Source organism: Cyprinus carpio, chromosome A17, assembly GCF_018340385.1.
Source record: "Cyprinus carpio isolate SPL01 chromosome A17, ASM1834038v1, whole genome shotgun sequence".
In the NCBI taxonomy this organism is placed as follows: domain Eukaryota; kingdom Metazoa; phylum Chordata; class Actinopteri; order Cypriniformes; family Cyprinidae; genus Cyprinus; species Cyprinus carpio.
The window spans coordinates 17663831-17735919 of NC_056588.1; the positions used below are offsets into that span (position 1 = coordinate 17663831).

General features: G+C 35.7%; 1 protein-coding gene and 1 long non-coding RNA gene across 3 annotated transcripts; both read left to right on the forward strand.

Annotated features, from left to right (window-relative positions):
* The first annotated feature begins 3836 nt into the window (after positions 1-3836).
* LOC109064633 (pleckstrin homology domain-containing family H member 1-like) lies at positions 3837-53530 on the forward strand. Its single transcript, XM_042773396.1, has 30 exons — positions 3837-4470; positions 17095-17264; positions 28042-28104; positions 29170-29319; positions 29427-29510; positions 29597-29678; positions 29769-29909; positions 30771-31567; positions 32814-32892; positions 34483-34574; positions 34715-34862; positions 35067-35203; positions 37275-37385; positions 37490-37576; positions 38457-38615; positions 39445-39525; positions 39699-39878; positions 40896-41007; positions 41215-41327; positions 44020-44196; positions 44309-44406; positions 46355-46532; positions 47619-47774; positions 47888-47985; positions 48093-48234; positions 48323-48462; positions 49591-49654; positions 49692-49946; positions 51895-52041; positions 52461-53530. The coding sequence occupies exons 2-30, from the start codon at positions 17121-17123 to the stop codon at positions 52641-52643; spliced, it is 4398 nt and encodes a 1465-aa protein (XP_042629330.1). The 5' UTR covers positions 3837-4470; positions 17095-17120; the 3' UTR covers positions 52644-53530.
* Positions 53531-57279: 3749 nt separating this feature from the next.
* On the forward strand, positions 57280-59012 carry LOC122148185. 2 transcript variants are annotated; one of them, XR_006162166.1, is made up of 3 exons: positions 57280-57426; positions 57558-57633; positions 58481-59012. It is a non-coding gene; the product is annotated as an uncharacterized LOC122148185 (long non-coding RNA). The 2 variants fall into 2 exon arrangements; XR_006162165.1 differs by having other exon boundaries at positions 58511-59012.
* Positions 59013-72089: the final 13077 nt, after the last annotated feature.

The window sequence follows — 72089 nt, forward strand, 5'->3', positions numbered from 1 at the left end:
AAAAATTTAATCTGAAAACTAATGTACATATCTAACTGAAAATACTAAGTAAAAAAGGAATAAGAAAATAAAATAGGAATAAAAATGAAATTAAAATTCAAAACTTTAATAAAAGCAGATCAGACTTTTAAATGTTTACCTGCATGGTGAATGATAAATCATATATGTAGGAATTAAAATATAATAGAATATGGGCTCTTTTGATCTAGACCAGTAATCAACCACCTAGCAACAATCCAGAACACCTTAGCAACTGCATGCCAACATGTTAAATATCATGGTGAGTTTGCCTGTACAAAAAAGAAAAAAGAAACTGTTCAATAATTTATAAATTGCTTTATAAAGACCTAGACAATAAAAAGTGACTATTGGAACTTAAAAACTCCCATGACATGCAAAATCCATTTTAAAAATGCACATACTCAGTGATCTGCTGAACACAAAGCTCATGTTCAGACAAAGTCAGCCAGGGCTAGTCAGAGAGAGGAAAAGATAGATAACAATATATATATATATATATATATATATATATATATTTATATATATATATATATATATAGTTATTTAGATAATTAAAAATGAATTGCATATGAATGTATCACCTTTGTTGCTAAAAGCAATCCTCAAATTCTTGCTGCTAAATTGAGTGAATTCCAAACGGCATATATTTCACATTTGGCTCCCAAACTCTGGAATAGCCTTCCTGATAATGTTCGGGGTCCAGACTTTGGGAGAAACCAGGCTCAGTCGGGAGGCCAGTTTTCCTCCGGCCAGATGAAACCAGCAGTTTGATCCATGCTGCAGCAAAGTTAGATTGTCTAAGACCATATTTTCATGGTTCTGGTCTTGGTCATCCAGACAGAGTCCAAGACCATATTTTCATGGTTTTTGTCTTGGTCCTTGAGTCTGAGTTTAAGACCATATTTTCATGGTGCTGTTCCTCGAATCCGAGTCAGTGACCATATTTTCATGATCTTGGTCTTAGTCCTTCGGTCAGAGTCCAAGACTGTGGTCTTGTCAGGGGTTACATTTTGACTCAGACTCAACCCTGTTGTTTTTTCTAATTCATTACTAAAAATAAGGTAATTTATTTGAGATATTCACTCAAGAACTCAGTGGAAGATTTTTCTTACATACAGTATTTCCATATTTCAGTATGGAAATCCCAGTATTTCATACCAAGAAAAGTACATTTCAGTTTGAGTATTAGATGAAAAAGTTTTATTTGCAACAATTTTAACAGCTATAAGCATGCATGAATGTTACTGCTGGGTGTTCAAATGGTCACATATAAAACAGTAATGCCCTGCATCACTTCAAGAGCTCTTCAGAGTAAGTAGGGCCTAGTCATGCTCACTTTCGAATGGAATTCACTCTATGTGGTTTTTAAAGTTACTGTGCTGGGTGATGACAGTGGCATGTGAGTGGAGGGTTTGTCAGTCCACTGCTGCATCAACTTGTGTTTGACTGAATCACTTTAACTCAAAATACAGAATTCATGCAGATAACCTGCACGTGAACAGACTGGCATTTATGCTCACGCATCCAGTTTCACTCCAGGCAAACTTTATTTTAATTCTTCCTCTTTTTCCTGGTAGTCCACAGTCAAATGAATCATTACATGCTGAGTTGTCATGGTTTGTTTTGACTGAGGGCAGTGAACCTCTCTCTCTCTATCTCTCTCTCTCTCTCTCTTCTTTTTTTTCTACTTTTGTCTTCCACATTTGTTTTAAGGAATGTTTCCTCTTTAAAGTATACATAAGAAAAGTCTGTAAAAATATGACCCAATGTACTGTTAACATGAAGGAATTTTTGGCATAGATTTTTTACAAGTTTTTTTCCTGTGTTTTGAATTATGCATTGCATTGTGAGGTGTTAAAACATGTAATTTATTTATTTTTTTTTATTTTTTTGCATTGAACCTTGCATTGAAAAAATGTTATTTAAATGTTTAATAAATTAAAATGTAATACATTTTAATATAATATATTTGCATATAATCCAACATTTACTTTTGCCCGTGACCCTCAATCAGATTTGATTTTTGATCCTTTATATTTAAATGTTTGGGCACCTCTGGCCTAGACAAATTAATATAATTGAGATTTCATGAATTGGTGATATTTTGTCTTATTTTATTTCTTGTTTTGTTTATCTATTCTCATTTATTGCTCTGTTTTATTGTTTGATATACACATGTTCTGCTTTGATATTGTTTTTAGTCATATGCTGTGTGATGATGTCATATCGAGTCCTTTTCTGGGTCAACAGTGCAAATTTCACTTTGAGTGTCACTTATAATTTAAGTTATAATTTATCTGCTCTTATTTTATGTATTTGTTCTTATTTATGTTTATTCATTTCTGTGCATCAGATGCATGCAGATGCAGTCACATACCTTGCTATTAATACTGCCATTAGGAAATATTACAATGAATTACAGAGACAATAAAATATTAAATGAAACAGTGTTTGTAACTGTGTAAGCATGCCTTCAGTCCTCCATCTGCTGCAGTGGTTCATGACAGAGCAGTACCATTTCTCTGCCGTACATAACAGGGTGCGGTTAACAGTTACCTCAACATTACATGCTATACACACACACTTGAGGCATGGAGAGAGAGAGAGAGAGAGAGAGAGAGAGAGAGAGAGAGAGAGAGAGAGAGAGAGAGAGAGAGGAGAGAGAGAGGGAGAAGAGAGAGAGAGAGAGAGAGAGAGAGAGAGAGAGAGAGAGAGAGAGAGAGAGAGAGAGAGAGAGAGAGAGAGAGATGGCATGCCATGTCTTCTTATTTTAGTGAAAACATCTGCAGCAGGCCCATAGTTAAATTTTGGACTTTACACGCTAGGGTGTTGCTCCATAAAGCCACAGCAAACAACCCACAGAAAATACAGCTGATAATGGTATGCAGCGGTAGAGTAGGTAACCATATTATTCTTTATGAGAAAACAAACCCAATGTTCAGAATATTAGGATACACAGTCTTCTGACTGACAAATTAAAGATGAAACCCTGAATCCAGAGTTCCTGTAGCTCAATATTAGCTACAATTTTTAATGTATAAAGGTTGTTTAATTTAGGAATGTACATTGACTACATGTTGCTCTGCTACATGAATAGATGTAATTGCTAATGTGTTTCGGGGGCTAAAGCATAGATAAATGCTCAAGAAGTCATTTTCTTTTTTTGAGGAAGCCAATTAAAGCATGCAGACTTCCCTCACAAACTTCCTAATTGCACTTCTACAAACTTTTTATTGGCCTGTAATGATTCATTGTAACTGCAAACTTTCACTCTATTCTTTAACAAAGTGAACATTTCAGCTGGCACGACATGGCAAAGATTTTCATTCATTTTAAGAAGATTATATCAGGACAAAAAACTAGATATCCTGACAAAATCTCTGCAATATCTGTTCCTTTACAATCAATTCTGGGAACTGATGTAATTTTTGGACTACAAGGAATACAAAGCATTCAAGCTTATATTTCAACTTTACATTTTTTATAGCCTATTTTGCATCAGAATGGGATGTTTTTGCATTACAGTATTGCTAGTAGTGCAACACAATTTGAATGGTACTACATGCAAAGTATAACTTCTTAATTTTTTTGTTGATTTAGGGATGACCATTTCTTCGTGACATTCTTTGAGTACAAATCTTTGAGTACCTCAGAGTGGGACAGTAGTGGTCCCTGATGCAATTTCCTGTGTGTTCAGGGCATACACACAGACACGCAGAAAGTATTGATTCGGCTGTGCGAATCGGTTCTTTTGAACAATTCGTTCCAATGAACCGGATCAAAATGAATCAGTGGTTATTCTACGTCATCACGTTGTAGACTCTAAGCACATATGTAGCACACATGGCATTTTATTACCTTTTTCCAGATTAAGTTCAATTTGTTGAGAGGCATGATTCAGTTTCACCAGTTCAAACATCAAGTAGGCCTAGATTTTGATATGTTTTTTGATAAAAGTCTCCTAAACGTGTATTCAATAGGCTACGTTTTATTTGTAGGCTATATCCAATTACATTTCTGCATTAGGTTAATATACTTTTAGCTCAAATATTAGTTTTTTTCCTTATTTTCATCTCATTGCGAATCGTTCTGGGTGCAAATGATTCATTTTAAAGATTCGACTCAATGGAAAAATTCATTCTCGAATCGGACATGGCCAGCAGACAGGGGGTTTGGCTCCCGGCGTAATCGGACCCCAGCACTCGGCTCTTTAAAGGAATAAACTAAAGGATGAATTTACTGAATGAAGAACCGCTGCAACGTCTGCTGAGCTCAGAGCAGGACTGGAAGCTCTAAAGACGGCGAGACGGATAATGAAAGGTCTGAAGGAGCGACTTTTGGAAACGTTTACGAAGTTTGGAGGCGTAGCGCAGCGATGTGATGTGATCTACCAGATTTGAAAACATTAAAGTGTAAATCTCGGGCGGTCAAGAGAAGGACAGTCACAAGGTAGGATCGACTGTGGGTACATGGGGCCAGAGAATACTATAGTTTGACTCCGGTTTATTGGCTCATATGGCATGTGTCATCATGTTTAATGTCTTCATGCTTCACATATCTCAAAATGCAGTGTTAGGTGGGATGTTCAGAGGGTCCATATATGTTAATGTTGACATTATCCAGTCTCACACACCTGTGGGTTATGCCCATTGTTGGCCAAAAGTAATGCCAGCAGTGCCTACATGTCCCATCATTGTGTTTTTAGTAGTCGGTGGTTAATGTGGGTGTATGAAAATGTTTTGTGCCGCTGTTTGTTAAATAAACAGTTAAGGAAGAGCAACGATGCAGTTTGCAATCAGCCTTTGGCCACTCGTGCTGTTACAGTTAATAAAACAGACTATAAAGTGTTTCTTGAGAGTGTTTATGTCTGTAACATTCCCTGTGCATGTGCATTTGTGCTCACGTGGAGTTTTTGATTATAATGAATGAGTTAGATCACAGTGTGACCTCACACACACCCATCCAGGACGAAAAAAAAAACAGTCATGAATAAACGCCTATAACTTTTATTCTATTCCTTCTCTCTTGACACTTCAACATTATTACAATGCTTGCAAAATAGAACTGTTGATATTATTTAAATGCACTTCTTCTACATGTTTTCAGTTTTTTATATAAAATATTTATACTTATTTTGTGTGTGTGGCATAAAGTAAAAAAAAAAATGTCTAGCTGGCATAACTGTTGATTGTAAAGAAAGCAATGTATTAAAAGGCAGTAATGCTTAATATTATTTCTTGAAAAATAAGCAGCTTTAAAATATAAAATATTGTAAAATATTGTTTAAAGTGTTCTAAATAAAATGATATATATTTTTAAACACGTTGTCTACAAAATCAATGTGGTGTAACCAAAATGTATGACGTTATAATTGTTTGTCAAGATCAATACATCTTTTAAAATATTAGATATTTTATATAAATATAAATATAATATATTTATATTAGCATTTTGTTCTAGATTTTAGGATTGTCTCAGACTTCTTTATCATTTATTGGAACTTTTATCTGTCAGCTTATAGCCTTCAGGGTCCATTCTCATTTACAGTCGTGAGCAAAGTGACGTGACACCAAATGGCATTTAATTTGTGTAAAACCAAAGTGTAAAACCTAAGCTTACCTAAAATAACTTCTTGCATGCACTGTTATTTTCTTCACCAAATAAAGTTTTCTCTTCAGCTTGCATCAGTCAATGCTTTCTAAGGGAGGCTGCGGTGTGTAGGTGATGTTTACACCTCAGCGTGGAGGAATGTCATAGCCTATATTTACAACTTCAGCTGATAATAAATGTGTGGCCAGTTTACAGAAGCATGTTATTAGACTGAATACAAAGCTTCCTGTAGACCAGAGAAGAAGAGTATTGGAGGGATGAGCTGCAGGAGATCTATAGCTGTTAGGAACTCTCTGTGATTCGTGTAATCCAATCTATTTATACCACTAAATGGGTGTTGTATTCAGCAGCAGATGTTCTCACCCCAAATATGACATATCTGACGGCTTAGGCTGTGGTGATGTGCTATATTCAGGAATGGCTTTTGCTGTCATTGATGGCTGTTGACTCACAGTCATCTTATGTAGCTGTTTTATGGTTCAGTGGCATGGTTTACTAGTATAAGCTGCTTTATCTGGTCTTCTAGACTTGCCAGATCCTATATATGGTGTAACTGGTCTTCTGGTCTGACCAGCTGATTTAATAGGGCCTAAGCCCTCTTTAAAACCAACAAAACTGGCTTGGAGATGAGACAATGTCATTTTATTTATTTATGTATTTTTATTTATTTATTTATTTTATTTTTTTACCAGAAACCTTGGGAGGAACCAGCCTTCTCAGACCTTCTCATGAGTTGTATTGTTTAAATATTTTTAAAGAGGAGTACTGTACAATAGAGTCAGAAAGCACCTGCATGGTTTAAGCTGGTTTAAATAGTCTTCCAGCCAGGCTAAGCTGGTCTTAAACTGGTTTAACTGATCTCTTTGCCTGCCCAGCTGATTTAAAAGTACCCAACCCTGTCTAAAACCATAAAAACAGGTTTGGAGAGCAGACAGCAACATTTAAATTCTGTTTTTCACCAGAAACCTTGGGAGGAACCAACCTTCTCAGACCTTCTCATGAGTTGCACTGATTAAAGCTTAACAGACAAGTACAATAAAGCCAGAAAGCATCTGCATGGTTTAAGCTGCATGGTTTAGATACTGTAGTCTCTGTGCCTGGCTAAGCTGGTCTCAAGCTGGTCTAATAGGTCTCTTTGCCTGACCAGCTGATTTAATAGTACCCAAAACCCCTTCTTAACACCAACAAAACAGGCATGGTGAACAGCTGACGACAGTTACATTTTTTTTTTCTTCTCAGACCTTCTCATTAGGTTAAAGCTCTACAATGGAGTCAGAAACCATCTGCATGGTGGAATAAATCCTATTTTGCTGTTTTCTATAGAACAGCTACATAAAGTTAGTCAAACAGACATTCAGACGTCCAAAGCTGATGTTATGGGTGGCACAGACACCAAATGGAAACTTTGTTGCAGGCTGAAACAAAAGATGTCAGGCTCGGTTAAGTTGCGTGTGGTGGCCTTTCTTTTGAGATATATAGTCTGTGCAAGAGCAAAGAGTTGGAAAGCTCACAGACTGCTCGCTCCAACCTGTAATAGCTACAGTACTTGAACTATTCATTCTGACAATCGCACACGCAGACATGAAATCATATAGCCACACACATCGGTTTTTATTTGAATATAAATGCAGCAGTAATAGGACTCAAATGTCGCTGATTGCCTTCAAATTGTGTTCATTGTAATGGCAGAAACACACTTGCACACACACACACACACACACACACACACACACACACACACACACACACACACACACACACACAACATGAACACACACACACACACATGAACACAGACACATGCTTTTTGTCACATGAGCAATTCGGATGAGATGCCAAAGTCTTGGAAAACCAGTTTGGTCTTGACAGAGACAATCCAGAAAAACAACAGAGGGGATTTCACACGACGACTGTGCGATGATATCATTTAATCACCTAATCGCTTAAATCACCGCAGCTGCACGCTCAGCAGAGACCTAGGGTGTGTGTACGCGTGTGGGTACATAAAATAGAGTTTCAAAATGATATTCATTTCATTGGAATAACAGAGGAGATTTTGTTTTATTAAATGATGCACCAGAGACTTGTCCTGGTTTCCCACTGGCCTTTTATGACCCACACACACATTGCTGTTTTTTTCATTTCACATTGCTTTTTTAACTCTTTCCACTACTACACTTAACAGAGATCATATTCTCTGATGATCAGTATATTGGGTTTTGCGAATTTCGTGGCTTCAATTTGACCATGGCCATGAATTTTTTTTTTTTTTTTTTTTGTACTTAAATTCAACCAAATTTCCATAATAAAAAAAGATACTAAAGAAGAAAATCAAATGTTAAATGTAAGAACTAAAATATTACATTTACATGAAATATTAAAAGACGATAATGAAGTTTAAAATAAATAAAAATAAAAATTACCACCCCACCCCAAAATGAAAATTTTGTCATTAATCACTTACCCCCATGTCGTTCCAAACCCGTAAAAGCTCTGTTCGTCTTCGGAACACAATTTAAGATATTTTGGATGAAAACCTGGAGGCTTGAGACTGTCCCATAGACTGCCAAGTAAATAAAAAGGGGTCAAGGTCCATAAAAGGTATGAAAGTCGTAATTAGTACAATCAGTATGCTCCATCATGCGTTCAATACTTGGTTTTTGTGAAGTTTATGTGGAAGTGAAGTTGGACAGTTGAATTATTGATTATTGTTTTTTTTTTTATTTTTTTGTTCGATTTTTTTTCTTTTTTTTTCTTTTACAAAAAGTGTTCCCGTCACTTCATATAACCCAGATTGCACGTCTGATGGCAGATGGAGTATTCTGATGACTTTCATACCTTTTATGGACCTTGACACTGTTATTTACTTGGCAGTCTATGGGACAGTCTCAAGCCTCCCGGTTTTCATCCAAAATATCTTAAATTGTGTTCTGAAGATGAACAGAGCTTTTACGGGTTTGGAATGACATGGGGGTAAGTGATTAATGAAAAAATTTTCATTTTGGGGTGGAGTATCCCTTTAATGCATTTTTCATATTACATTTTTTTCACTAAATTAACACACGGATTAAGAGTGATATTTAGTATTGGTAGTCTGCATAAAATTTATAATAAAAAAAATATATACTGTTTATCATTACAGTAATAATCCCTTCCCTCCTGTCAAACAAGCCACGGGTGCAAAATGCCTTGTACCTCACAACATTAACACAGAGGCTTCAGGGGCAAATGGATTATTTGCATGTTGCTGTCAAATTTGGCAGTACAAGTCGACGTGGGATGAGCTTGCAGAAACATTGGCTCAATTTGACCTCTCTTTCTGATGGCCGTCCCGGCCTCTTCCAGGCTCTGTTTCCCAAACCTCAGGTTTTAACTTCAGTCAAGTCCATACATAACTATACAGAGAGTTATGGCGTTTTGGTCAGCTTGTGGAATCTCTCTGTGTGCCGCTTCTGTAATTTGTCAGTAGGGCTGTAGTTAAGACCATGCTAATTGCAGAGTGCGACATGGTGCAGTTGCTCTGCAGTTTGAATGTCTGCCGTGCCGGAGACTTCTGGTGTTAGACTGTCTCATTTACCATTTCACTTCCAATGCCACAGCCATGGCCATAACCAGGGTTTGAAAATGTGTGAGGTCTGGGGTGGAATTGTGGTATAATAACTCCTACAAATACAACTCATTATAAATGCTAAACACTTCAAAAGAGACAGTTATGTATGTTTGTGAAAGAAGTTCTCTCTGTTTTGGAGGGATGAACATTGTTAAATTATACCATATTTATAGCATCAAAATGTAATACATTACTATGGCTAGTGATAGTGCATAAGTACTATGTTTTTGATAGCATTGATAATAATATAACATACGATAATGTCATGATGTTTTTTTGCGTTTGCCTTACCAATTGTGGTCTGGTTTGAGCAATAATCTGTCCGTGGGCTTTTTTGATTACTGTCAGAGTTGAAGTGCTGATGATGCAGTGTTGCCAGATATTGCTATGAAAACAAATAAATCCGAAAAACAAATAAAAAATTAGCCAAGATTATTTAAAATCTTTTGCAAATAAGATAAAGATACTGCTAACCCTAAACCACAACTTCTCACTTTATTAATTTTCTGAAATTGCAAATTAAGTGGAGAAGACAAGTCCAGAGATGCTTGTAATAGCTGGATCTGGCACTGCACCCATGCCATCACTCACAACTCTCTCAAGCCTTGTTTACTCTGCCACTGTTTCGCAGTGATCATTTTCATACCATGGACGCTAAACATTCTTGCAAACTGTCTAAATTCAAATATACATGCAGACACTCGTATGAGGAGTTTTAAACTGCAAATTAGTCATTCAGAGAACAAATTTTATTTTTGAACTTGAAAAATTGACAGAGGTCAGGACTTCTGTGACCTCATAGCTGGCTACAGCATAGCTTTCCTTTATTGTCTGTTACAAGGGCCGTTATATTGTCCAGAAGTTAAATGTTATGGTTCTGTAGTCTGTCAAAATCATCTATTGTTGGGACATGAATATTTGAAATGTTCTCTTTTCTTTTGTTGTCCCACATTCTGCATTGTTGCTTGTAGTTTTATTTTTCCCACTGTCTGAATAGAGATGTTATCTTTAGCCATTTTCAGAGTTCGAGGTTAGTGCGCTTTTATGGCAGGGTACATTTAAACTCCAGTAACAAGATGATTTACAGCTCATACACCCCGACGCTTTGATTAGATACATCACAGGATTCTGAGAGCCTTTCTCATAGCAGTTGTGCAAATCTTACTAAGGTCAGTGACATAAGCGAGTCTATGATAAATAAAAGGGAAAACAAGTAATAAAAACTTTGTTTAAAGCATACATGGCAAGTTCTCAGAAATGTACACTTTATATTCATGGTTTATATACAAAACTTCAAGTTTGTCATGTGGTGAAACCAAACCATCAAATAAAAAGTAGTAACAAATTTCATACTTATTCATTTTCTTATATTAAAAATATATATATATTTAAAAAAAATCTATTTCAAGATAAGATACATTAATTAATTAATTATATATATATATATATATATATATATATATATATATATATATATATATATATATATATATATATATTATTTATATTATATTATATATATTATTTTTTTATTTTATTTTTTTATTTTTTTTACAAGCAATGAATTTATTTATTTATCCATAAATATCACTACCTTTTTTAGGAGTTAAACCGCATGACTTTTTAAAACCTGAATTAATCTTGCCTTGTCATATAAAGATCAGATTATCGGACATATTGATGCACTGTCATCAGCCTCTCTATCATATAATTTTCAATATTAGTTTTATTCTGCATGTTTCTGCATTTTAGGTGCACTTCATGACAATGATTTGGCACACATTAATGAGCATCGATGGGGTTTTGTTAAAATATGTTTTCCACCAAGAAATACAAGATTATACAAAACAGGGTTTCTTTTGAAGAATTTAATTATTTAAATAATGCCAATTATAAAATCAGGGCTGTTGTAGCACCAGGCAGTTGTACAATCAACATTTCTGACTTAATTGTATTTATAAATTGCATTTCCAATGTATTTTTTAATAAATTAATAGATAGCACGAAATAACTGACCCGCTGTAGCTTCACAGAAGTTACAAACTTTTAAAATGTGAGCTACAAATGATCGCATGTCGGCTTTGTACAGGTGAAAATGATCAGTGCTTTTCACTATTCAAGAGCTTGTCTCCTTTGAGCCTCCACATTCTTTATCCCTTTTTCAGGAAAAGAGAGAGAGACCCCCCCACACACTTCATATTGGTAATGGGACTGTCATGCAGAAAGACTCCATTGTGTGGGCCAGGATCTTGTTTTTCCATGGGCCTGTAATTAAGAAGGGATTGCTTGAGCAGGGATATTTAGGTGGCTGAATATAGGGTAGAGATTGCTTAGGCCACTGGATAACTGTCTACACATGCATAGCTGGGCTTACCCCATTCCTACAGCCTTCATACGATATATGCATGTGCATATTAGTGTCTACTGTGTGTATGTAGAGAGCGAGAAGGTAGCCTTTGTTAAACTGTGTCATCTCTATGAGCTCACAGCTCAAGGTTGCTTTTAAGTGGTTACCTAGGTGATGACTAAAAAGTGAGCTCTTTTGAAGGTAGGGAAACAATAAAAGAGAGGTGAAAAGAAAGCCCTGGCCCAGAGCGTTTACCACTAGACCTGTGATGTCAACAGTATGTTCTTATCTTATGTTAAATGTCAGTCTTAGATCATCAAGATATTGGCCTCTTTTTCATTAGACTGTCTAATTGAATTAAACTCCAGTCCCTGAAACATACAAAAAATAAAAAATAAAATAAATCAAAGTTCCTGTCAGTTATAATATTAAGTAATGGTCCACCAATATGGAGTTTTTAATGGCTAATACCCATTCCAATTTTTAGAGAGCAGGGTGGCTTATTGCTGGTAATGCAGGCATAATACAACTAAATGGTGATGAATGGAAGCCTCTTTCTGCCTTGGAATTAAAAAATAACAAGTTAATTGAGACTTTATCTTTCTTTTCAAAATTTCCCCTTATTTCTGTAATTTAGGATGTAACGATTAACCGCGAGCCGGGTCGAAAATTGATTCAAATATTTGATGATTCAAATCGGTTGAGATGCCAAACAAATCGTGATACAATTGGAGTTTATATGAATGTATCTCTGAGGAGAACTGACTGTCTTTAGAAAAGTTTATGTGGTATTTTCTTTTCATCTCGCCTCTCTATAATGCATATTAAAGCAGCGTTTATAAGCGCAGCGCTGCTTTGTTTACAGCGGTAACCCAGGAAACACTCATTGCTCATTGCTGTTCATAAGTGCCACCTGCTGTCAGAGAGTGAATCTGCATCTCATTAAGCTCGTCTGCTGTTTAGTTCAGATGTGTTTTATGTAGTATAGTTTCACAAAACTAAAGTTAGACCATTCTGTTTTTGCTTCAGATTTCGAGATTATACAGTCTAATTTAGATTAAAAACTACTCATGATGTATGTTGCATCTTTTTTTAGATCATGATTAAAATCCAGTGGTTCCCTCTAATTTTAAATGGAAAGATCACAGACAAAACTTTAGTTTGTTCAAATTAAGAGATTTATTTTATTTGTGTAACTTACATGTTTGATCTGGGTTTGTTTTAAAATTTCAAATTAGCTTTGTTATATTTCAATTTCACAAAGAAATGTGAAACAATAGCCTAATAAAACGACACCTTTTCATTTACTGTACAATGTCTTCAATCTCATTTTGTTAAATGAATCGTGAATCGAATCAAATTGTGAGTTGAGTGAATCGTCACATTCCTACTGTAATTGCAACTTTATTTCTCATAATTGTGACTTTGGTATCGTAATATTTATTTGGTGTTATTGTGAAAGTATGTCTTGTAATTGCAACTTAATTTTTAGTAAATACAACTTTTTATCTCACAATATGACATCATATGCAACTTTACAGCTAACTAGGGGTGTATTGACAAAAAAAAATCTTGATATTTTCCGGAATATTATCGATAACAATAATTAGACAGTATTTTGCTGTGTGTATTATTGTCCTGACATCTTAAGGACTAACGTGGACAGCTGACTCCTAATGTTTTTGATATTCTTCATATTCTGTGTGGTGGTCAGTTCACAGCAGTGATAGAAAGTAGCAAATCTTTTTCAATGAGTTTAAATAAAGTTTTACCTTTTACAGGCATTTTTACCTTTATTTAGATGTTTTTTGTTGAATTTTTTTTTTTTATGGTTATTTTTTTTTTTATTTAGGTTAAAATATTTTTTTTTGGATTTTGATAGGCAATTTTAGTCAGTATCAACAAAATGTATTTTTGCAATGCAGAGGAAACACAGAAGCTGCATCTGAAGTTGCATTTAGATGTATTTGCACACTGTTTAATGCAGCTCAGAGGGACATGGAATGATTTAACTTGCAGTTACAAATGCATTAAAATGATTTAAAAACAAAAAATGCATGAAAAATGTTTTATAAACAAAAAATGAAAAGATACTTTAAATGTGAAATTAAGACCGCAATTAGGTGGCAGCAAGTCACTAGGTACATCCCAAATTGCGTATTTAAGGCTGATTTATACTTCTGCGTCAGACCTATGTTATAGCCTTTATGCAGTAGAATATGTGTCAGTTTTCATTTATACTTCTGCGTCTTTCTACACGTCCGTACATGTCTGTACATGTACCGCTAGTCTGCAGTGTCCACGGGCATGTTGCTGGTGTAACCCGCAGTACAACAGCAAAAGCCGAAGAAGAAGCGGCTCGTCAGGGAAGCATTATAGCCGTGACGGTTGCAAATAAATATCAAATCATTAAATCATTATTTAAAACTACAAAAAGGAGACAACAATGGAACAGGAGAAGATATGACATTCTTTCAGTCTCCACAAGGACTTGTACCACAGCAGATCAACATTGTTTGTCGCAGAGAACTACTGATGTATAATGCTATGTAGTATAATAAATAAGACACTTGTTCTTTGCTTTGTTTTTTTTTATATAAGAAGGTGTAACATTAAAATATATTAAAGTACACATTATAAACACACACCAAACTGTTTGATTTTTGGAGAGGTGCACATCAGGCTACAGCGTAGGCTGTGCATCTATGCGTAGGCTACGGCGTAGGTCCGACGCAGAAGTATAAATCAGCCTTTATGCACTATTCTATGACATTTTGTCATATGAATAGTGCGAGTAGTGCATTCACACTGAAAATTCCAAAAAAAAGTGCACTTTAAATCCCAGGATAATGCACTTAAATAACTGAAAAAACGAAGTGTGGAATGTTGGACACTTCACGCACTGAACTGTTGCAGCTTTAATTAAACTACGAAGAGGGAGGGGCTATCAGACTCCGATTATGAATGACAAAATAACCTTATGTAATTCATACACTACATGGTTGAGTACATAGTGCATAAGTAGCTACATAGTATATGAGTACATAGCAGGGCTATTCATTTGGCGGCCCGCCAATCATCTTCATCCGGCCTCGGAGAAGAGTCGCACATGAGCCTCAAATTGTTTTTGTTCTAATTAGTTTGTCCACATGGTGGCAACTGACAACACTATTTTAAACGAGTATAATGACCGTGCTATCAGTCATATCTTCTAGCGAGAAATAGCACAGAGGCTGGACAAAGTTGATTGTCAAATGGAGTTTGAAAGGCTGCGTGTTCGACTTTCCACATACGCTGCTGATTTCGTCAAAAATATCTTAATTTGTGTTTTGAAGATGAAAAAAGGTCTTACGGGTTTGAAACGACATGAGGGTGAGTAATTAATGACAGAATTTTCATTTTTGGGTGAACTACCCCTTTAAGTTGTAAAAATAATGGCTTTCAATTATACTGTAATGTTGAAAGGCTATAATTATTGGCTAAAATTGAGGGAAAATGAATTTAATAGAGATATCAGTAATATTATTGGTAACAATGATACATCATAAAAGATGCCATTAAACTGAATTTAAAATATACCATCTTTATGTTGTTTCTTCATTAATTTGGAGGTTCAATGTTAAATTATGATAACATAAATATATTAATATGCAATTCATCGCAATTAATTACATAAATGTGTTTTTGATTAGTTATTTTTTAATCGATTGATAGCACTAATGTAAACCTTTCAAAGATGTTATCGTTGGTATAATATTTGTTTATTTTACAGCTGAATGTGCATTTCAATTTAATTTCTTGTTTTTTAGCCCCCCCCCACAAAAAAAAAAGATATTGGGATGACCGCCCCCACCCGGCCCCCTTCAAATTTTCAATTCGATAATCTGGCCCTCAAATTAAACTAATTGAATAGCCCTGGTGCATAGTGTGTAGTGCATAATTTCGGACGCAACTACTGTTAATAAGTAAGTCATAGCGATTGAACCGAATAATTTAAATGGTTGATTCATTCAGGAACGAAACATGTTATGTTGTTTAGTGATGCAAAACAGTGCTGTAGTTCTGTTTGGAATTATTTTTGTTGGCGAAATAGAGCAAAAACAGGTAATATGGTGTCTAAAACATAAGGCTCTTAATATTCACTTGTTTATTGTACTGTTGTATAAAATCAATATCACATTTGTAATGCTGACTCTTAACGTGATATTAACTATATATGAAATTATATATATATATATATTCTGCCCCTATATCTTGAATCTTGTGTTCATTCAAAATGTATTTTAATAGACTGAATCACGCAGTGAAAGAACACACTCTAAATGGGCACACGCTCTAGTCTAACATACTGGACTTCATCATGTCACATATGCATCACTCTGTAGGTGTGTTTTGTTTTGTTTTGTTTTGTTTTTGTAATATACTCAATAATGTCAAATCGCACATTGTTAAAACAACAATTACGATAACAATATATTTTGCACACCTCTACAGCTAACAGTATAAAAATATGTCTTGTAATGACTTAATTTCTCCTAAATATGACTTTGTATCACAATGTGACTTTATCTCAAAATATCTGTGTATTTATTTATCATAATTGTAACTTTGTAACTCACAATATGACATATATCAATTGTGACTGTTTCTAATAATTCCAACCGTATATCTAATAATTAACAATATCTAACAATTATTTAATTCTAATTGTGACTTAATTTCTCGTAAATATGAATTATATATCTTATAATTGATCTTATTATTATCTTAAAAATGATTTTAAACGTTATCATGCAATCCCTCTTTTTAGTTTTTACTCTGAGGCAGAAACATGCTTCCATGCAGATAATATCTACACAGCTGTGCTAAAATCCAAATCATGGAAAAGAAGAATATCAGGTAATTTAAAAAATTGGGATGTCAGTCCTGGAAAGGACTGGAAATTATGCCAGTTATGCTCAATTCTTATGTTTCTTATGCTAGAAATGGCCCTCCTTTATTGCAATCTCTATAAAATGTATTTTCAAATACTTATTCAATAATCAGGAATGACATTACAAGGTGACTTTTAATCTTTATTGAAAAGGTCTTGGCAGTTCTTTGGTCAAAAGGCGTGGGAACCCTGGAAATGAAGCATTGGAAACAGAAAATATTAATTTTCTGTGTACAAGGCTATTGGTAGATTTTGGAATTGATACAAGGACAATTATAAGCCAGTCAACTGTCAGATTAATTGGTCCGACCTGTCAGTAGGTCACTACTGTTAAGGTCTGGCTTTGGTTTTGATGGGCTTTCAGTCTTTTTCTAGATGCACTGTCTTAAGGACAATCTAATTTCAGTAGACAGTTCATTCATTTTTTCCCCTCTAAGCCCGGGTCCAAGGTCCCATCCATCCATTGCAGGCTTTAAGGCAAACCTGTTAACCCAGTCTATTTGCCTTGCATGCATGTAAAAGTTCATTGTGTTATCACTCCACCTGACAAATTTCCATCACTGTTACCTGCAGGTTGGCAGCCTGGCACACAGGCACAGATGGCAGAGGTGATGGAGGGTGTATCCACGGCAGCAGTGCACAACAGCAGTGTGGACTGGCAAAAGAGATGCATCGCCCTCGAGAAGCAGCTCATGAGGTTTCGTCTGCAAGCTGGAAATATCCGCCACCTACTTGCTGAGAGGGTAAATGAGGGGTATTATGGGTAACACAGGGTCTACAATTCTCGCACTGTATTTTAGTTAGGCATATTGGTTTATTTTATGTACATTTTGCACTGCTTATGTATGCACAAGTTCATCTAGCCAAAACAAATATCAATCCCCTTGAATTAAACCGCAACAAAGCCATTTTATTTGACAGTGAACATCACATACTGTTTAAAGTCAGATAATGTAGTAAACATGGTTTGCTGCAGGGCTGCATCTCATGACTTGCACAAGAGCTACTAACTAACAAGAAACCAAAACATAATACTACCTTTCTATTTTTTGACATTTACCATGGTATTTTGAAGTACCTAGGTTGCACCATGTAAATACCATGTTTCTTGAACACTATAATCATTCAGTACCATGATATATTAAAGCACCGTGGTATTACCACTTGATACATCACTGTACTATGGTACCACCAAAGTACTGTACTTTGTTTTTTTTGTTTTTTACTGGTGGTACTGCTGATTCTTTTTCTTGTTAACTTTAAAAAAAAAGTATTTTTCTTCAATCACAGTGGAACAAGTTACTTAGTTTCTCCTCCGTTCTCTCTCTCCTTCCTTCTTTATGGTTTGGTCATGCTGCATTGACCACAGCATTTCGTCTCGCAAGAAAAGGTTAACTGTCAAACTTGGCAGACAGCCCTGCAGGGAAAGTCGGGGGGAAACCACTGACTTGTGTGAATGCTTGAGTGGATATACAGGTGTGTGTGTCGTTGTGTGCGTTTGATAGACGAGGGATGGATTCCTTTATTAATTACCAGATGAGCAAAAGTAACTGTATTTTTATATTATATAAGAAAATGGTGTTGCTTGTTTGTGGCTGCTTTGGTAGGATGTTGTGAGTGGTTGCAGAGTTGGAATGCACCGATACTGATATCATATCGGGTATTCACTATAAACAACATTTATTTTAAATGTCAAGCATACACAACTTTATGTAAAGCTAAAGTAAACTAGCAACCTGTACATCTCTCTCTTGCTCGGCACCAATACAAATGTGTGCATATTTTGTTTTCTTTACGTTAATGGCATTATATGAGTGGCTTTGGAATATAAATCGCAACATGTTTCAGATTATAAAAAAAAAAACATGACTATTATATTTGTTATACTATTATATTTATTATACAAAATTTATGTATAACGTTCCCTGCATTGTTACAAGAAAATATCTTGTGATTATAGTACTGAGGCGCTGCAATGGAGCAGCTGTAATGTGCTATTAAACTAAAGATGAAATACGGTAGAGCAATAAAATTAATAGTGACAGTAACAAAAGCTTTTACAAATGGGCATAATTAAGTGTGAAAATAACTGAAGGAATATCTTAGGGATGCAACGGTACCATTTTTTCAGAACCGATCCGATCTGATACCGAAAATTCTGAGTATCTGCCGATACCGATCCAATCCGATACAGGTGCAGTTTTTTTGTAGAATTTCAATGTAGAATTTCTATACTTCTCTGTGTGGACCTGATCATTACTCTTTTGTGTGTTAAAGGCAATCTACTACATATAGACAATTTCATTTTAATGAAAAATAACAAATGAAAAAATATGTAATCATAATCTATGTCAAAAATACTGTTATGAACTATGTTAGTGAATAATTCAGTAGCAAAAGATACTCTAAAAAAATCATGGGTGCACAATAATTTGATAAAATCTAGTGAAATATTTTATTTACAAATAAAAGTCTAAAATCTGGTAAAATGTTACACATTGCTCTTTGTATTGTTGTAAAATGCATTCATGAAAAAACAAGAATATACATTTATATAGAAAACTAAAATATGTTTCTTTTAAATGGAATAAAGGCTGCAGCATATGATAGATAGGACAGAATAAGAAGGGCTGTTAATAATCTTTGATTGCACAAATAAATATTATAATACTAAAGGTGCCAATATAGAGCGGCACAGTGCGCTTATGCGCATCCCGTGCCCAGAATGATGAGCTTGAAACAACACAGAGTCACAGTGCGCAGACTGCGCAGCCCTCCGAGTCCGCATAGAAAAGTTAGAACAACACACATGCTACTCTGCTCGTGTTCATCTTTAGTTCTCTCTTCACAGCAGTTCAGTCAGTGTACTATTTGAGTAAATGAATTACTCTGGGATATTGGTTTATTTAGACTCAGAGGGAGTGTCAGCCACGTTAAAAAAGTTAATAACTTAAGTAATTTGTGGATTAATGCTCACTGGAGACGCAAACCGTTTCAAACAATTCAGTCCGATTTGGTAAACTGGTTCAACTGGTTCACTAAGAAGAACTGGTTAAATCGAAAGATTAGTTCGCGAACCGGACATCACTAGTGCAAAGGGAAGAGATATTGATACATAGTGTATTAAATCTATGCTTTAGTTTATTGAGCCTTTTCTTTGAACAGTTTTAAAACTCAGTTACTGTGCACTCTTGAAGAGAGTTTCATCACTTTGACTGTAGTAACGGAACGCTACACGCAGTTTGATTGCTGAATGGATGATGACAGACAGCCGCAGCGGAGAGAAGAGTTTATATGAACTTGAATTTAATGACTTCAATATTAATCTGTACCTCACATTGAACTATGGAACAGCTTCAGAACACTTGAAATATAGTGCACAAGCTTTGGTGCTTTATAATGTTTTTCTGCCTTTCGTGGGGCTCAACAATAACACAGAATAGTATACACACAATATGGGATTTGGATCGGTCTTGTATGACTGATACCCGATCCGCAGAAAATGCCAGTATCGGAGCAGATACTGATCCTGAGTATTGGATCGATGCATCCCTAAAATATCTATTTGCTAAATGAACTAAGCCAACTAACAATCTTCATATTCTTTTGGTTTCTGTACCCAGAAAAAAATACAAATGGCATGAAAATACAGGTATCTGTACTCTGTATTGGCAAGTACCAAAAATAAAAGTATCTGTATCGGCCTTCTTCTGAAAAAAAAAAAAAAAAAGTTATCGGTGCATCCCTATTGCAGAGTATTACTATGCGGCTGCTAAGATGTTCTAAGTGGTTGTTAGCATGTTGCTATGCATAAAGTTGGTTTAACATACTTTGTCTGGAGGTAACAAACCTTTCTACTCCAGGGGCAAAATATTTACTTTCAAACATAATGTATTATTATTCAGGTCGCTATAAACTTTTTGACTTTAACTTGCTTAGCAAGATTCTTCTTAAACATTTGATCTGCCATGATAGCAGTTGACCTGAAAGAGAAAATTGACTGTAAAAGACATTTAGGCTAATACATGCTGTAGCGCCCCTTGTGGTAATACTGAGAATGCAAAGCGTCTTTGTGTGAATTGTAGTCAGACATATTTCGTATCTCTCCCTCTCTCTCCCTCTCTCATTCAGATCGTCAGATCAGCTCCAACAAACTGTTCCATTTATACTTATTTTCACATAGCAATGAGAAGCGTTATACATGGAAGCACGTACGGTTGCTGTGATTTATTAAAGCATTAATCAGAATAAAACCGTATATTAAAAGTTAACAGAAGCCATAGCATTTACAAACAACAGCGTATCTAAAAGTATGAGACAACAACAAACAAACAAACATACCATTAAGAGCTGTGCTTGCACAGGTTCTGTACAATCCTCTTCATTAATATTCTCTGTGTCTTAATCGGGCTCAAATTGTTTACAATACATCCGGAGCACATTCTTGAGCTTGAGGGGCAGGATGTTCAGACGCGCTTTAAGGGATGGTTTAGCGAATCTTAACACACTGAGCCAGCTGACCAATCTCAGCCCATCGCATATTTCTGAGCGAGGAGCTTCATAATAATAGGAAATAATCAAGCCGTTTGTCAGAGAAAGGACAGATCAGTGTGGAATAAAGGTAAATTATGTGAAAAATAATGTGTTTTTAAATTAAACGGAGCGTGAACACATGTTAGACTGCACCCCATAAACACAATCAAGCCTAGAAACAAAAACAGTCAACCACCCCTTTAAAGATTGCTTCATCTGGAAAGCATCTGCTGTGTACAGACATCTTTCAAAACATCAGTTTTACATACATTTCACATTCTAAATTATAAACATCTTAAAGACATCTAAATGTCTAATTGACATCTGATAGGAAACATCCTATATGTATTGCAGATGAGCAAACACTTTAAAAAATATATCTTGCAGATGTAAATGCAGACGTCAAATAGACATCTCTTTGATGTATTTGTGCTATCAGGGTTGTTTCATTAAACACACTGTAGAATAAACATCTCCTCACATATAAACATTATCAGATCGGTCTGTAAACCGTGTGTGTATATGCTCTTCTTGATGTTAATAAGTACGTCCAAAAGCAACAACATCAGTTTTGTTTTTCTTTTCGGTCCAAGAGGTAGGTCTGTTGTGTTTTTATATCTGTGGTGTTGCCATTAGGGTATTTACTGTCCAAACACGCAGACCGCAGGGACATTAAGTCTTGAACGGCTCCCAAGAGTCCTTCATCAGGTTTCTTCCCACTCTGGTCATCGCTCTAACAGCCTTTCGCTCACCCTGACCTCCACACTCTCCTGCTCTCCCATTCTTTCCAGCCTATCTCTCATGCTGGATATCGGGGCTCAGTGTCTCATGGGTTTCTGCTTGTTTTGTTGAGGAGGACAAAAGAAAGTGTTGAGAGTTTGCTGCTGGTGCCTGTTTAGGAAGATTCATACGCTTCTCATCTGCTTCTCTGGGCGACGTTCGGAGTGTTTTACACATTGACCCATTTTCCAGAGGAAAAGCTTGACACAGAATAGTGTGAGGGGTGTCTCATTCTGGCGTGAGGGAATACTTTTTCCATTCTGTTCACGTACACATGCCCTTTAGTTGAAAAGTGTGTCCCATTGTAGAATGAGATGAAAAAAAGTAGGCTATGTTCAAAGAGCACACTACCATACTACACATACTGTTTCTGCACAATATAATGTGTACTGTGCAAAGTATATAATAGAATACCAATGTGATGTAATTTTTTTTTTTTTTGCCAAACCTTACAGTATACATCAGAGCACACTACAGTTAAAACTGTAACCCATAATGCAGTGTGTTTGAATGAGGGTGACTTAAGTAATATCCACCAATATTACAAAATATTGCACCACTGTGTTTGAGACACGGACAAATAAAAGTGCTAAAACACAATATGTTACTTCCGTTTCACTTATGTTGATGCGCTGAGCCGCCATATTGGATTCTAAAGTCTTGGTTGTTGCGGTTTCTCTGAGTTTCCAGATTGGAACTCTGACTTGAGAGGGCATTGCAGTTAAAATTTTCATGCTGGAGCTCATGGCAACACTAATTGGCTGATGGAACCACAAGATGAAGAATCTCAAACCTTAAATTAGCAATTAACCTCATGCAACAAAGCATACAAATTTGAAATGCATTGTTGCATTATACATACTGTTGCACATACTGATTTTAATTGGCAATATTTAATGTAAAACATGCAGTAAGCAGTAGGCTATGCATGTTTTCCGTTCTGAAAATTGTTACTAATGTCTTTTTGTTTACTTAAGTTGAAAGTGTCAGATGTAGTTGTATTTCAGTTCTGATCATGTTGATGTGACTTCACACAGAAATGATCTCGTCTTTATGTGAGATGTGAGTACCACATGTGTTTGTATTTATATTGGAAAGTAGATGTAAAAGATTCAGTAAGTTGGTCCTCATGTTGGATTTGGCCTAGTTATTCATGCTCTCTATAGAACAGTCTCGTTCCTAATGAGCTCCCAGACAGGAGGATTAGGCTGCAATAGCAACAATACTTTCTTGCTATCGCTCGCTTTCTGAAACCCACCCAATCTCCATTCTGTCATCTTGCTCTATTTTTAAATACGCCATCCCTTCTTCATTAGTCTTTACTTTCTTCCATATTTCACTCATTAATTATTGAGCCATTGGTTGTTTCAGACTTTTAGTGTCTATGCCTAATATGGTTAATCATTACATTTTCAGGCAGTAGTTTGATGTTTCTTCAACAGTGGGAACTGCACATTTTTCACACTCTCATTAGTTTATAAAAAGGTTGAAGAAGCTCAGCTTTATTGTAAAAAAGGTAATGTTTTAATAAGAGACCGATAGCAGATGGATGCTATGCTGGTGATTTCCACAGTCATTAATGCATAGTTTACATTCTCTGCTTCCATCTGAAGCAGTGAAGTCAGCTCGTCAAGGACGTTTTGGAGTTCAACCAAGTAGGAAACCTTCTTTGCATTTTCCAATAGCAACTGCAAGAGAACAGTTGTTAACTGTTTCACATACCTGGTTGTCCGATGCCTGAGCAGCTGCCCTGCCCCCATCTGTTTAACCTGTGGCCTGTCATCCCAGTCAGCCGTCAGTCCATCCTCAGCATTCTTCTGAATCAGGATGATACATTGTGTCTTGGCATTGGTCTTAATCTTAAGCTCAATGTTAAGCCATTTATTTGAGCTGTTTGAGTAATGTTTTTAAACTAGTGCTGCAAAATTCACGCTAATGCAGTGTTTAAATCTATAAACCTGAGTCAAAATGATTCCATGTTTAATTTGACATGAACAAAAACAAGCTGTGAGGAACAGAAGTGTTGTCCATTCCAGTTGTGAAGTTACCATTTATTTATTGATCATTCAGGCCAAGAAACATAAAAAAACCTAGTTATCTTGCTAATGATCATTCTAACTCAGTAGTTTGAAAGACTTTTGTTGATGTGATATTTAATTCTGACATGACAACAAAGTTACAGTGGGGTGGAGCCCAATAAATATTGAGAACTGTTGTTTTGCTAGTGCTGTGATCATGTTAAAGATCATGCTAGTTCATTTTCATTTATTTACTTATAAAGCACAAATAAACACAACAATAGTTGACCACTGTGATGTACAAAAGAGGAAAGGTAAAATAAAAAAAATAATAAAAATAATACACTAAATCTGTTAAAATGTGACCAAGTATTATAATGAATTAAATGCAAGAGAAAAAAGATGAGACTGTAATTTAGATTTAAAATCATATACAGAAGATGAAGATCTCACAGATAAGGGAAGACTGTTCCATAGCCTAGGAACGGCCACTGCAAATGCACGGGCACCTTTCAACTTCAGTCTTGATCTTGGATATGACAGAGTAATACTGTCTGAGGATCGCAAACATCTGGCAGACCTATTCACATTTGCAAAATCTGACAAATAAGGTGCCAGACCATTTAAGGACTTAGCAAAATTTTTAATTCAACTCTATAGCGCACTGGTAACCAATTAAGTGACATTAAAATCTGAGTAATGTGTTCTCGTTTACGAACCCCTGTTAAAAATCTGGCTGCGGCATTTTGAACCATTTGAAACCGTAACATGGAGGATTGGGGTAGTCCAGTATACAAGGAGTCACAATAGTCCAAACATGATAAAACAAAAGAATGTACAGTATGACTCTTTCAAGATCTTTAAAAGATAGAAAATATCTAAATTTTGACAGAAGTTTAAGACGTAAAAAAACATGACTTAACTACTGAGTTAATATGCTGGTCAAACTTAAGGGAGGAATCAAAGATAACTCCCAAATTTGTCACCATTGCTTTGATATGAGTTTAAATGACCACAGTTAAAATTTGGTTTTCGTTTACCCACAGAGGGCCCAAAGACAATTGCTTCTGTCTTTCCCTCATTTAAATGCAAAAAAAAAAAAAAAAAATTACATCAGCTAAGCATGCAAGCAATGTTTCTAAACCATTCTTGTCATTGTGTTTTTAAAGGTAAATAGATTTGGGTGTCATCAGCATAAAAATGAAAGGACACTTCATGCTTCCTAAAAATTTAACCTAATGGAAGCATGTACAGTAAAAACAAGATTGGAGCCAAAATAGAGCCTTGAGGAACACCAGAGGTAAGAGGAGCTACAGATGAAACAGTGTGACCAATACCTACTGAAAAAGTTCTGTTACTAAGATAAGATCTGAACCAGCTCAGGGCACTTCCTTGGATGCCCACACTCTTTTCAAGGGGTGATAAAGGGATGCCACGATCAACTGTATCGAATGCTACACTCAAATCTAAAAGCACTAAAATTACTGCGTTCCCAGAGTCAACAAGTAGCAAAAGTTCACACTTTAAATCTGTGTATATACTCAATATGTCCTCGAGTGCTTTGGCATTGACTGTTTACCCAAAGAAACACTGAAAACAAATCTTTCTACTAGCGATCCATCAAAATTTTGGCCAAACTAGTTCGGGGCTGCAACCATTGACCTAAACATTGACATTTTTTAGTGCTTCTCCAATAATGCATTTTACTTTGTGTGCACAATGTGGATAATCTACAATTGGTAAACATGTTATCAGTATGTACGCATTTCACCGTGACCAAAAATCATTACAGCATAGCAATATGTAAAATTTGTTCTGATGAAATGTTGAGAGGCGACACATTGCTAAAGAAAAGAAAAGTTTTTGGCTAAATGAAAACTTTAATTTCAGTTTTGATAAATTGGCTATTACACTAATTCCCGGTAGACGATATTGTATGAAAACTGGGGACGCAAAAATTAGATGCGACATTATAAACTAATTCAATCTACACGACTCTAAAAACTCTATCCACACACAGTTAATGAATGGAATAGAATCAACACTGAACTGACCTCATCTGAGCAATGACACTACTGTCTTTTTTTAGAGTTGCTTTACAGCAGAACTGATCTCTGTATGTGTCATTGAATCATTAGTTTCCTGTTTATCCTTGTAAAGCTACTTTGAAACTATCTGTATTGTATAAAGCGCTATATAAAGGCGACGACAGATTTCTGTATACAAATAATTTTTTTTTTTTTTCCAAAAACTGATTTTTTACACCATAATTTTCAGTTGTGTGAAATTAAATTTGAAATCTAATCTGACTAAAGGCTATACTACTGTATCTATGAATTTTACTTCATCCGTTTGTGTCATTGAAGTGTTACTCTATTGAGGCCAGAAGCTCAACACTCTCCACCAGTAAACTTTACGACATAGTTGTTGAATAGCTCTTAATGCTGAGTGGGTAAGGCTAACCTGAGGTCAGTGCTGAGCTTGGGTGAGTGGACACTATTCCCATAGTAATGAAGACTAAAGAAAGTGTCAGCGAAGGCATGTCCTTGTTCATATTTGTCACTGTGTCATCTATTCATTTCTGTACATTTGGTGACCCTTAGGTGAAAAGTCACACCTCCACACAATGACCCCACAGGCTGCTCTTCTGGCCCCGACACTCAGGGAATGCTCACATGGATTGGGTGCCTCCTGGGAATCCTTGTACTTTTGGCTTGAGGAATGAGAAAGGGTGGAAAGAAAAAGGGAAAGAACAAAGAATTTTAAACAAAAGAAGTGCTCTGTCATACAGTGGGAATCCGTTAGAATGCTTTACCTCCTTTTTACTGGGTCACTGAGCTCATGAAACATTGAGCAAAAGGCATGTAATGGCTGGCATCTCTGTTTGTGTGAGTTCTAACAAGCTTTTGTTAATCGATATATTTGCAAAAGTGATTCTGCATGAGGAGATCCAGTCCATGCACAGATAAGAATTCTTTCGAAATGCATTTGTCCCCCTTCAGCTTTTCTATTCCTTTCATTGAGTTTCATTCACTAGCAGTTAAATATGAGAAGATTCTTTTACCAAATGATCATCTTCAAAACAGGAGCATATGCACATAAATTTGTTTCTTGTTCTCATTTTAATATTGATGAATCCAAGTTATTCTAAATGAATAAGTGTGCAACTGCAGTCATTTTCATAATGCACGCCCAAATCATCTACATATAAGAGATTTGCACACAGCCACTTCTGTAATCCATTCATCACATTTCTGCAAACGTATCACTATGAGCTGTAGCACATCATTTTTGAAACTCTGAAATAAGTAAGACTCATTCATTTATTTATTCAGTTACTTTAATAACTTGTATGAAAACATTTAGACTCATTTTAGTTTCTAAGGCCATTGGGAGTATGTGATTGTTGCATACGTGGTTTCAGTTAGTTCTGAATAGTTAGTTCTGTTAATCTTATTCTAAATTAAAAATAAAGAAAAATGCAAACTTATTGAAGAATCATGATTTCTGAATCACTTTAAGTCTCATTGAGATTGTCCTGGCCGAGCTTAAAATACTCGCATGTTTTCAAATCAATTAGTGTACAAATAAAATTGAATACAAAGCAACAAAACAGGAAAATTTCTAAACAAAATGAGAAATGATATGAAACATGAAACGAAAAAAAGAAAGAAGGAAAAATATAACAAATATGTTTATATATATGTGTGTGTGTGTGTGTGTGTGTGTGTGTGTGTGTGTGTGTGTGTGTGTGTGTATGTGTGTGTGTGTTTTCTTTTTTTCTTCTTTTTTTTTTTTTTTGACACAACAAGCAATGAGACATTTCGCTTTCAGTATGTGCAGGCACATTACTTGATGCAACTTGTCCCAACTTCCCAACTTGGGGGTGGGATTGCTTGTTTATGTATATGCCATAACCTTTTCCCTGTGCTGTGAGGCCAGTATGGTGGTCTTGTGGATAACCGCAGTGGGTTGTGGAATAAGCGTGCACAAACCCGCACCAGTACAACATGCCCCCAGTATTTAGTGTCAGATTATGAGAATGATAGATAATGTTACTCGAAGTCAGATATACAGTAGATTATTTTCATAGTTTATCAGCTTTCTTAGTTTATATATCCAACAGACACACACACTCATCCTAGTGTCAAAAGAGCAATCCATGAATCTCTGGTTTTATTTTCAATAGATGCAGGAGTTGGAACAGAGAGTGATAGAGGCTGACCAGCGGGCAGAGAATGCTGAAAAACAGGTATAGCTATTGTACCACTTTCCCTCCCTTTATTTATTTCACATTATAGATTTTAATGTCTTTATTTAACACTCAGTTGTGGTGTGCCTCGTAATAAATCACACATTGACTTGTTTTTATCCATTACAATGTAATTTTTCTAACACTGGTACTTTCATAATGTTTTGCTGTTGAAAGTTACAGGGTTGAAGGTATAATAACAGCCTTCGCTAGCAAATATTATTATGCCAAACCACCTTAGGTCAATTTATTTTTTAAAAGTCAAAAGTCAATATTTTAGTATTTTTCTCTCAAAATTTACAATGCATTTTAGAAAAATAAAAACTACATCTTTTTTTAAGTTAAATTTGAGTGTTTTTGATTAAATTTAGTTAATATTCAGGTGCAAGAAAAACAAACATTAAATGAATATAAAAATGTTTAAGTGAATCCATTTAAGTATCTTTTTACTAAGTATGTTCAGTTTCGATCAAAATCTGCAAAATGTTAGTTATTTTACCAAAATAAGAGGGATCATACAAAGTGCATGTTATTTTTTATTTAGTACTTACCTGAATAAGATATTTTGCATAAAATATTTTTACATGTAGTCTACAAGAGAAAATAGTTGAATTTATGAAGATGACCCCATTCAAAAGTTTACATACGCTTGATTTTTTTGTGATTGTTGTTCAAGAGTCCCTTGTTTGTCCTGAACAGTTAAACTGCCTGCTGTTCTTCAGAAAATTCCTTCTGGTCCCACAAAATTCTTTGGTTTTCCAGCATCTTTTGCGTATTTGAACCCTTTCCAACAATGACTGTATGACTTTGAGATCCATCTTTTTACACTGATGACAACTGAAGGACTCAAACACAACTATTACAAAAAGTTCCAATATTCACTGATGCTCCAGAAGGAAAACTATATACATACATATATATATATATATATATATATATATATATATATATATATATATATATAATATATATATATATATATATATATATATATATATATATATATATATATATACAGTATAGACCACATTTATCTTGAGGACTTAATCAAGATTACCATTGTAGGTCCACATTATGGAGGAGAAGCTGAAGTCTGCAAACATGCAGCCCAGTGAATCGGAAAACTCATTGTACAGGCGTTATCAAGAGTTGAACAGTCAAATTCAGGAGAAAGACATGATCATAAAGAGACTTGAAGGACAACTGGAGAATCAGGTAAAGAAAAGTCCTCACAGTGAGAAAGAAATGTCCATTTGTGTCCATTAAGCTCTCACTTAAGGACTCATAGAAATGTTGTTCAAAACCGCCCTCTTTATCTGCAGAACTTGGTTCGAGCCCAAGAGGCAAAGATAATTGAAGAAAAAGCTGCCAAAATCAAAGACTGGGTCACGTTTAAGTTACGAGAGGTGAGTTGAAACATGGAAGTGCTGTGGATCAAAAAAACATTAGAGCGTGTCATCTACATTTCTCACTTCTTTTTTGTGTCTTGTAGATGGAAACAGAGAACCAGCAGTTGAATAAGGCAAACCTGAAGCAGGCCGAGCAGATCCTCATACTCCAAGACAAGCTTCAGAGTAAACCTACTGTAGTTTCTTTCCTGTATTCTTTACGTTTACCATTTGTTTTTGCTTATGTTTGTATATATCTCACTGTCATTCTGTCAGTTCTTCTCGAGAGGCCCATGTCTCCAGCGGTGGATGCACATCTGGTCCCCTCCAGTCCACTCCACCCTCCCAGCTGTCCCGGGACACCGCCTGCCCAGGAGGAGGGCTGGAGAACGACAGGGTCCATAGCCAACTGTACAGGTACATCATCATCATCTGCCTCAGCATGGTTTGAAGTTTTGTTAGAGCTCTGCAGATTCCACTTGTATTTTTATTTATTTCAGGTTTATTTATGGAACAGTCTTAAAATGTTGCTTTATTGTGTAAAACAGTTGATTTATTTAAAGTGACTTAATTTTACACTTTGTATTATTTTAAAGTCCACTTATTAGATATGGTATATTGTAGCGACCATTTCCTGCCCTCAGCTTTAACCAGGCTGTTTTTGATACTGTACATTTAAGATTTCTCTTCTTTCTTCTCCTCTTTTATGATTTTTATTGCTATTTTGATATTGTACTCAGTTTTAGCGTCAGTGCTATGCCAATATTTTTAACAATTTTTGCAATTTCCATAAATGGTCTAGGTCAACTGTGTTGAGTATTCACATTGTACATCAAGATTTTGATAAAAATAATTTTTTAATATAATTAGAATGAACAAAACATGTTACTGATTAACCAAAATTATTATTGAAAACCGCCTCTTGATATTTTAGCTGCACAAATTTGACACAATGCTACTGTAGCATCATTTTTGGTCATTGTGAAGTGCATCTACACTACTGACATGTTTACCTGTTGTAGTTTATTGTGCATTATTATTAAACATCACTGTTTCCATCAATGATTTTTGTTTTTGTCTGAATTTACTTTTTTGTCTGCACCCCCCAGCCCAGTCTTTTTTGTTTCAGCCCAATATTTTCAATTGCCTAAATTATGGGGCATCACTAAAGCATATAATAATAAAATACAAAATAAAAAAAAGTTTCATATTTTTTCAGCTTTTAAGTACACTTTTTGGATGTTTCACATATGTGCTTATATCGGTTGCAAATTGCAGATAGCAAAAGGAAAATCATGGAGGATTGTGATTCCGCTTTTCATAGTGCAACATTACTTCCCACATTACAAGACAAAGGAGACTCTCATAAGTCTAGTCAAGATGGCGTTGACACCACAACCTCGGTAAAGGAGAGCACAGAGGGGGCGGAGCCTTCATTTGGAATGACATGTGAGAGAGCAGTAGGAGGAGCCTCAGACAGAGATCACTCTTCTGATGAACTCAACAGCAGATTTCGTTCCCAGCGCCTTCGCTCTTCTTCATCATCCTCTTCGTCATCCTCCTCAGCATATGAGACACCTGGTCTGGGTGGCTTCGACACACCTACCCCTACTCCTAAGAGCCCTCCTCCTGTGTCCCTCTCACCCCCATCAGTATGCCTCCCTCTGTCATGCCACTTCCCTCTGGCTGTACCCTTGGGCACCAGCATGACCCTGCCCAAAGTTCGCACCCCTCTAACCCCCCGTGACAGCATCCAGCTTGTGAAGAAACACCACAGTCAGCCGCAGCCTGGCATAGAGCGCCTCCATCAGGTCAACGTCACTATTGATATCGGAAACTGCACCCCTCCATCCTGCCACAGTCTGGTCCCCAGTACAGTTTCCACACATGGGCTAGAGGAGACAGACATTGATGAAGGGCCTCCAGAAAGCATGGAGGACATGGTGGAGGCATCAGAGATGGAAACCCAGCCCACTGATGGAGGCTTATTTGAAGGGTTGGCCAATGAGTTTGAGTTGATGGACCCAGAAGCTCTTAAACCACCTACACCACCTCTGCACCGATTTCCCTCTTGGGTAAGACAGGAAAGAATACTATGGCTTGTACCTCAAATTGTGTGGCTTGTTGAGGACAGATATGCTTTTAGTAGTTGGCAAGTTGTTACAGGCACTGATTGTAATGTAAATGAGCAGCTGGTGCATTTCTACATTTTTTAGCATTATTAAACTTAGTTTGAATGTACATATATATATAAAAAATTCACCACAACAATAGATCTTAAAGTGAAAATATACTGTATATTTTCCAGTTTGTTGTATTAGTATTTATTTATTACTCATGACTGTTTTAAGTAAAATATTTAATAAAATATTTATTATTACATATTTAAGTATGCTGTTTGGACTATACACTATCATTTAAAAGTTGGTGGTTAGTAAAATAATTAAGTAAAATTAATACTTTTATTTACCAAGATAATACTTTTATTTACCATGATTGAATACATTTAGAATGTTACTAAAGATTTCTATTTCAAATAAATGTTGTTCTTCTAAACCTTCTGTTTAACAAAGAATCCTGAAAAAAAATCATCATGGTTTTCGCAAAAAGATTAAGCAGCAACTGTTTTCAACATTGAGGGTCATAAGAAATGTTTCTCAAACTCCAAATCAATTCAATTCAGTTCAATTCAATTTATTTGTATAGTGCTTTTTACGATACAAATCGTTGCAAAGCAACTTTACAAAATATTAAGTTTCTACAATATATTTAAAATCAGCATATTAGAATAATTGTGACACTGGAGTAATGGCTGCTGAAAAAAAGCTTTGCCATCACAGGAATAAATTAAATAAATTATATTAAATGGAAAATAGTCATTTAAAATTATTAATTTAATAATATTTCACAGAATTACTGTACTTGTAACTCAATGTTACTTGTAACTTGATTAAATAAATGTCAACTTGGTTTCTACAGTATTTCTTTATAAATGATGAACTAATGGTGCAATTAAATCAAGTACCATTAAGTAAGTGTTAGTTCCAAACAAATAAGTAGTCACTCAGCAGGTAGTGCAGTAGTGCAGCCCTTCCCAGAATGTTTGGGGTGAGCTTATGAGGCTCTTTTGATTTGGACCAGCAAGCAACCACCTAGCAACCACCTGATTGCATAGCAACACATAAAAGAACACTCAGAAAACCATTCGAAATATTTAGCAACCACAATGCAACACCCTGGCATTCACCCTAGTTCTGAATTGCCAAATTTTGTATGATAAATCAACATCACTGTTTTCATGTTTCTGTGTGTGTTTTTCAGGAGAGCCGGATTTATGCAGTAGCTAAGTCAGGAATGAGAGTCTCAGAGGCCTGTCTTGGAGCTAAGACTATTGGGAGAGGTCAGTCAACCAATCAGTAAAAATCACGGATCACTCAGTATATGTCCTTCACCAGCAACTTGCTGGCAGTTCTCGCAACTTACTTTTATAATGCCATATGAACAGATGCTCTTGGATCTGTCAATTAGAAGTCAAGACTTTTTGGTTTGATGTCACTTCCTCTTACCTAAGGGGAACACACCTGTGCAGGTGTAATCTCCATTCATTCAAGCTTCTAAGAGGCTTTTATAGGACAACTGGGTCTGTGAGTAGAGGGTGAGAATGGAATCCTTGCTTTTCTATCAGCTGTGATGAAAGGATAAAACGGCGAGCATTTCACCTCTCTCTTATACTCACTGCAGAGGTTTGGAAGTGGCAACGGCATTTAACCCTTTCATGCTGTTACCATTGAAAATCAAGTGGTTGGACAGGCTGAAAAGTTGGTTTAGGTTGCAGATCCTGTGTAAAAGTGTAAACCGGGTCACTTTGAACACAGATGCTGTTTTTGAGCGAAATAATATTAGAGACCAGAAAGTTTTACCTAACCACCATTGACAGGCATTGTGTTTTGTTTAACTGCTGCTTTTAAAACCGCATGTCCTCTCTAGTCCATAATGCATGGGTTGTGCCTAAACAAAAGGGCTGATGGGAGCAACTATGGTGGACAGAGACTGACTGCTGTCACAATTTGCCAGTATATGAATAAAAAACTTGATTTAGTGCTCTGAATAAAAGTGACACATTTAGCAACAGTGTGTACATATTGCCATATCAAATTCTGCTCTGGGATATTTAAATGTCCACATTTTTTGGTTCTTAACTTACTAGAATTATAAGGGTTCTTATAGTCATGGAAATGTCAGGGAATTTTAAAATGGCTATTTTCAGGCCTGGAAAAAAATCTTTAAATTTTTCTAGTTATGCTCAGCTCTAAAAATTGCTTTAGTGAGTGCAGTTTTTATTTAGTGATCCTAAAGTAATTATAATCAACAGGAAAATTACTGGAAATTCATTGGATAGCAAGTCATTAAGGGTCCATAAGATTTTTTTTCAATTAATAAAATTAATACTTTTATTCAGCAAGGATGCATTAAATTAATTAAAATTAACAGTAAAGACTTTTTGCAATTTAGCAAGAAATCAGCATATTAGGACTAAGGTAACCAGCATATTAGAATGATTTTTCAGGGATCATGTGACACTGAAGACTGGAGTAATGGCTGCTGAAAATTCAACTTTGTTATCACAGGAATAATTGCATTTTGAAATATTATATAATAGAAAACAGTTATTTTAAATTGTAATGATATTTCAAAATAATCGTATTTTTGATCAAGTAAATGCAGACTAATTTCAAAAACATTTACATTTTACAGACCCCAAATTTTTGAATGGTGGAGTTTGCCTGCTATAAAAAAGAAATGAAAACTTAATTGAATTACAAATAAGCCAATTAAATGTACAAATGCCATATTTGGCCATATTTCACTGGCGTCTGTAAATGAAATGGGCTTATGAAATTATATTGAACTGCCCACGCAGGCCCTATGAATTTTTACCACTTTGCAGAGTTTATGTAAGAGCCCATGTGTTGTTCCTTTGTTTCTCCAGTATCCACACAACCTCAGCACTCAACAACTGGCCCCTTCACTCACCTCATTTATAAGAACATCAGTGTTCCTGTATACTCCACACTTAAAGGGGTAAGATTACATTATCAATATGAGACTGAACTAATTCTTAGCTTACAAGTGTCAAGCTAAATTGTTATTTTACATATCAAGGACTAAGAGAATGTACTTGTATTTCTCATCCTTACAACACTGTACTTCTGCCCTTTCAGAAAGCAACTCAGATCAGCAGCGTCCCTCTGCCAGATGATGACTCTGGTTCAGAAGACGACAGTAGCTCATTGGCCAGCCTGCACACATCCACATTGGTGCCAGATAAGAAGGGCAGTACCCCAGGCAGCCCACGTGCTGTCAAAAGAGGTGAGGAAATCTGTAAAATAACCCACTCTAGGGCTTTCAATGTCTTTTATATTTCAATTTTTAACCATTTTATGTAATTTACTAGTTTATTTAACTGTATTATAATAATAAAAGTGCGTAAATTTTATTTTTAAAAAGAAAAAAAAACTGTTGTAATTCTCAAAGACCCAGGTTCATCTCTTGGACATGTCTTTTGTCCTGCAGGTGTGTCTATGTCCTCCATCAGTTCAGAGAGTGACTATGCCATTCCTCCGGATGCGTACTCACTGGACAGTGACTGCTCAGAGCCTGAGCACAAGGTGCAACGCACCTCGTCCTACTCATGCGAGAGTTACGGACCGGTACGTCTCTGGGCTCCTCATTTGAGCTGCGTCTATATTTGTCTTCTCTTCTACATTACCATTCAAAAATGTAGGGTCTGTAAGATGTTTTTTTAAGTTAAATATTATGATAATAGAGTTTGAATTTTTTTGATTAAAAATGTGTTGAAAAACAGCAACATTGTTAATACTATTGCAATTTAAAAAAAAAAATTTTTTATTTTAATAAATTTTAAAATTTAATTTATTCCTTTGATGACAAAGCTAAATCAAAAGCTGAAAACCTTCTAACATGCTTGGTGCACAATTTGTGTTTTTTTGTCATCACAGTTGGAAACTTAATATTTTTGTGGAAACCATAATACGTTTTTTTTTACGACGACATTTAGTGCTGTCATATATATATATTTTTTTTGATAAATAGAAAGTTCAAAAAACAGCAATTATTTGAAATAGAAATATTTATACTAGAAAGAAATTTAGATTTTTATTTTTACTGACTTTACTGTCAATTTTGATGTCATAATTTAATGCATTCTTGCTGAAAAAAATTATTGCTTTATTTATTAATTTCTTATTAATCTTACTGACCTTAGACTTTTGAATGGTAGTATATGCATATTTTTAGTACAGAGGTTCTTCAGATGACATTTGTAACCATTATACCAGGGGTGTCAAACTCAGTTCCTGGAGGGCCTGGAGTTCCAACCCTGCCCCAACACTTATACCATGTAGTTTTCAAATAAGCCTGAAGGACTTGATTAGTTTTATCAGGTGTGTTTAAAGGGGTCATATGATGCGATTTCAAATTTTCCTTTCTCTTTGGAGCGTTACAAGCTCTTGGTGAATTAAGAAGATCTGCAAAGTTGCAAAGACTAAAGTCTCAAATCCAAAGAGATATTCTTTTTAAAAGTTAAGACTCGTCCAAAACCCCTGAAACGGCTCGTTCTAACACGCCCCCGCATCTCTATGTCACTATGTGGGAAGATTTGCATAACGCCACCTAGATGTTCGCACAAATTAAGAAGGCGTAGCTTTTATTCTCGTTGTAGTATTGTTGTTGTTGCTGCCGCCATGTCGTATAGACGCTGTGTGTTTCACTGTGAAAGCAAAACTACTTTGTTTGGCCTTCCAAAAGAGGACGATATACGTTTCGTCATGCCTGGGGCTGATCCGTGCTGGTCGCTGAGGAAGTACATCAACTTTGCACTGTGGATCACCGAATCGGCTTTCACCGTGGACGAAGTGGAGTCCAGCCCAGGATCGTCACATGTGCTTGTCGCGAGCACAAGGTACGCTCCTTTGTAGAATCCGCCTCAAGCCGCCCGCCTCTGCTCACTCAAGCCGGCTGCAGCTTACTCTAGGCCTACGCTCCTTTGTCACTCAAGCCGGCTGCAGCTTACTCTAGGCCTCTGGCCTCTGCTCATTCAAGGCCGCGGTGTGTGATGCTGTTTCATTGAGAAAGCGAAACTACTTTGTTTTTGCCTTCCAAAAGAAGACACGACTAGAAATCATGTTTATATCACGTTTATAATGGGTTTTATGTTTATCGTCGCTCCGGCCGGACAAGGCATCACATTATGTTAAGAGGCGTAACATTTCCGTCACACGCTTGAGGTATTCGGCCAATCACAACGCGCTGGATAGCTGGCCAATCACAGCACACCTCGCTTTTCAGAGCTATGAGCCTTGTAAAAATCAACGTGTTTCAGAAGGCGGGGCATAGAGAAGAAACAATAATGTACAGTATGTGGAAAATAATGTGTTTATTTTTTACCTTAAACCGCATAAACACATTTCATTAACACCAAATACACAAGATAATGTTATTTTTAGCAGCATCATATAACCCCTTTAATTAGAGTTGAATCTAAACTCTGCAGGGCTCCGGCTCTCCAGGAATTGAGTTTGACACCCCTGCATTATTCAGTCTTTTCTTACATTTTAGTATTAGTCCAAGGAGCTCTGTAATACTGTGTAGACAGCTATCAGTTAGCATTCCCATTCACCTCAATCCAATTCATGTAAGAAGGATAGAGTTAGAAGACAGATTGTCCATGTTTAAAAGCTTTGTATGTGTTTTTCGATATAGGAGAGTCTAGAAAAGACGGGTTACTTGCTGAAAATGGGCAGTCAGGTGAAAGCTTGGAAGAGGCGCTGGTTTATTCTGAGGAACGGGGAGATCTTGTACTATAAGTCCCCGGTGAGTAGACTTTTCCACAACTCTGGTGGTATTTGAGAGACGGTGTGAGGGAAGGAAGTTTAGAGTTACAGCACTGATGATATCTGCCTTTGTTCTGTTGTCAGAGTGACGTGATCCGGAAACCTCAGGGCCAAATGGAGCTGAGCTCTTCGTGTCATATAGCCCGCGGAGAGGGAGCTCAGACATTCCAGGTGAGAGACACACACTGATACACCTAAACAGCTTTTAACAAATCTGTCAGCCTGAGGCTTTCAGAAACAGCCTGGTATGAGTATCACATGAGTTTCGCTTGCGTTTTGAGGGGATGTTCGGCTCTTAAGTGCTGTCATTATTGGGTTTTCAAAGGCGTAATAATAATAATAATAGGAAATTATGTATAATTTCATCCATCTTGAATCAGTTTAATCACAGTTCGGGAGGAATTGAATATCATAATCATAAAATGTCTTGCAGAATTTATTGTAGGTCACCTGGATGTGTTTTACTGTTACCACATGACTTGGAAGAAATTTTGCAATACATTCAATCATAGCCGAATTAATTTATAATCTTAATACATAATGTGAACTTTTCTGTTCACTTAATAGTCAAATATTTAGATTGCATAGTTATGGACAGGGAGACAGACAGACCTATTCGTTTTTAGTATTTTATTTAATATCATAATCATAAAAAGTGTTGTTGAATTTATTATAGGCCATCTTTTTTACTGTTGTTAATTGACTTGGAATATATTCTACTGGGCAGTCCATTATGGTAGAAATTATTTAGTTTTTTGGTCTATTAAGATTTAAGAGCATATCAGTTATGAGCCTCTTTATTCATTTGTGTATGTGTGTACATATTTGTTTGTTTGTTTGTTTTGTGTTTTTATTTATTTAGACAAAAAATCTCAATATTTAAATGTTAATATCTGCAATTTATTGGTTATCATCAGCCATATCATGAAAATATTTATCTGCTTATCGGAATCAGAATTTTAATATCACTGCCATCCTAGTCATAATATGATTAACCAGTATTGTTGGATAATCTCTGTCCATGTTTTTCTCATTTGTGTGTTGTTTCTAGTTAATAACAGAGAAGAAGACCTTTTACTTGGCTGCAGATTCCCCAAATATCCTGGAGGACTGGATCAAAGTTCTCCAGAATGTTCTCAAGGTCCAGGCCAGTGGACCAATTTCCATGAATAAAGAAGCTAAGGCCACGGTGCGAGGCTGGCTAACTAAAGTAAGAGCTCACAACTTCACCACATCAGACAGGTTGTGATTGAGAGGTCAGGATATAATGAATGTTTTTTTTCTGTATGTGGCTGTGCTTGTGTATTTTTTTTTTAGGATGTCTAGTCAAATCTGTGTGTTCATACTGGCATGATTTTCCTATTTGAATTAATTTGATTTGACTATCCATTTCCAGTTTGACGAATAAACTGGAATCAATATCAACCACATATTTAATTTAATGATTACACCTTTTGAACTTTAGCTAGTGTATAATGTTGCTGTTAGAGCATAAACAATGTCTGCAAAGTTACGACGCTCAGAGTTCAATGCAAAGGGAGATATTTTCTTTTAACGAAATTGCTGTTTAAGGAATACAAAAAGCGGCTGGTAGGGACTACAAGCTTCTTCCTGGGTTTGTGACATCCCTAACCCCGATGTTTACATAAACCTCACCCCCGGTAACACACAACTACCCATAATGGTAAGGGGGTGTGACGTTTCCGGACAATGTGCACTAGGCGGTTAACAAATCACAAACACACTGAGCCCGCTAACCAATCAGAGCCCATTGCATATTTCTGAGGGAGGGGCTTCATAGAACCAGGAACTCAGCAGACCGTTTTGATGGGAATGGAAACAGCAGTGTAGAATAAAGCTTAAATATGTGATTTGGGGCTTAACAAAGCATGAACACGTTACACTCCACCCCATAAACACAATCAAGCTTTGGAAAAAAACTGATCAGCCACCCCTTTAATATATTGAGTCTGTTTACACCTGTTTTGCTTTTTCTTTCTCTCTCCATATTTCTGATGATGTCTTTAATTTTACTACAGGTGAAACATGGTCATTCAAAGCTTTTGTGGTGTGCTTTGATTGGGAAAGTCTTCTACTACTACCGGAACCAGGATGACAAGGTGGATATCTTCAGCTTCCTTCAATTCAGAGTGATTTTAGTAGCTCTGCAAAATTTCCATTAAAGTTCACGTGTATTTTAAATGTTAAAATAAAAATATATATTCAGGTAATTTGTAAATTAATTTATGCATATGATGCTATTGTGCTAATAGCAAATATGTGTTTGTGGCAGTTCCCACTGGGTCAGCTACGCATTCGGGAAGCACGGGTGGAAGAAGTGGACAGGTCATGTGACTCTGATGAGGATTATGAAGCAGGTGGGTGGGGCTTCCTCTCCTCTCACTTCACGTTAGTGGTCCATCCCAAAGAGCAAAGCCCCACCTACCTGCTTGTCGGGACTAAACAAGAAAAGGTACAACTTACTGTATACCACAAACACAATCTGAATTTTGCATAACATTTACCTAAGTGCTGTTTTTATATATATATATATATATATATATATATATACTGCATTCACATGCAAATCAGTTCTCTATGAAGGTATGTGATTACCATTGTTACCTTTGTTATGATGGCAACATGAACATTTAAACAGATCAATTTGTCAAGAACAATATACCATCAATAAAACCAGAAAATATACATAAATTCAAAAGTTTGAGATTGGTAAGATTTTTTTATGTTTTTGAAAAGCCTCTTATGCTCACCAGGGCTACATTTATGTGATCAATGTAAAAACAATAATATTGTGAAATATTAGTACAATTTGAATTAACTGTTTTCTATTTTATTATATTTTAAAATGTAATATATTCCTGTGATGGCAAAGCTGAATTTTCATGTTTCAGTGCCACATGATCTTTCAGAAATCATTCTAATATGCTGATTTGGTGCTCAAGAAATATCTTATTATTATCACAGTTGAAAACAGCTTTGCTGCTTAATATTTTTTGTGAAAACATGCTACATTTTTTCAAGATTATTTGTTGAACAGAAACTTCAAAAGAACAGCATTTAGCCTAGTCTGCACAGAAGTCTGTGAATCAGAGGAAACATCTAAATGAACTCAAATTCAAAATTGTCATACTACACTGCTACTTTATAGCATGTTAGTGAAAAAGCTACATCAGTTCTTTTAGCATTTTAGCATTTCTATACTAATATTGTATTTTTTATAGTATTTTTATATAGTTGCCAAAGCAGCATTTCTCATAAAACATCTAATATATTATTTCATATTTCAATATTTCAAACAAAAACAATTTTTAATAGTTTGTTAACAACAACAACAACACTGAGCTACATTACTAAGTAAATTTTTTCAGTAACAGTTCAGCTGTTCATAGTGTCATTACTTTTGGTAAATGAAATTCAGTTCAGTTAAACATCTGCATTCAAACTCAGTTTCTTGCTGTCTTTCTCATAGGACACCTGGCTGTACCACCTGACCGTCGCAGCGGGCAGTTGTACCAGTTTGAGAGTAGGTACAGATTACGAGCAGCTGATTGGAAAGCTGTTGGATGTGGATGGAGACCCAGGTCAGAGGTTACTTTGAAATATCTACCTTCTATGACATGTGCAACTGCTTCTCAAGTAACTCGATGGATGGTTTTAAACTGAGACAGACAGATTGAATGACTCTATCTAGACCCCAGACAGTGTTTATGACCAGTTCTTATGGGCTGATGGCAGCTGTTGTGCCATTTTAATTTGTTTTTCAATCTGTTGTGTGTTTATGTGTGCAGACTCCGCTCTGTGGAGATGTGAAGTGTTGTGTTTCAGTAAAGAGGGTCTGCGGTACCCTCTCACCACACTGCCCTCCGAGGCGCTTCAAACAGAGGCTCTCAAGCTCTTTAAGGTGAATGCTCTCGTCTGTCTTATTTTACTCTGTCACATGCACAAACGCTCTAGTCTTTATGTCCTCTTGTTGTCTTTATCTTCCTTCCTCCTCTCCTGAGGGTTGATGGTGCCGTCCTGTCCCTGTGTGTGAGAGAGCTACTGTGTCTCCCACAGCAGGATCAAAGGCTGTGATGGGAGGCCTTGTGCTCATTATAGCGCAGGAGATAATGAGCTGGATTTGGCTCTGATTGATGAAAAAAAAAAACTCTCTGCAGTGTAATCATATTGGGGAAACTGCATTGAAACTGTAGCTTGCCAAGATACATGCTGCTCATAATTTAAAGTAGTTCAGCTACAGTCAGACTACACTTTTGAAACAGTAGTACTTAGATACACTGTGTAATAAAGACTGTGATTTATTTATTTATATATTTTTTTTTTCAGTGCACACCATGCTGATATCAAAATAGCAGGCTGATGACCGATATAATTTGAATACACAAATTGCTAAAATTAAATGAGCACGACATACACTAGTGTTCAAAAGTTTGGGGTCAATAGTCAATGGGGTCAGTATATATTAGTAGAAATATTAAGCTGCACAACTGTTTTAAACATGGATAACAATAAGAAATGTTTCCTGAAATACCAAATCATCATATTAGAATGGTTTATGAAGAATCATTTGACACTGAAGACTGAAGTAATGGCTGCTGACAATAACAGAAAATAGAAATGAAGAAGTTATTTTAAATTATAAAAATGTTTTACAATATTTCTTTTTGTACTGTATTTTTGATCAAATAAATGCAGCCTTGCTTACCAACCTCAAACTATTGAATGGTAGTGTAAAAACAACAAATAATTTGTTGTTCAGACCTAAAACCAGTCTCATTTTGAGCCAGAACAAGAGTCGGAATTAACTGAAGTTTTTTATTTGATTTTAAGTTTTAAATATTTTATTATGTGCTTATGTAATTTTTATTTGTTTTAGTTAATATTTCTGGTTAACTTTTTTTCAGTGTAAGTAATTTTAATACTAAAACTTACTTTATCTCAGTTAGTTGCCAACATTTCTTGAATTTTTAAGTTTTACATTTAATATTTATTTTTAATTTAATTTCAACTTTCAGTTACCAAAAACAATATAAATAGGTTTAGTTTTATTTAACAATAACAACACTGCTCATAATGTATTTAGATGAATATCTAAATATCATAAGTCATGCTCAGCAGTTCAGAAAACAGAGGAAAAAAATAGACCTGCTTTGTTTGTCATTAGTGGGTGGAACCTTGATGCGAATTATGTGAATCTTAGGAAATAATTATTTTTCTTTTTTGTGAATGACTAGGCTGTTTTGTGATTTGAATGAATGAACTGAAACACACACACACACACACACACACACACACACACACACACACACACACACACACACACACACACACACACACACACACACACACACACAACAGTTAAGTAGGGTTTGCTACAGTTATCCATTATGCTACAAATGTAGTTAGTAGGATCACTACTTCTAGTTAATGTCTCCTCAACAAGTGGCTCTCAGCACTTTGTGTGGGAAACGTTACTAGCCCTGTAACGTCTCATTTTGAGGACAGGCCTAAACATTTCATTCTGAGTTCAAAGAGGATCGCTGACAGTGTTTGGAGAGAGAGTCTCATTCCAGTTGCTCGTAGTTTCTCCTCAGGCTTCTGTTTTTAACTGAGAAACCTGTTCTCCAAATGTTTACAGATATTATGGCCTATCGACTGTTCAATGGTGTGTCCATGAGAGCTAGCATCATGCACAGCCCTCGGTGCTCTTTGAAGATCAGAGGGTCTTTTTAGGTAGTCATTTGATACTGAATGAAAAGGCCTCCCACTCTGAAGTAATGAATGGGGGGTTGACAGCTACATCCTGTACTTGATTTAATTTGCATTATAATTTCTGTAAGAACAGAAACGGAATGTTAATAAGACAGTAAAGCATGTTGTTGCATGCGCTGTCTGTACGGCCACAGAACCAGCTGTGTGCGGTAACGTGTGAGGAGTTCGCCATCTGCTGGTGGTTCGGTTCTCATCACAGACAGTAGTGCCAATCTCATTTGGTCTCTCTCTCCCAACACTTTTCTGTCTGCTAATATGGTATAAAGAAACTTTTATACCCATTTCAAAGAAAAAGATATTAGTGAGTGACATGACATACAGCCAAGTATGGTGACCCATACTCAGAATTTGTGCTCTGCATTTAATACACACACAGCAGTGAACACACGCACACCGGGAACACACACCCGGAGCAGTGGGCAGCCATTTATGCTGCGGCGCCCGGGGAGCAGTTAGGGGTTCAGTGCCCTGCTCAAGGGCACCTCAGTCGTGGTATTGCCGGCCGAGACTCGAACCCACAACCTTAGGATTAGGAGTCAAACTCTCTAACCACTAGGCCACGAATAAAATGTCATGTGGTGTAACTACCAAGTAAAAAGTATCATATTTTTCTTACATTTTGGATACATGTGAGAGAACACATCTAAATTGAAATAAAGTAAAATACAATAATATAAATATTAAAATAAATGTTATGGACTATTTTTATGAATTGCATGTTTTATGTATTTATGTATAAATTAATAAATGGGGAAAAAAGAGTGTTGTGTCATTGAACCACACACATACAGATAAGATTTTTTTTTTTGTCCCCCTGGTAGTCATGCCAGCTGTTCATCAATGTGCTGGTGGAGTCTCCCTCCATCGACTACCACACGTCGCTGGCCCAGAATGCACTACAGGTGTGCCTAACACATCCAGAGCTGCAGAATGAGATGTATTGTCAGCTGATCAAACAAACCAACTGCCGCACTCCTCACAACTATGCCCTCACGCAGGTCAGTGTCATATTTGTTCATACACACACACACACACACCCAGACTACACCATATCATCATATGAAGTGTGTTATATGTCTATATCTCTCTGCGCTTCTCTTTCTTTCTTAGTGCTGGCAGCTGTTGTCATTGTGTGTAGCTCTCTTCCTGCCTCAGCACCATTTCCTGTGGTACCTGAGACAGTACCTGCAGCGGAACGCAGATCCCAGGTCACTGGCCACACGCTAACTCCATGAAGTACAATGTGTTGTACATGTTAAAGGGATAGTTCACCCAAAAATGAAAATGCTGTCATCATTTACTCACCCTCATTTTGTTCCAAACCTGTATGAGTTGCTTTCTTATGTTGAACATAAAAGAAGATATTTTGAAGATTGCTGGTAATCAAACAGTTGGTGGTTCCCATTGACTTCCATAGTATTTATTTTCCTACTATACATCCTTCTTCAGAATCATTCTAATAAACATCAGATCATTCTAATTTGAAAACCATTTATTAAATAGCATGATTTATTGAATGAATAGCATTTACTATACATGTAAATATATATATATATATATATATATATATATATATACATAATATATATATATATCATACAGGTCCTTCTCAAAAATTAGCATATTTGCTGAAAAATCTTATTTTTCGCAAATGTAATGATTATAAAAATAAAACTTCATATATTTAGATTCATGCACACCAACCGAATATTTCAGGTCTTTTAGAATACTGATGATGGCAAACATCATGAAAACCCAAAATTCCTATCAAAAATTAGCATATTTCATCCAAACCAATAAAAGCAAAATATACAAAAAAAGTCAACCTTCAAAAATTATGTTGAGGTATGCACTCAATACTTGGTCGGGAATCCTTTGCAGAAATCTTATGCGGCTCGTGGCATGGAGGCCAATCAGCCTGTGGCACTGCTAGGTGTGGTATATGCTTCGATAGCTTCCTTAAGCTCATCCAGAGTGTTGGGTCTTGCGTCTCTTAACTTTCTTTCACAATATCCCACAGAAGACAGTCAGGAGAGTTTGCAGGCCAATTGAGCACGCAGTAATACCATGGTCAGTTGGCCATTTACCGCTACTGTGGAGCAGGTGTGCTTCAATCTGGTTGTACACACGCCTGTACGGTGGGATGTTTCTACCTCCACGGACTCAACTGCTTGGATCCCCCAAGGTCTGGAATCGGCCTTTCTCCACAATCTCTCCGCAGGGCCTGTCACCTCTTCTCGTTGTAAGTCGTTTTTGAGTTTGCTTTTTTTTTCCTTCCCACAGACTTCCCGCAGGAGTGCCTTTATACGCACTTGGGAACAGCCTATTCGTTGCAGAAGATCTTTCTGTGTCTTAACCCTCGTCGCTTGAGGGTCCCATTGATGGCCTTCTGGACAGCGTCATGTATTGCCCATGATTGTGGTTTTTGAATGTTGAACCAGGCTGGGAGTTTTTAAAAGCCCTCAGGAATCGTTTTGCAGGTGTCTAATAAGTTAATCAGTTGATTCAGATGATTGTTAATAGCGCATTTAGAGAACTCTAGTTTCATTCCTATGCTATCCTTTTTGAGATATGAATTTGGGGTTTTCATGAGCTTACATGCCAAAATCATCAGTATTTAAAAACAATAAAAGACCTGAATATTTCATGGCATGAATCTATATATGAAAATAATTTTTATATTAGCATATATATATAATGAACTTTTTCACAATATGCTAATTTTTTGAGAAGGACCTGTATATATATATATATATATATATATACACACACAGATGTATGTTTGTGTATTTATATATAAATAATAAATTTAAACTGTACACACACATATTATGTAAGCAAACACTTTTATTTTGGATACATTTAATCATTTGACAGCACTAAATACATTTGGATTTACAAATATACATTCAGATTTTACATAAATATTTCATGTTTGGCCTTCCATAATTCAAGTATATCATATACAGTCTTATTTAATGAATTACATTTAAAAAGGCTCAAAAAATGCTTCTACAAAACTAAGAAAAAAACAGTTAAGAGTTTTGATATGTTTACTGCATTTAGACTTGGATACGGATGTGAATAAGGGTTTTATGCCTTGATGCCTCATGTAATTGAATTTGAAAGCCTGTGTTTCTGTGTGTACGCCCACAGGACTGAAGTGGGGAAGTATGCTGTGTACTGCCAGCGCTCAGTAGAGAGAACCTCACAGAATGGAGAGAGGGAGGCAAAGCCTTCACGAATGGAAATTCTTTCTATTCTGCTGAGAAACCCCTACCATCACTCGCTACCCTTCAGCATACCTGTTCACTTCATGAACAACACTTATGAGGTACACACAAACACTTTCTGTTCCCTTTGATCTGGCCCTTACATTCAATACATCAACCAAAAAAGCTGTTGTATGCAATCTACTGCATGCCTTCTGCCTCTGATTAATAGTTAAACTTTTTAGCAAGTAAATGTTCTGTTAATGTAATTGTAAAAACGTCCTCCTTCAGGTCGTAGTACACATCTTTTTATGTAAAATCTTTACTGTTTGTTATAAAATAAACAACTTTATTGTTAGTAATGAAGCATCTTAGGTTTACTTGATTATCCATACATCTTTTTTTTTTTTTTTTAGAAAAACAATGTTATAAAGCATGAATATTAAATATGATCAGGCTTTTGTTTATTTGTACATTTCTTAATCATCATTGTATTGCATTGCATTGTATGTTTTGCCCCCCACAATTAAAACTACTGATCTTTGATCATAAATTTAAGCATTTAAAATCATCTTGCTAAGACATTATTAGGAGATATAGAGTGACATTTAAATGCATTTTATTGAAGCTGTTTGCTGTATTGTTATAAAAACCACATTGATTCCCATTACAAGCTACCAGGATTTAATCTAACTGTTTGACCATATTAATAAAAACAACTCCACCAAATTGCATATTTTTTTATTAATTTGGCCCTCTGAATAATACCAACGTGTTTTCTTCCTCCTTGAGAATAAGCTTCATATTTTTATATATATTAGACTACATGAACCATAAAAGCCTGATCTATCAAATATGATACTCAACAAGAACGCAATAGCATTTTCAATAACATTTCATTAAAAAAAATACCCTGTTTATACTCGGTATTAAGATGCATGCAGGATGGGTGAGTGTTAACACTACACATACAGTGTTGTCACATGCATTTTTCAATACGTCCATATGTGGTTTCACTGATTTTATCACTTGTTTTAGACCCCATTTACACATGCATTCAGCACTGACCACTCATGATCCAGTCTCAAAAAATGGATGCTAGGTGCAAACAGGGTCTTTGATGTATGACATGGAATGCGTGAGTGTCAACAGATAGCAGGACAGGCTTTCAGAATGCTGCTGCCTCTTATCTTTGTTCATCTCTATAGGTCGTAGGTTTTGATGGTTCCACCACAGTGGAGGAGTTCCTGAACACAGTAAACCAGAGGGCAGGCATGAGGAAACCACAGATTTCAGGCTTCGCGCTCTTCACTGATGACCCCTCTGGAAAAGATCTGGAGCACTGCCTGCAGCCCAGCAATAAAGTATAACATGAACATTAAATATAAGAGCTTTTACCAAGTACATAAAACAGTTAAGTCTTTATATTTTGTGATGCAAGAAAATTAAAAGAATGTTTTTTAATCTTCTGATGCAGATTTGTGATGTGATCTCAAAGTGGGAACAGGCACTGAAAGAACTTCATCCTGGAAAATATGAAGGAACACGAATTGTCCGTCTCACTTATAAAAGCAGGTACGTTTGAAAAACTGTGGTCTCATACACACAGTATCTATCAAAATCAAGTATTAAGAATGTTTTTCATGAGTCAGATTTTTAATAGCAGACAATCTTCCTTGTAGGCTGTGTTTCAGAGCTCAGGCTAAGGGGGAGGCTGAGAGAGAGCGCCTCCTGCTGGCATATCAAGTAAATGAAGAGGTACAACAAGGGCACTTCCCTGTCAGTAAGGAACTGGCCCTGGAGGTGGCTGCGCTGATGGCACAGGTGTGTGTTAATGTGCATCAAGTGTTTGAGAGTAAGTGTATTTGAAGTGGTGGATCACAAATACACCTCAATCACATTTATCTTTTAGGTTGAGCATGGTGACCTCGACCGCCCAGCGATCTCTTCCATTGGTTCTTCTCAGCTGAAGACCCAACAGGTCCTTCTGCAGGTACTGGAGCGTTTTTATCCTAAACGCTACAAGCAGGAATGCAGCATGGAGCAGCTCAGGTAAATTCATATTTATTTGATTGATTACATCAAATGAATTCATGTATAAAATGGATATATTATATTATTATTTATGTTTAGCATTTTATTACATACTATTTAATTTAGTATATTTCAACTGGCCATGTGTGTCAGTACGTTCATTCACATTTATTACCACATTATCAGTATACAAAAAAAAAAAAAAAAAAAAACTGTTTGTGGAATTTAGATTTTTTTTTGTGTGTGTGTGTGTGTGTGCCTTAAGCAATTCTAGGGCAATTAATTATTATTATGCATTATTATGTATTATATTGTTATTAATAATAATTATTATAATGCAGTTATATAATTATTATTTTAATATAACAATGTCTTTTAATATAATTACAATTATATAATCAATTAAAATTAAATAGTAAATAGAATACTTTATGGTAACACTTAAAGCCTTCATGTATTATGCTTTATAAACACATTCTTAATGTATGTTATAATGCTTTATATCATTTCTAAAGTAATTATTACCATCATAAGTTCATAAGTTAAAATGCATCATAATATTTGAAGGTTTGTTTGTAATCTGTTTTAATGCATTATACTTTCTAAATGTGTAACAGTAAATAGAAAAGTATTATAATGTATTAAAACTGTGATTACAATTATTAATGAGATCACACAATGCATTTTAAGGCATATTAGTGCATTAACTAAAACTATTTTTATAATGCATTATATATAAAGGCCTTAAGTAAAGTGTTACCGGTACTTAATTTATCTATACACACACATACAGCTTTTTAGGATAATTTATTTTGATGTTTGACCACAGAATGCCCCATTTATCAAACAAAATATAAAAATAATGTAAATTATTTATTTTACATTTGAAATTCACTTTTATCAATTAATTTTATTTATTTTTTTTACATTTTTATTATTTATTTATTATTTAATTTATTATTAGTATATTTGTATTTGTGTAGTTGAATATCTTACAATCTTCCTTGTTCCATGGTTTATGATACTTTTCTTTATTAAGTGTAATTGAACTTTACACAAAGGACACTTTACTTTTCACCATGTTAATACACACTTTTCTTTACACAAACACTTTACTTTTCATTTAATCACAACTTTGTCCCACAGGGAACTCTCTGAGCGTTTGGCCACTAATTTGTATGTATTTAATTGGTGGTGGGCCTCAGGTTGTGTATGTTTGGGGCCAAGCTGTTCAGTGCCAAGGTAAGTTCAGATGTACAGTAGATAAGGCATCAGTATTCTTAGCCACTGGTGAAATTGAATTCTATTTTCTACACAACCTTGACCACTTAAAAAGATTTCCAGATGTACCTTTTCACAAGAGGGCTGTTAAAACATGGCAGAATATCTCCTTTTACTCCCACTCTGTTGGTGCACAGCCATTGCCTCCCTCTTCACTGGAGCAAACTCGACTATGGCTGGCTGTTAATGAGGATGGGCTGAGTTTTCTGGACTATACAATGGTGAGTGAATGTGGATGCTTTCTCTAGTTATAGCTTCAGAAAGTAAGACTGCATTAAAGGAATATTACGAGTCATTTATAACTTAAGCTCTTAAGTGTGCTGTTGATTGCCACAGAAAAGAATTTAGACTCCCTGAGGTTGTAAAAACAAATGAAAAACATGCTTACACTAAAGCCTTTTAATGAAAGCCTACAAGTCAAGTGTGCAGCACCACAAATATAAAACTATAATGCAGTTTTGAGAATGTAACAGTAACAAGGGATGTGATGTAACTGTAAAGTACATACAGTAGCTGATTCCAAGGAAATGTAGAGTTAAATCATTTTTGGAAATACTGTTTTGACAGTAGAAATGAGAAAATACTCAACCACTGATCACAACTAATGCATCATATAGACTATAACAGCATTTTAAGTTATTTTATCACAATCTAATTAATAAAGCCTTCACAGTTCCATGACATCCCTGCCATTTTTTAAAACATTAGTTGTACACAACCAGATGTTTATCCACTTAGTGAAGTAGTTTCACCTCAAAATAACAATTTAGCCATTTAAGGAAAAAATTAGCTTCATATCTCTGCTTTAAAACCTCTGGTCCACAAGCCTGCTGGCCTTCCAATGTCATTCTCTATGTTTCAAGAACTATATAATATCAAAAATATCAATTCTGCTTATAGGGCCATATTGGCAGGTGTGCTTGTTAGAAAAACTGTAGTCTTGATGTCTAGCCCATTTGGCTGTATTCTCACTTTGAGAGGTCTGGCTGTTTTGAGAAAGAATAAACAGGGTCGGGCAGACTGTAATTTTCTGTTTTCTATTTTTATGTCTTTTTTGGGAAAAGAACCAGGGGAACAGAAAACCTCACATTCTGCAGAAAAGATACATTAAAATAGTAATATTGTTATAGATTATTACAATTATTATTATCATTATTACATCTGTTTTGCATTTTAATATATTTTAAAATGTAATTATTGTGTAATGAATGTGATTGTCACACAATCATTCAGAAATAATTCTGATATGCTGATTTGCATGCTCAATAAACATTTATTTTTATCAATGTTGAAAACAGTTGAGGTGCTTAATATTTTTTTGTGGAAACCATGATACGTTTTTTTTTTCCTCCAGAATAGAAAGTTCAAAAGTACAGCATTTATTTGAAATATTTTTTTTAACAATATAAAAGTATTTACTGTCACTTTTACTTCAATTCAAGCTAAATAAATCAAGGATGCATTATATAAAAATAATCTGACTAATCACAAACTTTTAAACAGTAGTGTTTATATTTGTTTTTGTAGAGTTGTAAGAGACTGAAAATGTATGTGCCCTAAAACTAAAACTAAGTAGATGGATATTGATTTTAGAGAGAAAGAGAAAAATGTTACCCGTCCTGCATTAATTAATGGGGAGCAAATACAATTAGTAACAAATACAATTAGTATATACCTCGGTATAATGCTGTTCAATAAACTTGGGATGCATGGACTGATTTTGTAAATGCAAGAAGCTTCAACAGAGAATGTATTTCTTAAAGATATTACTTTCTTTTAATGTCCATAGCAGACTGCTTTTGATGTTTTATGGGGCTTCTATTGAAAGCATTATGAAATGTTGTGTGATTTATGGGTATGGTAATGCTTCCGAGGCTCAGAGGAGGTCACTGGGGAAGGTGGTAACAACAGCAAGTAGATTTTTAGGGATAAAGTTACAGAGAAGTATATATAAAGAAGCCAACGATATCCGAGGCTCAGAGGAGGTCACTGGGGAAGGTGGTAACAACAGCAAGTAGATTTTTATGGATTCTTATTCCTCTCGTGCTAACTGATGGTCAGCTAGGTCAGCAGTTATTTTAAATTACATTTATTAGGATTAAATTTTTTACATTTATATATGCCAAATGTGAATTCATAAATGACTGAAACTGCTCTGCTTTTCTTTAGCACCCATTCGTCACATATCCATACCAGTCAGTGATCACCTTCGGAGGTTGCAAGGAAGATTTCATGCTAGTGGTCAGCCAGATTAAAGACCAAGCTTTGGGCAAGAAGACTGTGGATAAACTTTTATTTGCAATGGCTAAACCAAAGGTAAGACATGCTAATTCACAAAAGGTACAGTACAGTAAAACACAGTTTAACTGCATTTCCAAATGCGGTCAGTAAAGACAGAATTCTGATATATGTTGTGCTTCTAACATTCAATTTTATTACCTGTCTTAAACTTCTACAACCCCCTCTGAAACCACTATCTGAAAGATGATAAAAACAGGTTTTTCAATGAGAGTTTCACTCATAAAGTATTGCATGATATAGGAAGTGCTAATGAGCTCTACAGTGTTTGTCTGAGTGTGAGATTTACTCCTATATCTGTGGTTTGTTGTGTCTTTTTTGGCCTGAGACAGTAAGATCAAGTTAAATGTAGAAATATTTGTCTACTAAAGACTCCCTGGTTCATTGTGCCTCTCTCTCTCTTGCTCTCGCTCTCTCTCTCTCTCTCACTGCTGTAGATCCTGGAACTGACGCTCCTCATGGCTAGTTATATTAACTACTGGACCTCTAGCTTACCAGGGGCTGGAAACCAGACTCAGTGCTCAGGAGTGGGGCCTCATGGAGACAGGAAGCTCTGGGACATCGACAGCCGACACTTCCCCTCAATGACATATACTACCAAAGGCCCCACTCTCCTTTAAAACCTCAGTCTCCAGGTGTCTGGGTTGGCAACCTATCACATGGTCTGCAAACAAATAAAAACACATTTTGGGAAATATTTAGATCATTCATTCAATTCAACGATTTTGTGTTTGAAGTTTCGAACCATAAACTGCAAAAGTTATTTGTGTGAAACGGTCACTATTTGCACACTGTTCGTAGTCCAAATACAAGAAATAAACAGATCACAAAGTGTTTTTTTTAAATGGCGACTCATAGAAACCCACCCTGAGAAGATCACCCACAAAGACAGAGCAGATCCAAGAGTATTTTATTCTTGAATGCAAAAAGTTTGGCGCTCATTTTTAAGGAATTAGAGCTTTTAAACTGGAAGTCCAGTTAAAGGCACGGTTTGACTTTTTCATCTGTGCATAACATGATTTTATTTTTATTTCTGTCTTTGTTTGAGTTTTTTGTTTATACTGGTTCAGGACATTTCCACTGTTTAACGGTACATTAATTAATGGTACCATCAGTCATTTGAAGTTTACGGTGAATATTAGGATGTGTAGAAACATTACACAGATCATCTCGAATACATCGGCACATTCAGCGGAAACTAGCTAACCAGCATATAAAGGACAGTCTTATGTGTCTAGTGGTAGTGTAACGGATGATGAATTCTTCTCATCTATCCAAGCAGGAAATGACATGAAAATGTCATCAGCACTATGTGAAGTTACAGAGTTTGGGCTAAAAGTTAGTTTTCTCATTTGTTTTGTGCCATTTTCAGTAGTACTACCAAACATTATAATTAATCTGAGCCAAACTGTTCATTTTAGCAAATGTAGTGACAAGTTTTAGGTTACACAGTAGTTGCAGAAAGGCACACATTTACTTCATATTTGCTCGCTAGCCATAGCCTTGCCTCTTGTATAATAAAAAAGAACACACCTATACATTTCTCAACATTACGTAAATATGTGCAGGATCATATATTTTCGTGAAGTTTGTAACTTGAGAATGGTCATAGTTATATTGATATTATTATGAAGTCATATTTTTAATTAGATTTTACATTAGCATATTTACCATAAACTGCATGTTTTCAACCACAGATTTTTTTTTCCCATAATTCATAAAACTTAATAAATACAAGTGTTAACTACTTTGTACAATATAAACTGTAATAATTATCATGAGTAAGTCAGAAAATTTATAATTGACAAAGTAGGTAAAGAAACACTGTACCCTTAATATGGCAGATTTTGAAAATTAATGAGTTTTGAAAAAGAGCTGTAATAATGACTTGAATTATTCTATGAATCAAATCACTCTCTCTGTATTTTGAATATTTATTTTGTCATTTTTTAAAAAAAACATTGCTGTTTTTAGTCTAACCAACTTGTTTTCTTTAGTCAGATTTAATTTGGTCCTAGAAATTTAGAAATAATGTCACTTTTGTTATTGTTAAGATCCAAGCCCAAAAATGTGGTACAGACATTCAGAGGTGATGCTGTGAGAGCTTGACATTTGATGTGCATAGAGAGGTTGTTGCAAATAAAAGATGAATTGTTCTGGTGTTTCCTTTTTGATTTTTAATTCTTGCATTTCATTTCAAGGATAAGCTCAATTTGTTGACAACGTTATATTACTTTTATGCACAGTATGACTATTGTTAAATCCTTCATGTCCATTTGTGTGTAGAATACTTCTCTTTTCAATTATATTATCAAGAAATACTTTTCATTTAGGCTTTCTGTGTGCCCATAGCAAGCATAGTAAAGTCTCAGACAAATTTACAGAACAGTTTGTTTAGATTTGTTTATTTAGATATGTTCTTATATTGCAGAAAAAAAGATTAATAACTGAAACTGTTCCCAGATTTGCTGGTGTAGGTTTATAGACGGGGTGGGGTTTTGTCTGCTCTCTCACTCCAGGCAGGTCAAAGTGCTAATGGCATTTCCCTGCCAATAGCTTGCTATAAATTCATAATTCGAAAATTAAACGGGGAAAAAATGTGTATGTTCTAAGCTATATGGTAATATGCTCATTACTCGGCTAAGACTCTAAGCAAGTTGTACCATTGAATTAGGGCAAACCTTGCTTTTCATTGTTGCCTTCTGCACAGAAAAAAAGAAGAAAAGAAAGAAAAAAGAAATCCCAGACGCATTTAATAACAGCTTTTAGTTTGAGACATTAGGTAAATTATTTTAACCTCCAGGTTCTGTTTTAAAACTCTTTAAGAATTTTAGTATAAGAAACGAAATAAAAAAAATAAAAAATTACATATATGAATGTCATTGTAGATTTTTCATTCATTTGATTTTCTTTACTTCTTAGAACTAACAATCAATGCTTGAAAATTTCAGATATGTTTTAGATATAGATTTATATATTTAAAAAAAAAAATCTATAAGTTAGCTATATCTATCTATATAGATTATTTCAGGTCTTTTCATGCTGAGCTAATCAAAATAATCAGTTGAAAGTCAGTTGGCTTTGTGTGCCATTGAGAAGGTGATTCGCTACACCTGATTGAGTTTACAAGTCCTTTTAAGAGGGGGCTGATCCTTTTTCCCAACTTGGTGATTCTTTTTTTTTTATTATTATTATTATTTTTTTTTTTTTTTTTTCTGAAACGTTGGTGTTATATCTTTCACTTGGATGTTATTAGTTGCACTGAGTAAATACAGCTGTATAAAATAAAAACTGTTCGTTTTCATTTCAGGCTGCAAAGCAACAAAATATTATTTGAAAGGGGGGTGATTCTTTTCTATACCCACTGTATGTATTTACAGTATGTGTGTGTGTGTGTCTGTGTGTGAGAGATATAATATATATATATATATATATATATATATATATATATATATATATATATATATATATATATATATATATATATATATATATATATATATATATATCCTACTGAGAACCAAAGGGCGAAAAAAAAAAAACTTTTTTTTTGAATTTAGTATTTTTTCACGCACATTGTTTAGAGCATAAGTGAAAAATGGAAAAATAACATTTTTGAAAACTTATATTATATTCATATGTTATGCTATGCCCTCTGTAGAGGACACCAGGACTCAGTTTTTCTCAAAAATAAAATGACATAAATAGACATGAAAAGGCAAAAACAATGGGATTTTAAAAAATAAATAAATCACCAATTAATTTTTAGGTTTCAGGATTTTTTTTTACACCAAACTTTGTATAAGGATGACTCTCAGCTGAGTTATAAAAGATATATGGTTTTCCCATTAAACACAATGTTATCTGTACACTGCACCTCATTTGCATATTATTGTGTTGTTGGGACAGCATGGTGAATAAAAAGAAGTGTAATAATGGGAGTAAAAATTGACCAGATTTTCATAATAATATCTAATATTTCACAAAAATATGGATATATAATTTATTTTCCTATTCATTTGTTGTATCTCCCAACATGCATAAACATGTTTTTAGTCATGGTGTCCTCTACAGTGGACATGTAATGTCAGTATCCTGTTTCATAACAGGAAGGCATATTTTGGTTTGAAACCCATATAACATTTTCCTGAGATGTTTTTAGTCATGGTTTCCTCTATGATTTAGTTGTTAATTTATGAATATTTTATTTTTAATTAAGGATTTTTATTTTTTTAACTAAATTAATGTCAGCCATTTTTAAAGACCAACTAGAGGGAGAGGTCATGGAGAAACTTCCAAATATTTGGTATCTCTGAAAAGCTCTGAATGTGCTCTGTACAGGACATCTGGACTTAAAACTGAGACATGTGGGGTCTCAGAGAAATTCACTAAAATATAATGTCCACTACAGAGACAAAATCTCCATAGCTGGGTCTCAGGATATATATGTGTGTGTGTGTGTGTGTGTGTGTGTGTGTGTGTGTGTGTGTGTGTGTGTGTGTGTGTGTGTGTGTGTGTGTGTGTGTGTAAATATTTTTAATGTTGGATCAAAACATTAAACATTGTAGAGAAAGCCAATCTCGTTACTTGGACATCAACAAGTCATTGTAGCTACATTATAATTATTTTTATTACTTTAATTTGCAAAATGATGACAGATTTAGCTTGAAGATTAAGATCAGCGTAAAACTATGTATAATGACTTAAGTGTTTTCAAAGTATTTTAAATAAGTATTTAATTAAAAGACACTTAAGTCACAGTTAAAGAATTAAAATGCATGAATATCATTAAATAAAATATCCAACAAGTTAACATTTATAATAAAATAAATAAATAAAGTTAACGGCAAGGGTACATCACAAGCCACAGGTTTATTAGCCTTAAATTTAAATGATAAAACATTAAATAAACTGTTAAAAATGAAGAGTATTTTGGTTATCTGCTACCACTGTGAACTTGAAGGGAGCTGATTTTAAGACAAGTAGGCTACTCTCAAGGAAATATTTTGTGAGTTATTAAAATAACTGAAAACTGGCTGAGGGGAAAAAACAGTTATTTTGACAAAAGCATGTGTTTTTGCAGATTAAACTTGTTTTGATATTTTGTTATCCAATACGATGACATTCACAGGTGTTTCACTGGGGCTACTGTAAATAAGCAACATCGTATTAGTAACTTATTATTTCTACAACACATAATTCGTTCGCATTCGACCTTTTACAGAGGCCTCACTGAACTCTGACTCAACCAGACGTTACAATTAAACCGCACTGCGTGAATGAGCGCGCGCACGCACTGAAGACGCCGCGTGCTCAAGGAGCCACAATAAACAATCTTTGCGGAAATCCTAAACACACCTGTAGTCCTCAGCACTATATGATGCGGCTTATAACCATCTTAACGTAATAACAGACTCCTCAAGGCCTATACGTTTTATTTCCTCTAGACTGTAATACACTAAAATACATTTGAAATAACAAATAGGTTTAAAACATGGCAACGCTGCTATAACAGTTTGTCTTTCTCAACACAGGGCCAGAATCAGAAAATGACATCTAAAAAAGCAGAGTTTACTGAGAGAAGCGTCTCATCAGATCATTGATCAGCAGGTAAGACGCGCTTCAAGTTTCACACTTTGTTTACCAACTCGTGCACATTCAACACCAGTTAGCAGACACCAAAAACCGCATTGAAGTGAATAAAATCCGTTAAGTACTTCGAGTAAAGTACTATTAAGTAACGTTAAGTCGATCGATCAACCGGATGTTTATTTTGAGAGGCGCGCGGGATACACGCGCACTTCAGTAACGTAGTTAGTTCCGTTTACAAATCGATCACTTATATTTCAGGACTCTCTCTCTTTGGGGATATTTATCATATTTGTGCGATATAACCTTGACAAAATGAAAATATTTATTTAGCTAATCCGTGTTATGTTTACTTAGGTTTATGTTAAAATACCATTAACCTGTCTATAAGAATGATAAGAGTAACATGATATCTTATATTAATTCGTCATTAAATGTGAGCCTTGAACACAAAACCAGTGATAAGGGTCAGCTTTTTGATTTATACATCATCTGAAAGCTGAATAAATAAGCTTTCCATTGATGTAGGCTATGGTTTGTTAGGATAGGACAAAATGTGACCAAGATACAACTATTTAAAAAAAAAATCTGGAATCTGAGGGTGCAAAAAATAAATCTAAATATTGAGAAAATCGCCTTTAAAGTTGTCCAAATGAAGTCCTTCTCATTGCATATTACGAATGATAATACATTTTTGATATATTTACGGCAGGAAATTTACAAAATATCTTCATGGAACATGATCTATACTTAATACACTAATGATTTTTGGCATAAAAGAAAAATAGATCATTATGACCCATACAATGTATGTTTGGCTATTGCTATAAATATACCTGTGCTACTTATGACTGGTTTTGTGGTCCAGGGTCACATGTGTTTGTCTGCGTTCGCCCAGGATGCACCGAAGAGACGCGAAGCAACAGCCCAGACGCCCATGTGATGCATCATACATACCCAACAATTGTTTTATTAAGCATTTCAAGTAATATATACAGCAGACGGAGCAGATGCCTGCACATTTGTAATAAGCAATGACGCCAGCTGCTTTGCAAAAGGTTTCATTATGCATTTTGAGCTCGTCAAAATGTATTGGCGGAGAAATAGGAAAATCATGAAGAGTTCTTTAACGAGAAGGGACCAGTGCAGTGGCGCTTTACTTTATTTTCTGTGCCATTACAGACAGTCTGTGTTGATCATAATCATTTTTGTTTTTGAGTTTCTAATGCTTAGGCTGTCTACCTTTCATACAACTCTATTTTAAGAGTGACAATGAAAGATTCTGGAATTTAGGTACCAGGTTTTACATTAAGAAAAAAATTAAAGCATCCTTTTCATATGGTTTTAAATTTTAACATCCCACTTTTGACCCTTGCATCATATTTAGCAATAATTTAGAATTATGTTCTTTCTCTTTCTTTCTTTCTTTCTTTCTTTCTTTCTTTCTTTTCTTTCTTTCTTTCTTTCTTTCTTTCTTTCTTTCTTTCTTTCTATAACCCAGTGCTATTAGCTTGCACCCCCTGCTTTTGTAGTTTTGTTAGTGTGAAAAGGTAATTTATGTGTGACCTGGTCACAGGGATTGGATTAGGTCTGTGCTTGGCTTCTCTCAGGTTTGGACTGTCTCTCCAAAACCTTTTTTTTTCTCCGAAGGACACAAGAGTTAATGTCACTGCAGTGCATTTTATATATCCTACCAGGACTCATTTCACAGCCTTTCCATTTAGGGATATACAAAGAAAATGGGGCATGTGTTAAAGCCTGAAACTGGGGAAAGTTTAAGCTGTACCCAATAATAACGGAGTAAATCATATGAGGTTGAGTTTTTGAATCTGCCACAAGGGGGAAGCACGTACTTGGCAGTGGTGGTAGTCACAGAGCATTTTTACCCACTTTTGAGCATCATTGTTTGTCTTTTTCATGGCCTATGGAAATTTAGCAGATTTGACTATCATCCTGTGACAGTCCATCTGTTGTAAAACGTATAACTTTTTCTTTTGCAAGAAAATCTTAATGCACCAGAATCGATTAAATAATATGATTTCATCAATTTGACTCCAAACCTTTTTTTTTTTTTTCAATCTATCCTTCAAGCATGGCCTCTTTCAGGAGTAAATTAAGTAATTATTTAATCAAATCTGTATTGTACTAAATCAGGCCTAGTTTCTTGGAGTATATGACTGCTTTATAAGCTCACTAATATTTACTGACATACTTTTTAATTAGGAAATATTCCATCTATATAGAACTTGTAGGCGATTCATAAGATTATATACAGTGCACAGTGCAATCCAGCATTAATTGTGAAAAATATGCCTGTGTTAGTTCAGCCGGATATTGCAAACTTCACATTTGCCCAATTATGTAAAAAATTCTCTTTCATAAGTGTTCTTAATGGGAACTTATTTTCTTTTCATCATTTATCTTAGTTTTATCCAGAAGGTCCGGAAGAACGGTCAGATGTTACCTTAAGTGTTTTTGGTATTGATTTCCTCTCCCTGCCCCTGTTATCCAGAGTAATTCGGTAAGATTTACACAGAAATGTTTTAGTTATGATTAGTTTCTGTGTAAATGTATCCGCTGACCGCAAATGGAGTGTGACGGGAAAAGACAGACAGACTAAGTATAATTGAACTCAGTCCACCCCTCCACAGCAGACCCTCACTTAAAACACACTCAGACCTCTCCTGTTTTAACTGGTGCATAAGTGTGAAATGAAGTTTAGGAGCATCAGACAAATAAATTCAGAAAACCTCAACTGAGAAGAAATAAAAAGAGTTAAATGAGATCAAATAAATAAAGGCGATTAAAGAGGGACCCTGGGAGAAATATGTACATTAGACTTCTGCCTCAAAGACCGTTTCCTCTCCGGGCCATGACTGGCTGCTACAATCAGACCTGAATTAGGCCTAATATTTATTTCCAGAAACAATTGTACATGCCTCAGCAGAGCAATGATTGGACATGTTGTGGACAGATGTTTAGATGAGCTCATGTTTGAAGTAATGTTGATTTTGGAGAGTTCTTCTCCAAGCCTCCAAATCGCCTTCTTATACACCCACTTCTGTGTCGTTTTCAGACTTTTGTCTTTTTGTCTCTGGACGCATTGAGTGATTCTATGAACAAATTATATAATCAGAGTTCTAATGATATTTATGTAATTAATCATTCAGAATCAGATGAGAAAACCGAGTGTGTTTGTCATGCCCTCCTCGATGTGTAGAAAACCGTTCTTAAAATGGGACAAAAACTAAATTTAAGCGTAATAAACTTTACAAAAACAAACAGAGGAGATTTATTGACTGCTACGACTAATTACCGCTGGAGGAAATGTGCAGGATCATAATGTCACAAGAAATCAGTTGACTGCAACCAGGCATGAAGTATAATGGTAACATATGCAGCAAGGAGCTTAGACTCTCCAAACAGATCTTATACCTCCCACAGGTACCTGCAGTAGATGGGAGCAACTCCTAAAAGAGCAAACACCTCTCAAATGGGCGCAATATGCATTCGTTTACACCACGAATGGAATATTTTCTTCTGGTGATAAAACATCACTCCTTCTGAGTCCCATACGGCTACAGGAACTACTGTTGAACTACTGTTTGAATGAGCCGGATGTGGAGTGTCGCCCTTGTGTCAGCTGTTTGTCAGAGAGCAGGGCTTTGAACGGATGGAGTTTAGTCTGCCTGGGTAATGTACGAGCCAGCCAGGGGCCGCTGACGTTATCTTAATGATATGATTTATGTAGGTCGCACGCTGAACTGATCAGAGGAGCTGCGACAGATGGGCACGCAAACACACATAAGCACGCACACGCTCATCCATCACGCATGCTGTTTTGCTGTAAGCAATGAGGATAATTGCGGTGTTATGGTAAGAGTAGCGTGATTATGATCGTTCAACATGGGAGGCTGTGTCTGGGCTAGTGCTCGCGCTTATTTTCCGGGGGAAATTATTAAAATGAGGGCCTTTGGAGTGGACTGAAAGGAACTGGCAACAATAAAAACAATATGCTCTATCGCCTGATCATGATGGTGATCTGATCAACGATCCTAATGTTAACCACATTCATTTTTGATAAAACATATTCTCAGTGTTTGAATGACGTTTATTTCATTAGCTTAGCAATAAGTTCATTTTGGAATGCATTTAAAAAGTGAATCTCTGAAGAAATCTTGGCGTATCTAACATGAGGTTAAACTTTGGCTTAAAAGTCGTCATGAAATGAAAATTGACCCTGTTTACTTGTTTTGTGAAGAAAAAGGTTTTGCTCATTGTTTTTCATTAAATAGGCTAGCAACTTGACTGAAATGACTTTTCTTTACGATGATGTCACGTAGGAACTATTATTAATCAGTAATAAATAAAGCTATTCAGACATCATTTAAGATTAATGTTGTAAATAATGCGGCCTTTCTAAAATCTTGCCATTAGTCAATTAAGTAACTGAATGCCTGTACGTATTAGAAAGTTTACAGCAATAATTGATAAGAAAATAAGTGTTTCCATTGGGACACATCTAGATGGTATCAAGTGTGAACTTGACCTTCAGCCTTCATGTCTGTGGTCAAATAAATTCCTGTGTTTGAGGAGGGGAATGGTTCTCTACAATCCAATGCAAATGTGTGTCCAGGTCTGTTTTGGTACGTAATGCCCACTTTTTATTGAATTTGCTGTGTCAATTGGATATTTGTCAAATTTTCATTTTTTTTCTTTGCTAAATTCTTCAGACCTTTTACACAGTCCCTCATATAAAGAAAAAATCAAGTGGTCTGACATAGCATGAAAGCACAAAATTTGATTGAAGGAAAAAAAAAGAGAGTCACTAAAGATTCCAAAGGACTGGGGTCTGCAGTCATACTGGCCGAACACGCTGTATTACATAAAGTACTGTAATACAGCACATGGCAGCAATAATGTATCTGGAAAGGAAACCAGCTAACAAGCTATGCTTAATTGAGCACTTAGTCTAAGTAGTCAAGGGCCATAGTTTGAATGACCCTGTAGGAAAAATGAAACTGCACGGTAGATGATACACTGTGTGTGCATGTATTCGCTTTTTCTTGGACTGCTGTCCAGTTGGCTGTTGTCTGACCTTGTAATTAGCACAAAATGCTAATATGTCTTTTGGCTGGAGAAGAGCTATTAATGGCATGATCACAACATTGCATTGATCATAAAGACTTTTATGAACGTATTCCCATAAAGCTCTGACTAAAAATAACCTTCTAAGGAGCTCTCTTTTAGCTCTTTAAATTCAATTTAAATTTGTAACTGTTACTCAGTCCACTATGCTGTAATTTGCAATGACTTAACTGTGGTGGAAGACTTGTGTTTTGCTCTGTTTGAGAGACAAATCATTGTCCCGGTTTTGCTTTATATTGTTATTGTCTGGAAACTTTGGGTGAATCTCTGGCCAGAGTTATAGTTTACTGTCGGCCTGGTTTCTCATGTGAAGAAGAAGCAAACATCTCAGAGGACTTTTGGTCAAATACTAACGTCACAGATGAATCGAAGTCAAAAAGTAATGTACACATCTTTTAACTGAATCTAATTTGAGATGCTAAATTGTAGAGAATTACAAACCTAGTTTTTTTTTTCAGTAGAAATGCTTGAATTACAAATAAACACAATTAAGTTAAATAAGTAGGCCTGCTGTCAAAACAACAACAGCCAAAAATGCTGTAAGGAGAGATTTCTTGATTGAGCCTGTCGAAGTGTGTCATTTTTATCTATCTATCTATCTATCTATCTATCTATCTATCTATCTATCTATCTATCTATCTATCTATCTATCTATCTATCTATCTATCTATCTATCTATCTGTCTGTCTGTCTGTCTGTCTGTGTCTATCTGTCTGTCTGTCTGTCTGTCTGTCTGTATCTATCTATCTATCTGTGTGTGTGTATGTGTAGATACAGTGGCTAAATATATTGTCAATACATTATTTAAAGACTTTTTTCAACAGGTATGTATTAAACTGATCAAAAGTGACAGTAAAGAAATTTATAAATGATGTTCTATTTAACAATTCTATTCATTAAAAAAAAAATACTGGTTTGAGCAGCAAACCAGCATGTTGGAATGATTTCTTAAGGATCATGTGACACAGAATACTGAATAAATGGCTGCTGAAAATTCAGCTTTGTATGAATTATTGTAGTTATTATAAATTATTAAAATTGTTATTTTAAATTGTACATATAGTTCACAGTATAACTATGTTTATTGTATATTTGATCAAATAAATGCAGCCTTGCTGAGCTCAAATCACTTCTTTCAAAAACATTTAAAAAATTCAGAAATTACTAAGCAAAGTGAAGCTAATTCTGACTAAATGTCTGACGGTTTGTTTGCAGATGCCATTTAGGTTAATATTTTTAATGTAATGCAGCAATATTACATTTGTACATAAGTGTGGTGTAAGTGTCCAAAAATGTCTAAATATTTTATGAGGACCCGCTTATAAACATGAAAGCTTGTGGACAACATTGACTTTCCATATATGTGTTTCTACCTCAGCATGTTTAGAGATCTCAGCAACTGCAGACTTTTCTGGAGAGACTGAGCGCAGGTCTGCCGCACCGAGACGGCCTCTTCTCTTCGTGCGTGGGCAAGAGCTGAAATCATAATGTGATTTGTTGTGCTTGGGAGCCAATTTGAGTCTTTTTGGGAGAGATCCCTGCCCGGTCGCCCACTTGTGCGCTTTGTGAGGAGACCTTAATTAGAGAAGCTCAAATATATAGACACTTTTGATTATAGCTGATCTTGAGTTGTAAAAGGATGACATTGCCTAGAAGGGGGACATTGGCAAGGGCAGCTGCACAATTTGATAATGAGAACCAAAGCTTAGGAGAAAGGCTTGTTTTGAATTTGTTTACACATTTATTATCCTTTCAAAAGGAGCACTTCATCCAATAAAATCAAGACTGACACAGATGTCACAATCAGGAGGCAATAAGAAGGGATGGGGGGAGAAATGAAGCAGTTTCCATTATTATGTTTGAAATAAGGGCAATTATACAATGGAATAAATATATAAAAAATGATATTGGGTCATGGAAAAGTGCTCTAGTTTTACGTCTTGAATTCCTGTTCACTCATGTTACCAAGTGGTACAGGATGGGCGCTGGCAGGAAAGTGGGAGAGGATTAATGCACAATTTGATGCTGAATGGTGTATAAATTAATGATTGACAGATTCTTAATTCAGCAGAGGATCTGGCCAGAGAAACCTTTTAAGACTGAATAAAAATAAAAAAATAAAAATAAAATCTGTGCCGCAAGAGTTGTTTCAGATTGATCTGATCCATGATTATATCCTCACTTTGATTGTGGAATTGATTGCATCCTAGCCGAATAAAATGTCCACAAAAATGTTTTGGTCAACCTCTAAATATAAAGCTGTCATAATTTTATAATAATTACTTCACTCTTCTGATTTGACTCCCCTTGTTTTGTTTCATTAGGGGGTTGTTTTAGTCAGCTGTTTTGCTTGTAGTTGCTAGACTCTTTGATGGGTGGCAGTAGAGAGCTATGTTGAAGTTTGACTCACTTTCCTTCCATCCAATCTTTATAAATCTTTCACCAAGCGATAACGTTCATTGTGGAGGTTGAAGCTGAAAATTGAAAGCTTTTCATAGTAACAGAGAAGATTTATTCAGTTATAATTATGTAGGAGAATCGTATGGAACGGATGATGGTAAATCTTTTGATCTAGAAGCTGTCCGCATTTATAAGATTAAGGAAAAATCCACATAGGTCATTTTTCCTTCCAATCCAATGGACGGATTTCTTGCACTGTTATGAATTTTCCATCACCTCACAAAAATGAAACACAACTTCCTGTTCTCCTGCTAATGGTTTTAGCCTCATCCAAAATGGGTCTCAGGACTTCAGAGTCCCTCTGGACTTAATATGACATGATCGAATAGCACTGATTTCATTTCCCACAAGAGCAATGGCTACTAGCCAGTGGCTTTGCTACCATTCCAAAAACACTCCAATCTGTCATTTGCCCATCAATGTCTAGCGCTCGGGCAACACCATGGCAGGTGGTACTGCTCATCCTTACCGCAGTCCGACATAGTTGGCCAGCACATTCTATTCCATGTGCTGAAGTCCTGAGAACATGTTCGTACCAACGTCAAGATCTCTAGATGTTTGGTTTAGGAATAAGTGAGATCAGAAGCAAAGGGGAAAGGCATCTTTATCCTCGAGCAGTGTCTCGTACAGAATGAGATGTGCATGCAGAAATCAGTGGTGCAGAGAGCAGACCACACATTCTGAGGGATCCTAGGGGCTCTCTGCTCGTTTTGAAGTGCAGTATGGTGGAAAGGTTAAGCTATCAGTCTGCCGACTGTGGCAGCATTTTGGCGGCAGCAGCCTCTGATGAGAGATGACAGATGCTTTCTCCAGATAAAACTTTCTGGAATGACACGTCTTCTTCGTTGTCTCCGCAGATGAGACTCAGAAGGCTGTGGATTATAATCATATATGCATTTGAAAAAAACAAAGAGAAATTTGCATTGTTGTTGTTGTGTTCTGCATGTTCATGTTCATTTGTAGATACAGTGGCGTCTAAGTGTCTGGACATGTCATACTCAAATATGACATTCATTACACAAAATATCAAACCACACTGAATACATGTCAGTTTACTCATTTTAATCATTATTAAAAAAAAACAAAAAACTTTTAAATTAGTTTTTTGGAGGTTATTTTTTAATATACAAATATCTTGAGTTATTAATTCATAAATATCATTAAGGTTTTGAGTGGTCACACCTTTAATAAAATATTATATTAATGTAATACAATTTTTTTTATTATGTTGTCAGGAAAATTTATCATCCTGAGAGCAACAATAAATAAATAAATAAATAATTTAGAAATTTAAAATGTTCATCATAGAAAAGGTGTATTTATGTACTTTTATGTATAAAGAACATTATTATTATAATAATTATTGTTATTATTATAGAAAGATAAAAACAAGTGTCTGGTCATTGGTGTTAAAAAAAAAAGGACAAGTTTGAGTAAAGGTGTACCGGTAGCTTTACTCATGGCACCTAATATTTTGTTATCCAATGCAAAATACTATCTAAATATTATCTAATGTCCAAGTACATTATGGGGCTGTTGTATAATTAGATTAAAAGTATACATTTTGAATGTAAAGTTGCAATTTTATGCTTCAGTTTACTTAAATGCATGAGCAGCGTATTATGCCCTCATCGTGGTTTTGTGCCGTGTAATAATCACAATCTGATGGCTCAGCAGGTGTGTGTTAGTATGAGGGTAGAAGCAGAGCTGATGAGATTGGAGATATATCTCCTCCGTAAGCACTTGTTCCTTCCCAGGAGCCCATTGCCGCCCATGTAGAAAGGAATCTAGTATGGCTCTGGTGTCAGGCTCTGTCATGCATAGCTAGGCTCTGGGGTGCTTTTGAAAACGGCCCTATCCGCCTCAGTCGGCTGAATAGATGGAGCCCATGGGGCACTTTTTCCACAGCCACCAATTTATCAGCTCATATCCAGACCGATACGGCCTGTCGTTGCCTGCGCTTTCCCTGTTTGTCCCTCCCAATGTTTATAAATGGCAGTGAGTGAATGGCAATGCCTGGCGTAGAGGAAATGTCTCACTGTGATTATGTGCAGGTCGCTGCCGTTTTTGTGGGTCTGTTTGTGTTTTGATTGCTTAGGGAAATGTTTTGTTTGGTAATTTTTTTCCCCCACCCACTCACTCTCAGATTTAATTACATTTATGATATGTACTTTAAGTGTGCTTAAAGAAACCTGTTACGCACACTACTGAGTAAAAATTAATGGAAAATATGTAACGTAATCCACAGTAACATTATGACTTTTTTTTTCAAAAATGGCTGAACAGAGGGCTACAGTAATTGCCCCGGGGGCAATTAGGTAGAATGGCTGCGGGAGCGGCAAAGTCATTTTGTAAGCCAAACATCCTGGTGCTCAGCTACAGAATTCGGCCAGCTTGCGGGAAGCTGTTTTTGGGGAAATGGATCAGGGTTTGTTTTCTTTCTCTGAGAACTCTGCCAGATGAGCAGCACCTGAAATTCAGAGCCCTTCTCCTCTTTCTTTTCTCTTGCATCTTGATGTATATGAATAATGGGAAAACTATGTCTAATTTTAATCTGAATCCCCCAAATTATTCTATGGTAAAAATAAAATAACATTATAAAACATATAGGTAGGTGGGTTTTGGAAATAAAAATCCTGTTCATTTTCTCTAGAGGTGAATTGATTTTGAAAGATAACTTCCAAACCTTTAAGGGCTGACCTACTGTGAGCTCTGAGGTTGTTAATTGATGGTGCTTTTGTTGACGTTTTATTGTTATTTGAACTTACTTTTTAAATAGTCATGCTGTAGACATTCAACAGTGGGATCTCTGTAAAAAAAAAAAAAAAAAAACGAAACTTCTGCAAAGAAATATCCATCAATCAGAGAATCGCGACAAGCAAATTGCAGCAAAAGAATTCTTTAGTACCCGCCTATTTGTACAAAGCAATATGAACGACATAATAAAGTCAGTCTCTCTATGGTCTCAAAATACGATATTTCTATATACAGGAATATTTAGCAACAAACCTAAAATACGTCTATTTTCACAGAAACTGCAGTTTTCTGCCTAAATTGAACTTTAAATGTTTAACTTTTGCAAGTGAAGAAATTAAAACAGCATTAATTATTTTACTACTGTAGTGTAAAGTAAAATAATTAATATACTTATGAAATATACATTTTTCATTTACATTTATTTTACAGTGCTGTTGTATTACAATAGTAATTGCTTCTTTAGGAATGATGACAATAATGTCAATGATAATATAAAGTATTATTACTATTATTTGGAATTTTTTTGGCTTCCTAAAAACATCAGTGTAAATGTGAGAAACTTGCTCTGCTTTTAACTTTAAAAAGTACAACATTTTCTTCCAGGGGAGGCCACCATCATATCCCTCATAGTCTCACAATAGTGAAACAAATTAATTTAAGTTGATTAATTATTAGTAATCACGATACTACTGTATATAATTTTTTGAGATCATAAAATACAGTAATTTTGTGGTTGTGGATCACAAAATCACTGTAATCCACAGCCTAAAGTGTTTATTGCTTTATAATAATGATACTGTGTAAATGTAGGAGTGGAAAATGTGATAAATGAATTAAATTAGTGATGCTGAAGATCTCATGAAAAGAATGTTTGTGCAGTAACTGTAGGCATAATTCATCGAGGTGGGATCCCTCTCAAGAGTCGGAAAACGTCACTGGTCAGACAGAAAGCAGGCAAAAATGTAATTTGTTGTATCCCAACCCCCTGTTAGGTCACACACCTGATATAAAACGGGCTAGCTTTAGCAGTCTGTGTATGTCTACGCTTTATAAACCAGAAGCTGAGCAGCTCATAAGTGATATCCATCATCACAAGGAGCAGAGCTGAAAGACCTGCCTTTGAAAATGGAAAAAATAGAGTGGTGTGGGAAAAATGAGAGTCTAATGAGCATTTTGCATGTGGGTAAATCAAACGTCATTCTGTCTGAGGCACAGAGCTGCCTACAGTAAATGGAAGACACAGTCCATTTATTAATCATGCTAGAGGACCATATTATTTTCCTTAACTTCACCACTTCACGTTGCACTAATCTGAGCATGGTTTGAAAAGATGAGAAGAATGAGAGAAAGAACAAGGCTCATAATTGGCCTCACAGATGAATGAAAATTAGTTTTGGCTCCGACCCAGGAGCAAAAGAGCAAATGACATCATTCTGATGTTGTCAGAGAATTCACTTGTTTAGAATAACCCTCCTCTAACACCTTGGCAAGGAATTTGACTTTTGCATCTGCTTAGAGTGGTATGTTTAATGTGGAATAAAGGTACTTTAAGACGGGCATGAAAAATGAACAGCACTTTTGTCATTTTGTTTGGTTCTCTTGCATTTTTGTTTAGTTTTCTTGTGTTTGGGGGAGTAGCAATGTTAAATTTGTCACTCTTCAGTCAGCTCAGTCTTTTTTGGCCCAGGCGAGTGAGTTTTTGCTCTCCTAAAAACAACAAGGCACTCCTGCCAAGCTTCCTAGTTAATTAGCGAAGTATTTCACACGCTGCATAACATCAAAAAGGAAATGGAAAAGTGACAAATTTGGAGAGTTTGGCAGGGTGTGAGAGTCAGGTCGAGCTTGACATTTCCCAAGCTGTCCTGTTACCTGCTTAAACTTAACAGGATCTACACTGTTATTTTTTTATTATTATTATTTTTAATAATACATTTCAGATATATATATATATTTTTCTCCATCAAAAATATTTACCCTAAATTCATGGGCCTTAATTAGTATTCATTTTTATTCATGAGCTCTTTCCCTGTTGACTGTGAAAGCTGAGACAAGAAGAAAAGAAATGGCAAATTGAAGCTTAATGTACCCATGGAATGAAGTCTGCACAGAAATACTACTTTTTTTTTTTTTACACAATGCTTAGATCAGACTGTGTTCATTTAATGTTAAATTCAGTTGTTCTGGCTAAAAAACAGTTTCTGACTCCTTAAGTGGTAATTAGTTTATTCATTTGCACTCTTTTTTTAATTAGGTGAAAACTAATACATTCATATTGTGCTATTGTCTGAATTGCAAAGCCTCCAACCAAATAGTCACTAAGTTCTTCGCTTCTTTCTGAAAAATTAACAAGATCTGTCCTATAAAACAGAAAAAGAAAATACTGATCCCTTTATTTCATGCCTTACTTTTATAGGTTGGTAGGCGTCCATCTCCAAGTAATGATGACTGCCAAATGTTACGAGAAAAAATAGCAATGCTTTATTTCCCAGCTCTCTCAGCATTTTCAAAAATGTCAACCAGAGAAAATTTGAAATGGCAGCTCAAACCTCCATAAAGCATGATTGACATCCATCACAACTGTTCTTAACCTGATCATATTGTCATCCTAAACCTTCTGCAACAAACTGCTCCATCCTCATCCAACTCCCCCATAAGCCTGGGCAAACTGTCACCGCATCAGCTGCAACAGTCTGGGGAGTTGAACTTGACTGGAACATATGTCTTCAATTTTAATAGCTCTTCATTCCCCCAGATGGCCTGGAGGGGGGAAGGTTGCCTGAGAAGCTGTGTTTCATGTAAGAATAATTTGTGTTAAGTAGCTGGGCGATCTGTTTGTTACGCTAGAACTGACAGTTTGTTTATGTTTCTTGAGGAGCATGATGGATGGGGCAGGAGTTGATGCTAATTAGGCTAAATTGTTGCTAAGAATGCATCGGTCCTGCACCACACTGCATAGGCCAGCTCCCATTGTTCTTGTCTCTTCGCACTCAAGGCGTAATTGAATGGAGCTTGCAGCCATTCATCATTGTAGTGAGAGGCAGGAACAGGAAGTCAGAGTCTGAGGGACTAAGGACTGGGGGGCTGGGCATGAGTGACAATGATGGGGCATGCCACAGGGACTTGTTTTAAAGCAATATCTTTTCAAACTTTACTGACGGACACCTAGTGAGCTACCTTGCTGCCTGCGTAGCCAACTAACTTGTATATCAGCATCCTAACAGAGATGGAACCTACTATTTGGGCTATTTGGAACTCTACATGTCACATAGATAAATGATCTAAATTAAATTGTTTTAACTTTTTTTTTAAATTAATTGGTGTTGGTATTGAATGAATTATAAGTAAATTTTTACTAAATTGCAATTTCTTCTGGTTCATCCGCCATTTTGTCTTTTTCATTGAGCTTGTCACAGAGCTTTTTAGGATTGCAATCTCTTTGAAGGATACATTGAATTCTGCCATAGAAATTGGTGAAGACAAGGCATTTTTTTTTCCTATTCTTTGGAATACCCTTTGCAATGGGAGTGTTCCTATGATGCCTTAAAGTTCTCACTTAAAGGTTTTAAAAGAGAAATTGCATGTATAAGAAGCAGTTGGAAGAGGAAAATTGTGTTAATAATGCTAATATATAATGTTGGGTCTCTAGAAATTAGATTTACTGAATCCATAATCATATTGCTTTACAAAGCGACTTCAAAGGCACCTGAATTGTTTTTTTTTTTTTTTTGGCTTTCGTGCATCATATAATGTAAGACACTGTACCACTTTGAATTTCTCTGTTCTTCTACCTATCCCTCCATATGTCCTGTTCCTTAATTTCACCCATACATTGCCAGTGGCACCTTCTCAATGTTCACCTTAATTTGTTTTCTCCCCTTTCCCCCTGCATTTATTTTCCTTGGTCTGCCCTTTTTCCTGAAGCAGGAAAGTGAGGAAATGACTTTTTCAAATCTGTAGACCTGTGGACCACAACCCAGCAGGCCAAGACCCCCAATCACCCACCCCATCCACACATGCCCCTGACAGCCATGCTAATGACCTTCATTCCGACTGGCATACCTCTCATTGTAAGAGTGTTGTAGGGTCACTTCTGCCTTACTGTAACGTTATGC

What these genes read in the sequence shown, in the direction of transcription:
- LOC109064633 (XM_042773396.1), top strand. Translation starts at nt 17,121, where the DNA reads ATGGCAGAGGTGATGGAGGGTGTATCCACGGCAGCAGTGCACAACAGC. An exon ending in TATACTCCACACTTAAAGGG is followed by an intron (nt 34,575 to 34,714) that starts GTAAGATTACAT and finishes CTGCCCTTTCAG; the next exon opens with AAAGCAACTCAGATCAGCAG. An exon ending in GGATGTGGATGGAGACCCAG is followed by an intron (nt 41,008 to 41,214) that starts GTCAGAGGTTAC and finishes TTATGTGTGCAG; the next exon opens with ACTCCGCTCTGTGGAGATGT.